This window comes from Oncorhynchus gorbuscha, unplaced genomic scaffold, assembly GCF_021184085.1.
Source record: "Oncorhynchus gorbuscha isolate QuinsamMale2020 ecotype Even-year unplaced genomic scaffold, OgorEven_v1.0 Un_scaffold_1144, whole genome shotgun sequence".
Lineage (NCBI taxonomy): Eukaryota > Metazoa > Chordata > Actinopteri > Salmoniformes > Salmonidae > Oncorhynchus > Oncorhynchus gorbuscha.
Genome location: NW_025746012.1, coordinates 110,147 through 172,500, shown reverse-complemented (window position 1 = coordinate 172,500; position 62,354 = coordinate 110,147). Strand labels below are relative to the sequence as shown.

The following is a 62,354-nucleotide window of genomic DNA, read 5'->3' as shown; positions in this document are numbered from 1 at the left end:
CTAAAGCAACATGTCTAATATCACCATAATGGATTACACAGAGAGTACTGTCAGACATCTGTTCTAAAGCAACATGTCTAATATCACCATAATGTATTACATACTGTCAGACATCTGTTCTAAAGCAACATGTCTAATATCACCATAATGGATTACACAGAGAGTACTGTCAGACATCTGTTCTAAAGCAACATGTCTAATATCACCATAATGTATTACACAGAGAGTACTGTCAGACATCTGTTCTAAAGCAACATGTCTAATATCACCATAATGTATTACACAGAGAGTACTGTCAGACATCTGTTCTAAAGCAACATGTCTAATATCACCATAATGTATTACACAGAGAGTACTGTCAGACATCTGTTCTAAAGCAACATGTCTAATATCACCATAATGTATTACACAGAGAGTACTGTCAGACATCTGTCCTAAAGCAACATGTCTAATATCACCATAATGGATTACACAGAGAGTACTGTCAGACATCTGTCCTAAAGCAACATGTCTAATATCACCATAATGGATTACACAGAGAGTACTGTCAGAAATCTGTCCTAAAGCAACATGTCTAATATCACCATAATGGATTACACAGAGAGTACTGTCAGACATCTGTTCTAAAGCAACATGTCTAATATCACCATAATGGATTACACAGAGAGTACTGTCAGACATCTGTCCTAAAGCAACATGTCTAATATCACCATAATGTATTACACAGAGAGTACTGTCAGACATCTGTTCTAAAGCAACATGTCTAATATCACCATAATGTATTACACAGAGAGTACTGTCAGACATCTGTCCTAAAGCAACATGTCTAATATCACCATAATGTATTACACAGAGAGTACTGTCAGACATCTGTTCTAAAGCAACATGTCTAATATCACCATAATGGATTACACAGAGAGTACTGTCAGACATCTGTTCTAAAGCAACATGTCTAATATCACCATAATGTATTACACAGAGAGTACTGTCAGACATCTGTCCTAAAGCAACATGTCTAATATCACCATAATGGATTACACAGAGAGTACTGTCAGACATCTGTCCTAAAGCAACATGTCTAATATCACCATAATGGATTACACAGAGAGTACTGTCAGACATCTGTCCTAAAGCAACATGTCTAATATCACCATAATGGATTACACAGAGAGTACTGTCAGACATCTGTCCTAAAGCAACATGTCTAATATCACCATAATGGATTACACAGAGAGTACTGTCAGACATCTGTCCTAAAGCAACATGTCTAATACCACCCATTATGTATTACACAGACAGTACTGTCAGACATCTGTCCTAAAGCAACATGTCTAATACCACCCATAATGTATTACACAGAGAGTACTGTCAGACATCTGTCCTAAAGCAACATGTCTAATATCACCATAATGGATTACACAGAGAGTACTGTCAGACATCTGTCCTAAAGCAACATGTCTAATATCACCATAATGGATTACACAGAGAGTACTGTCAGACATCTGTCCTAAAGCAACATGTCTAATATCACCATAATGGATTACACAGAGAGTACTGTCAGACATCTGTCCTAAAGCAACATGTCTAATATCACCATAATGGATTACACAGAGAGTACTGTCAGACATCTGTCCTAAAGCAACATGTCTAATACCACCCATAATGTATTACACAGACAGTACTGTCAGACATCTGTCCTAAAGCAACATGTCTAATATCACCATAATGTATTACACAGAGAGTACTGTCAGACATCTGTCCTAAAGCAACATGTCTAATACCACCCATAATGTATTACACAGACAGTACTGTCAGACATCTGTCCTAAAGCAACATGTCTAATATCACCATAATGGATTACACAGAGAGTACTGTCAGACATCTGTCCTAAAGCAACATGTCTAATACCACCCATAATGGATTACACAGAGAGTACTGTCAGACATCTGTTCTAACACAACATGTCTAATACTGAGACGAGCAGAGAAGCTACAAGGACACTCATGATTCCCGTATGTATGAAACATCTCAGATCAGGAGTGCTGATCTAGGATCAGGTCCCCCTGTAATCCTGTTCAGTATGTGTTAAATTAATGAAATCTAATGCATGAATTAGTTGTGTTACTAATCCATCATGTGACTTTGTGTTAAGGTTTAGAGAACACAGAAGAACGAATTAGTCCACTGTGACATTTTGACAGAGATTCACGCTAAGCTTTAGATAAATCAAATTCATTCATTCTCTACGAATGCATTTGATTTCAGTAGGAACTGTGAGTTGCACACACACACACACACACACACACACACACACACACACACACACACACACACACACACACACACACACACACACACACACACACACACACACACACACACACACACACACACACACACACACACACTTCTGAGTTGAGACCCATGTAGGGAGTGACTATCAGTTTATATATATTATAAATGGTTGTATTTCCATCTCAAAGTAGTTTATCCTGAGACTAGTTCATACAGCACGACTAGATGTTATTGGAAAATGTAGCAAATTCATTGAAAATGTGAAATTCATATCTAATTTACATTATGTATTCACACTCCTGAGTCAATATATATTAGAGTCACAGCAGTGGTTACAGCTGGGAGTCTTTCTGGGTAACTTTGTGGGTAACTTTGTCAAGGTTCTGGGTAACTTTGTGGGTAACTTTGTCAAGGTTCTGGGTAACTTTGTCAAGTTGGTAGATGATAATTGCTAGATAAATGCATTTTCATGCCATAGATTTTCAAGCCGATGTAAGTCAAAACTGTAACTTGGCCACTCAGGAACATTCAATGTCATCTTGGTAAGCAACTCCAGTGAATATTTGGCCTTGTGTTTTAGGTTACTGTTCCACTGAAAGGTGAATTTGTCTCCCAGTGTCTGTTGGAAAGCAGACAACCATGTTTTCCTCTAGGATTAGCCCTAATTAGTTTATTTTTATCCTTAAAAAGACTCCCTAGACCTTGTCAATGACAAGCATACCCTTAACATGATGCAGCAACCACGAAATATGAAAATATGGAGTGGTACTCGGTGATGTGTTGTGTTGAATTTGCTCCAAAACATAACACTTTGTATTCAGGACAGTTCATTTATTTGCAGTGTTACTTTAGTGAATTGTTGCAAACAGGATACATGTTTTTTTACATGTTTATTCTTTACAGGCCTCCATCTTTTCACTCTGTCATTTAGATTAGTATTGTGGAGCATATTATAATGTTGTTGATCCATCTTCAGTTTCTCCTACTACAGCCACTCTGTAACTGTTTTAAAGTCACCATTGGGCTCATGGTGAAATCCCTGAGCGGTTTCCTTCCTCTCCGGCAGCTGAGTTAGGAAGGTCGCCTGTATCTTTGTATTGACTGTGTGTATTGATACAACATCCAAAGTGTAATTAATAACTTCATGCTGAAAGAGATATTCAAAGTCTGCTTTTTTTATTTTGACCCTTCTACCAATATGTGCCCTTCTTTGCGAGGCATTGGAAAACCTCCCTGGTCTTTACAGTTGAATCTGTGTTTGAAATTGATTACTCGACTGAGGGACCTTACAGATAATTGTATGTGCGGAGTACAGAGATGAGGTAGTCCTTCAAAAATCATGTTAAACACTATTATTTCACACAAAGTGAGGCTTGCCATAACAAATGGGTTGATTACTTATTGACTCAAGACATTTCACCTTTTTATTTGTAATTCATTTGTAAACATAATTCATAACATAACACTGTGACATTATGGGGTATTGTGTGGAGGCCAGTGACACAAAATCTCAGTTGAATCCATATTACATTCAGGCTGTAAAACAACAAAACGTGGAAAAAGGCAAACGGTGTGAATACTTATTGAAGGTACTGTAGTTAACTAGGCCGGGATTCAAATCAGATGCACTTTCAACACGTACACAGCACTTAACATAGGCCATTTCTACTTGAACCTCCATCTGCAGAGTTAACCATGAATGTCATCGCTGTGAACATTTGGGATATTGCCTTTGAAAAAGGTGCATTGTTGGTTGTGCAATGCACTTGTTGGTAACATAACAATCTCGGCCCTAGTTAGTTAGTAGGTTTGGTATTAGTTAGTCACAGAGTATACATTACATTAAATAAATGATGATAGTACTGAACAAAACATCAAAAGCAAAAATGTTTATGTATATAAATACTGAATACCCCTGTCATGGTAGACAGGTTGACATGTATTCCTATCTATGTGTTGTGTTACTGTGTAGGGAGTGGTTCAGGAGGGGCCAATTTGGTCCACAGGCAGTCCCAGAAGGCTGGCTGCAGAGCCGCGTCCTGGGGCCAGTCCAGGTAGGTCCTGGGGCCAGTCCAGGTAGGTCCTGGGGCCAGTCCAGGTAGGTCCTGGGGCCAGTCCAGGTAGGTCCTGGGGCCAGTCCAGGTAGGTCCTGGGGCCAGTCCAGGTAGGTCCTGGTCTTGACCAGCCTGGCCAGGCGGTGGTGGCCAGACAGCTGCCTAGGGGGGTATGTCCTCCAGGAAGACCAGGATACGGATGTCCGTGTGCTCCACCAGCAGATGACGGGTGGCCAGTCGCAGCTCCAAGGAGCACCAGTTACTGCGCAGGTAGTGACGACTCACCAGACCCTGAGCGTGGCGGCTGCCGTAGAGGCCGTCTGTGTTGTTATCCATGATTTCCTTCCCCAGCTGGAAGTCCCTACTGTGCAGACAGAGACACAGGAAGGGAGGCCAGGCAGCAGCTACTCCAGCACCCAGCGCTCATCTCTACCACTGTATGACACAAAAGCATCACAGTAGTAGCTCCCTCTGGGGTTGGGCCTCTGCACCACCTCTTCTAGTCAACTATGTGCAATGTGGCAGAAGGCCAGCTGATGGGGCAGCACCACCAGTATGAAGCGGAGCAGGTCTAGGGAGGTGCAGATGAACAGGACAAAACACACATCCAGGGAACAGTGGGCCTCCGAGTACCTGCGGAAGTTCTGGATACCATTTTCATTTTTGCATGTCATCTCCAGCTCTCCCTCGATCCAAAATATGACCTGGACATGTTGCTGTCTCCTGGCCCAGTTGTCCAGCCAGGCATTATCACAGATGCAGTGCAGGTGAGGACCAAAGAACTCCATAAACCTCAGGAAGGTGAGGGGCTCTGGAAAGCTGTCCAACATGCTGAACTCCTCTATAGCATGACATTTAATCACACTGAGGGACTGCAGGTCTCTGCTCAGCTCCTCCTCCAGAGTGAGGATCTATTCGATAAGGTTCAGGCTCTCCAGTCTGGATAGATTGTGGAACATGATACCCAGTGTCAGACACCTTAGCTGCACAAGCCTGTTCAGGTCACTCATGTCCACAAACTCTGGTGAGAAAATCAACTGGAACTCAAACTGGAACTCAAACTCCTGCAGGGAGGCGAAGTACTTTGCAGCAAAGTGAGACCCACACAGGAGATATCTGTCATGGCCTTGAGGTAGACAACTGACTGGAAGAATGGTCTCCAGCAGTCTTGAAGATCACATTAGATGGAGTCGTGAGCTGAAGGACAAAGTCTTGTTTTGGGGTGCTGTCCATGGTGATGTTGAGAGTAAGGGAAGACACCAAATATATGGTGAGATTTCAACTTGTCTGTGACTCACTAGGAGGAGGAGGAAAGTCTAAATATATGTTATTTAGGGAGGTGAGGTGGACGAATGCAGATGTTTATGACTGGGTTATATTAAAGTTTTAGGGTTTCCATGCTGTGTAGGGCAAAGAAACTGAACCTCAGTTTACCATGTCCCTTAAATAGATTTTATTGCATTTGAAATCCAGCCATTTCAGATTTATCAAACAGAACTGTTCTGAGGTGATGTTTGTGATGTGAAAGTAACACAAGGCAAGTCTCCTCAGCCATGTGACAGGACCCCCGGAGGGTCACAAAGGACATTGAGCTCATATTGATATTGAAATGAACAGAAACCTCCATGTCGTTTAGATTCTTCAAATAGTAGATCAAGCTCAAATCAACACTGTCCTCAACACCAGGAGAAAGGTGGATGTTGAGCACCTGAAGTCCATGACAGTTTCTCACTGCCGATGCTGAATGGTTCACCGTTTTAAGGTTCCAGAAATCAAGTCTCAACACTGTTTCACAAACAGACTCAAAATGAATGCTTTTCTTGTTGAAAAGAAAAGGAACGCAGTATACTGATACCAGACTGAAGAAGCTGTGTCTATGGCTCATCAATGCTTGGCAAACTAAGATTTGAGATGTTTTTAAAGCATCCAAATGCTCCATCGTCTAACCGGCGAGGATCAAGAAATGAAAACCTCACCCCTTGAAGACGATGGAAATAAAGAAGTACATAGTCTATTGGTAAATAGCCCACCCATTTTCACCTACCTCATCCCCACAGTTTTTATTTATTTACTTTTCTGCTCTTTTGCACACCAATATCTCTACCTGTACATGATCATCTGATCATTTATCACTCTAGTGTTAATCTGCAATATTGTAATTATTCGCCTACCTCCTCATGCCTTTTGCACACATTGTATATAGACTCCCCTTTTTTTTACTGGGTTATTGACTTGTTAATTGTTTACTCCATGTGTAACTCTGTGTTGTCTGTTCACACTGCTATGCTTTATCTTGGCCAGGTCGCAGTTGCAAATGAGAACTTGTTCTCAACTAGTCTACCTGGTTAAATAAAGGTGTTCTCAACTAGTCTACCTGGTTAAATAAAGGGGAAATAAAAAAATAGGGAGTGGCCAGCATCCCCTTCATAATCTAATCTACTCTAATTGGGCCCCCTGTGGAGCTGCACTATAACTGTGTAATGGCCTGGAATAGACATGGCATGTGACAGACACACACACACACACACGCGCGCACACACGCACACGGCTGGCCTACCATTGGCTGATCTGACACACACCACATACACACACAGGGTGATACTTGATCTAATCTGATGGGAGTCATGAGGTGGAACAACAGGTCATTATTAAAACCAACACAGCACTACTTACCTTCTGGAACCAACACACTACAGATGTTCAGCAGGCTAGTGGTTTTAGCTTTAGCTAGAATCTCTCTTCCAATGTTTTTATTGTCATTTTTAAAGATCTACAGATTTCTTTAAAAAAAGTTCATCTTATTTGTCCTTGTTCTCATTCCCCAGGAGAGAGGAAAAAATGATCAGACTGCCAGCTATAGCATGACAGTAAAGAGCAAAACTGTTATTGTGATGCTTTGAAACTAACCAACAAAAGCATTTGTTGAGGTTTCTTCTGTGTGTCCTTTTATACAGACAATGAGATGACTGATTTAAGGGGAGCAGGACATCCAGTCTGCACACATTCACACACACCTCCTACAGATGTTGTCAACCACAACCAGTCAGTCCCACAGCCAGGTTATCAGACTTGTCTCAGCATGGAAATGAAAGGCTGTGAGAGAAAGAGAAGGGAAGAAGAGGGGTGAAACACTCGGCCTTCAAGATTTCAGCTTTCAGCGTCATTCCATCCACTCTCCGCTGGTCCACAATTAAGGTGGCACGTGACATTCCTCTGAGTGTGTGTGTGTGTGCGGCATGTATGTGTGTGCCTGTGTGCGTTCTCAATTCTCTCTCTCTCTCTCGGGTTTTAATGGCGGGGCTGGGAGTGTAGGCTGGCTCAGGGATACATCAACAGAGAGGTGCTGAACACTGTCTCATCATCATTATTATTACTATTCATCTTCACAAGAGCCTTTCAGATGCTGCCAGACACACACACACACACACACACACACACACACACACACACACACACACACACACACACACACACACACACACACACACACACACACACACACACACACACACACACACACACACACACACACACACACACACACACACACACACACACACACAGCAGCATCAAAGTGCCTCTATTCTGGCTAGGCCCCAACACCAGATGTTGAGGGTTTGGTCATAAAATTAGAATTTCCCTTTAGGCTTTATATGAAGAATATAGGCTACATATTGTACAAGGGATGTATTATATATCTGGGAAGCTGCATCCCAAATGGCACTCTATTCCTTATACAATGCATTACTTTTTACCAGAGGCCAAGGGAACTTGTCAAAAGTAATGCACTATGTAGGGAACAGGGTGCCTTTGGGACACAACCTATATCTGTGTCTATGCAGCAGCTTTGTTCACGCAAAACAAGCAACCCACCAAACAACCAATCAATAAATCAATCAAAATGTCTGCCCTAATCTAGAATTTATGTAGCTTCCCAGGGGTAGCTTCGTCACTCTGACAGTGCATTATCCCAAAGCTATTCTTGCCTACAGTACTCCAGAGAGCAAAGTCTTTCTTTATAGCTTAGACAATAGTATTATTTAACCTCTGAACCCTTCTGACCTCAGACTGCGTGTGGTGTGTTTTGAGCTGTGTGTTTTGTGTATGTGTAGCTGAGATGGTGATAGTGAGCTAGGCTTTAGCTCAGTGGGCTAGCACAGTCATGAGTCATGCAGATGACCGGTAATACATGTCATTCACATTGGGTATAAAGATGTTGTGTGTTTGTGAGAGAAAGATGACCCCCGACCCCCACAATGTAGAGAGTATTTCTGGAACAAAGTCGGTGTAGGTGTTTTTCTGTGTGACCACGAGGGAGGAGTGTGTCAACGTGCGAGGGAGAGAGGGAAGTAGGGACGAGGGATATAACTTTCTGTGAGAATGAGGGAACACACACACACACAGGTAATGAGGGTAACATTTGAAGCACCTCAAAAAGGCACAGCCTGTTTGATGGGATTCAGAAAAACTCACACACACACACACAAACCGAGGAACACGATGGAAAATTAGAGCTTCCGGAAAAGTCATTAGTGTGTGAAAATGTCAAGACTGACTTTAAGCTTCCCACAGCTCACTGGACACACACCTCTTAAACAGACACCACTGACCTCACCTTCCAGAGAGGGGGAGAGGAGGAGAGGAGAGAGGCGAGAACGAAAGAGAGAAACAAACCATCAGTTCATCAATCCGTCTTCTCCTCCGGTCTTTCTCTCACACCATCAGTTCATTGTTGAGACCTTGTTAATTGTGCCAGTCGGTTTCATAAAATACCTACTGCTTCGCCACACACACACACACACACACACACACACACACACACACACACACACACACACACACACACACACACACACACACACACACACACACACACACACACACACACACACACACACACCACTGTGGCTTGGTCATGAGTCAATGACAGTAATGTCTGTCTCTAAATGTCAGCTGTCTTTCTATTCAAATGCTGCTGTCTGCTAGAAAAACATAATGAAGGTCTGTCTGTCTGTCTGTCAAACAAAGAGGAAAGACACAAGGACAGTTTGTTTTGATGGAGTCTGGCGGGCTGCATGTCTGTCTGTCACAAGGACAGTTTGTTCTGATGGAGTCTGGCGGGCTGCATGTCTGTCTGTCACAAGGACAGTTTGTTCTGATGGAGTCTGACGGGCTGCATGTCTGTCTGTCTGTCTGTCTGTCTGTCTGTCTGTCTGTCTGTCTGTCTGTCTGTCTGTCTGTCTGTCTGTCTGTCTGTCTGTCTGTCTGTCTGTCTGTCACAAGGACAGTTTGTTCTGATGGAGTCTGGCGGGCTGTCTGTCTGTCTGTCTGTCACAAGGACAGTTTGTTCTGATGGAGTCTGGCGGGCTGCATGTCTGTCTGTCACAAGGACAGTTTGTTCTGATGGAGTCTGGCGGGCTGCATGGCTGTCTGTCTGTCTGTCTGTCTGTCTGTCTGTCTGTCTGTCTGTCTGTCTGTCTGTCTGTCTGTCTGTCTGTCTGTCTGTCTGTCTGTCTGTCTGTCTGTCTGTCTGTCTGTCTGTCTGTCTGTCTGTCTGTCACAAGGACAGTTTGTTCTGATGGAGTCTGGCGGGCTGTCTGTCTGTCTGTCTGTCACAAGGACAGTTTGTTCTGATGGAGTCTGGCGGGCTGCATGTCTGTCTGTCACAAGGACAGTTTGTTCTGATGGAGTCTGGCGGGCTGCATGTCTGTCTGTCACAAGGACAGTTTGTTCTGATGGAGTCTGGCGGGCTGCATGTCTGTCTGTCACAAGGACAGTTTGTTCTGATGGAGTCTGGCGGGCTGCATGGCTGTCTGTCTGTCTGTCTGTCTGTCTGTCTGTCTGTCTGTCTGTCTGTCTGTCTGTCTGTCTGTCTGTCTGTCTGTCTGTCTGTCTGTCTGTCTGTCTGTCTGTCTGTCTGTCTGTCTCAAGGACAGTTTGTTCTGATGGAGTCTGGCGGGCTGCATGTCTGTCTGTCACAAGGACAGTTTGTTCTGATGGAGTCTGGCGGGCTGCATGGCTGTCTGTCTGTCTGTCTGTCTGTCTGTCTGTCTGTCTGTCTGTCTGTCTGTCTGTCTGTCTGTCTGTCTCAAGGACAGTTTGTTCTGATGGAGTCTGGCGGGCTGCATGTCTGTCTGTCACAAGGACAGGTTGTTCTGATGGAGTCTGGCGGGCTGCATGTCTGTCTGTCTGTCTGTCTGTCTGTCTGTCTGTCTGTCACAAGGACAGTTTGTTCTGATGGAGTCTGGCGGGCTGTCTGTCTGTCTGTCTGTCACAAGGACAGTTTGTTCTGATGGAGTCTGGCGGGCTGCATGTCTGTCTGTCACAAGGACAGTTTGTTCTGATGGAGTCTGGCGGGCTGCATGTCTGTCTGTCTGTCTGTCTGTCTGTCTGTCTGTCTGTCTGTCTGTCTGTCTGTCTGTCTGTCTGTCTGTCTGTCTCAAGGACAGTTTGTTCTGATGGAGTCTGGCGGGCTGCATGTCTGTCTGTCACAAGGACAGGTTGTTCTGATGGAGTCTGGCGGGCTGCATGTCTGGCTGTCTGTCTATCTGTCTGTCACAAGGACAGTTTGTTCTGATGGAGTCTGGCGGGCTGCATGTCTGTCTGTCACACGGACAGTTTGTTCTGATGGAGTCTTGCGGGCTGCATGTCTGTCTGTCTGTCTGTCACAAGGACAGTTTGTTCTGATGGAGTCTGGCGGGCTGCATGTCTGTCTGTCTGTCTGTCACAAGGACAGTTTGTTCTGATGGAGTCTGGCGGGCTGCATGTCTGTCTGTCACACGGACAGTTTGTTCTGATGGAGTCTGGCGGGCTGCATGTCTGTCTGTCTGTCTGTCACAAGGACAGTTTGTTCTGATGGAGTCTGGCGGGCTGCATGTCTGTCTGTCTGTCTGTCACAAGGACAGTTTGTTCTGATGGAGTCTGGCGGGCTGCATGTCTGTCTGTCTGTCTGTCACAAGGACAGTTTGTTCTGATGGAGTCTGGCGGGCTGCATGTCTGTCTGTCTGTCTGTCACAAGGACAGTTTGTTCTGATGGAGTCTGGCGGGCTGCATGTCTGTCTGTCTGTCTGTCTGTCTGTCTGTCTGTCTGTCTGTCACAAGGACAGTTTGTTCTGATCGAGTCTGGCGGGCTGCATGTCTGTCTGAAATGGTTTAATAACTTGTTGAATGTCATTTACATGATTTTAGATGGTGACTATCTTTTCCATTCATCTGGAGGAATGTTTTGATGGAAACTGGCAGACAGTTGTACAAGGTTGAAATGGTTTGCTGTTGCGCATGCGTACGTGTGTGTGTATACGCTTCTCTAAACCCAACATCTCCTATCAGCCCCATAGAGCCAAATGACTGACTCATTTACATTACATTTACATTTAAGTCATTTAGCAGACGCTCTTATCCAGAGCGACTTACAAATTGGACTCCAACTCCGCACTTAGAGGAACATTAGGAGTTTACGTTAGGAACACTGGGAGCCAACTTTCAGTCACAACAAAGTCACCAGCTTGACATATTTAAAGCTTTTCTCATGTAATTAGAGTCAGTTATAAAACCTAAAAACACAAACGCTAAAACCCCAGGTGAATTTAGTCTTTCTACCAATTTTTAGTTTTGACGTTGAAAGCAATAAGTTGAAGCATATTATGCCATATTAAAATATCAAAACAATTCCTGTCTGATGTCTTGGGAATTCCTCCGTTTTGCGAAGCTCAGCAGAGCTTTAGTTTCAGTGGTGCTCGTCTAGTGAGAGCAGAGATGCCTCATATGGTGAGTCTTCACTCATTCATTTCATTCCTTATCTTATCCCTCCCTCCTTCTCTTTCTTCCCTTTGTCTCAGGGGGAGAAAGGGTTCTCCCGGACGGCTTCAGTCAAGTGTCTGCTCATCTGATCTGAATATGTTCTATTTAAGACAAGTAAGGCCTCGCGCACACGCACACACACGCGCACACACACACAGTGTATTAATGGGTGGAACTCTTTCTTCCTCTCCAACTCAGCCACACACTTGCATAAAAGATGTCAGGCCTCGACACAGACACAGACCCTTTACTATGTGCCACGGTGTCCACTCAGCACCACACGGTAAATCACAGGACTATGTAATAACAGGTAGCCAGCACTCAAGTGTGTGTTTTCTTTCTAACAGGGCACTATATTTCTACTCTTCACAAACTACTACTAGAGGTTCACAGATCTCCTAGGACCAGTCTTTCCCAGCCTAAGACACACTCTTTCAACACTTCTGGTTTTTAGAGGCAGACCAAAGTCACACATTTAAAGGGATAGTTCATCCAAAGCACCGTTTAAGGTAATACATAATTTCATGTTTGGTTTATTCACCTGGCCAATGTCTCCGAAATACAACTTTTGTTCATATTCGTGGCAAAAAACCCAATGTAAGCCAATATCAACGATATTAGCATTTCTGCGTTTCATGTCTAATTCCACGTATTTTAGATGAACTCTCCCTTTAAGGCAAGGTCAGGGTAAATACCAGCTCTTACATCTAGAATGCATGTGTTTGAGTGGATGTGTTGGAGTGGATGCGTGTGTTAGAGTGGATGCGTGTGTTGGAGTGGATGCGTGCGTTGGAGTGGATGCGTGCGTTGGAGTGGATGCGTGCGTTGGAGTGGATGCGTGCGTTGGAGTGGATGCGTGCGTTGGAGTGGATGCGTGCGTTGGAGTGGATGCGTGTGTTGGAGTGGATGCGTGTGTTGGAGTGGATGCGTGCGTTGGAGTGGATGCGTGCGTTGGAGTGGATGCGTGCGTTGGAGTGGATGCGTGCGTTGGAGTGGATGCGTGCGTTGGAGTGGATGCGTGCGTTGGAGTGGATGCGTGCGTTGGAGTGGATGCGTGCGTTGGAGTGGATGCGTGCGTTGGAGTGGATGCGTGCGTTGGAGTGGGTGGATGCGTTGGAGTAGATGCGTGTGTTGGAGTGGATGCGTGTGTTGGAGTGGATGCGTGTGTTGGAGTGGATGCGTGTGTTGGAGTGGATGCGTGCGTTTGAGTGGATGCGTGTGTTTGAGTGGATGCATGTGTTGGAGTGGATGCATGTGTTGGAGTGGATGCGTGTGTTTGAGTGGATGCGTGTGTTTGAGTGGATGCGTGTGTTTGAGTGGATGCGTGTGTTTGAGTGGATGCGTGTGTTTGAGTGGATGCGTGTGTTTGAGTAGATGCGTGTGTTTGAGTGGATGTGTTTGAGTGGATGTGTTTGAGTGGATGTGTTTGAGTAGATGCATGTGTTTGAGTGGATGCATGTGTTTGAGTGGATGCATGTGTTTGAGTGGATGCATGTGTTTGAGTGGATGCATGTTGTTTGAGTGGATGCATGTGTTTGAGTGGATGTGTTTGAGTAGATGCATGTGTTTGAGTAGATGCATGTGTTTGAGTGGATGTGTTTGAGTGGATGTGTTTGAGTAGATGCATGTGTTTGAGTGGATGCATGTGTTTGAGTGGATGCATGTGTTTGAGTGGATGCATGTGTTTGAGTGGATGCATGTTGTTTGAGTGGATGCATGTGTTTGAGTGGATGCATGTGTTTGAGTGGATGCATGTGTTTGAGTGGATGCATGTGTTTGAGTGGATGCATGCGTTTGAGTGGATGCATGCGTTTGAGTGGATGCATGCGTTTGAGTGGATGCATGCGTTTGAGTGGATGCATGCGTTTGAGTGGATGCATGTGTTTGAGTGGATGCGTGTGTTTGAGTGGATGCGTGTGTTTGAGTGGATGCGTGTGTTTGAGTGGATGCATGCGTTTGAGTGGATGCATGCGTTTGAGTGGATGCGTGCGTTTGAGTGGATGCGTGCGTTTGAGTGGATGCGTGCGTTTGAGTGGATGCGTGCGTTTGAGTGGATGCGTGCGTTTGAGTGGATGCGTGCGTTTGAGTGGATGCGTGCGTTTGAGTGGATGCGTGCGTTTGAGTGGATGCGTGCGTTTGAGTGGATGCGTGCGTTTGAGTGGATGCGTGCGTTTGAGTGGATGCGTGCGTTTGAGTGGATGCGTGCGTTGGAGTGGATGCGTGTGTTGGAGTGGATGCGTGTGTTGGAGTGGATGCGTGTGTTGGAGTGGATGCGTGTGTTGGAGTGGATGCGTGTGTTGGAGTGGATGCGTGTGTTTGAGTGGATGCGTGTGTTTGAGTGGATGCGTGTGTTGGAGTGGATGCGTGTGTTGGAGTGGATGCGTGTGTTGGAGTGGATGCGTGTGTTGGAGTGGATGCGTGTGTTGGAGTGGATGCGTGTGTTGGAGTGGATGCGTGTGTTGGAGTGGATGCGTGTGTTGGAGTGGATGCGTGTGTTGGAGTGGATGCGTGTGTTGGAGTGGATGCGTGTGTTGGAGTGGATGCGTGTGTTGGAGTGGATGCGTGTGTTGGAGTGGATGCGTGTGTTTGAGTGGATGCATGTGTTGGAGTGGATGCATGTGTTGGAGTGGATGCGTGTGTTGGAGTGGATGCGTGTGTTGGAGTGGATGCGTGTGTTGGAGTGGATGCGTGTGTTGGAGTGGATGCGTGTGTTGGAGTGGATGCGTGTGTTGGAGTGGATGCGTGTGTTGGAGTGGATGCGTGTGTTGGAGTGGATGCGTGTGTTTGAGTGGATGCGTGTGTTGGAGTGGATGCGTGTGTTTGAGTGGATGCGTGTGTTGGAGTGGATGCGTGTGTTGGAGTGGATGCGTGTGTTGGAGTGGATGCGTGTGTTGGAGTGGATGCGTGTGTTGGAGTGGATGCGTGTGTTGGAGTGGATGCGTGTGTTGGAGTGGATGCGTGTGTTGGAGTGGATGCGTGTGTTTGAGTGGATGCGTGTGTTTGAGTGGATGCGTGTGTTTGAGTGGATGCGTGTGTTTGAGTGGATGCGTGTGTTTGAGTGGATGTGTTTGAGTAGATGCATGTGTTTGAGTGGATGCATGTGTTTGAGTGGATGCATGTGTTTGAGTGGATGCATGTGTTTGAGTGGATGCATGTGTTTGAGTGGATGCATGTGTTTGAGTGGATGCATGCGTTTGAGTGGATGCATGCGTTTGAGTGGATGCATTTGAGTGGATGCATGTGTTTGAGTGGATGCATTTGAGTGGATGCATGCGTTTGAGTAGATGCATGCGTTTGAGTGGATGCGTGTGTTTGAGTTTATGCGTGTGTTTGAGTGGATGCGTGTGTTTGAGTGGATGCGTGTGTTTGAGTGGATGCGTGTGTTTGAGTGGATGCGTGTGTTGGAGTGGATGCGTGTGTTGGAGTGGATGCGTGTGTTGGAGTGGATGCATGTGTTGGAGTGGATGCATGTGTTGGAGTGGATGCGTGTGTTGGAGTGGATGCGTGTGTTGGAGTGGATGCGTGTGTTGGAGTGGATGCGTGTGTTTGAGTGGATGCGTGTGTTTGAGTGGATGCATGTGTTTGAGTGGATGCATGCGTTTGAGTGGATGCATGCGTTTGAGTGGATGCATGCGTTTGAGTGGATGCATTTGAGTGGATGCATGTGTTTGAGTGGATGCATGTGTTTGAGTGGATGCATGTGTTTGAGTGGATGCATGTGTTTGAGTGGATGCATGCGTTTGAGTGGATGCATGCGTTTGAGTGGATGCATTTGAGTGGATGCATGCGTTTGAGTGGATGCATGCGTTTGAGTGGATGCGTGCGTTTGAGTGGATGCGTGTGTTTGAGTTTATGCGTGTGTTTGAGTGGATGCGTGTGTTTGAGTGGATGCGTGTGTTTGAGTGGATGCGTGTGTTTGAGTGGATGCGTGTGTTTGAGTGGATGCGTGTGTTGGAGTGGATGCGTGTGTTGGAGTGGATGCGTGTGTTGGAGTGGATGCATGTGTTGGAGTGGATGCATGTGTTGGAGTGGATGCATGTGTTGGAGTGGATGCGTGTGTTGGAGTGGATGCGTGTGTTGGAGTGGATGCGTGTGTTGGAGTGGATGCGTGTGTTTGAGTGGATGCGTGTGTTTGAGTGGATGCGTGTGTTTGAGTGGATGCGTGTGTTGGAGTGGATGCGTGTGTTGGAGTGGATGCGTGTGTTGGAGTGGATGCGTGTGTTGGAGTGGATGCGTGTGTTGGAGTGGATGCGTGTGTTGGAGTGGATGCGTGTGTTGGAGTGGATGCGTGTGTTGGAGTGGATGCGTTGTGACGGCCCTGAATTTTTCTGAACCGTCTCAGTGCAGCTCCTTCCAATAGGGCGCTTTCCCTTTAATTCCCAATTAAATAGCCAGTATCAGCTGCGCAAAAGTGGGGTTGTGAAGGAGACGTGAATGAGGATGTGTTCAACCCTCAGTTCCGAAGCTTCTCTATTCCGTTTGTTTTGTTGCCGTTAAACGTGTGTTTTGTAGCCTAAGAGAGTTTACCCAGGATCTGATCCACTCTTTGCGTCCCTGGACTACACCTCTCCGTTCTTCGTGGCCTTTCTCCGCTGGAGATCTATTGGCGGATTGGATTGTCTGACTGACCGACTGACTACCACCTTTTTGTATACGGTATTTCATTTGTTTGGATGTGATGTATACTGTGATTTGTGTAGTTAGTGGTAGTTGAGGACTTAATTAAGAGTTGATCCGCTTTAAGGTTCTGTGGTAAAGTAATTGTTATATTGATTGTATGTTTAATACTGGGTTTACGCTACACGGAACGAACGGACAAACATTGCGTGACAAAAGTCACTTGAGTTCCCTGAACTCTACCGGGCAGGACTCTTTTTAGGCCCGAGGTACAGGACATTTCTGGAGGAACCAGAACTCATTGTGATATTATTATATATGTGTGTAATCATTGTTTTTGCTAATACAACCCACGCAACAGAATAATTGTTTTTGAAGTTCTTTTCAATGTTTTAAGGGTTTATGAAAAGTTTATTTCCATCCTGACTTTTACATACGTCCTTTGTATTGGTGTAGACTTGACGGACCAGATGGGACTCATTCCCACCCAAACTAAAAGGAGAAACTAATGTTTTCTCTGGTAGGCACAACCTACCTGGCACCCCTATAAATAATAACCTCAAGTCAAAACCGTTACATAAAAAATGGCACCCCAGATGGGACAGCTCAACATTGAGAACTAACCAAAGCAAATATTTTGTGTGGAATTAAAACAATGGATTCACCCCAAGATAATGTGCTCATCCATGTCATACCTGTCAATGGGAATACACAGGGCCATTCTGACCATCAAGCTGACAATACAAATCATAATGTGAATGGAGATAATGGAGTTGCTTTGGGCCAGAGCCCTGGGAATCTGAATGCTCGGCCTGAGCCACAGGCCACAGGAGGTCTAACCAGTTACTCACTTATTGACATGGATCTGTGTGGAAGTACTGAGCTAGCCCTCCCTCTGACACCCAACCTTCCTCCATTGTCTGGTTTATCTCCAGAGGTTGTAGTCTTACAACTTCAAGGTGACATCCTTGATATTCGTCGGACTCAACAACATCTCCAAACTCTTATCCACCATAATTTCAAATGTCTGAGGGAAGAGCAACAACAGAGTGCCATGGAATTCAGAAACTCACTGAGCACTCTAACCCGCACGCTGACAGAGCTCAGTGAGAGTGGAAGACGGGAAATTACTGGTGCCCTGGACAGGCAGTTTGACTACCAACGAAACCAACTCACTGCCACTCTCCAATGGCGCCTGCAACATCACCACACTGAGGTCCTCAAGGACGTTAAATCTGTTTTTTCTCCCATGGTTAACACTGTAGGCCACTTGCAGAGAGAACTCTCTAATTGTGTTAAAATGTTGGATGACGTGTCTGTGGACATGGCCTCCATTAGGCACAACTCCTTACACAGAGTTTCTCTGGTGTCCACTTCTGTTCAGACCACTGAGGGCCAAGCTGGCACCTCTGAACAGCCAAGACAAGGCAATGCTACAGTCATCACTGTCGATGGACTGGTTCGCTTGGGACAGCAGTTTGAGAAGGACAGAGAATGCCAACAGCAATATGACCAGAGAAAGAAACAGACACCCAAACAGTTGCTCAAGACAGACCATCAACAACAGCCAGAGTCTCCAGCCAAGACCTCTCTCATGTTCTGTTGGAGATGTAGCCAAAAGGGACATTCTTCAGCTACATGTCCAAGACCGTATCAAGTAAACCCTTCCAGAAACCACAAATCACAACAGGCCAACACACCTAACTCTCTTCGCAGCAATGACCATCCTTCTCTGGGTGCTTTAACCAGAGCTGAAACCCCAAGAGTCACTGCCTACGCCCCCATCGACATCCCCATCCTTTCAGTTAATACCGCACCAATCAGAAGCTAAAAAGTTACATGATTGGGGTTCAAATGTGGCACTCTTCTCTGCCGTTGCTCCGGTACCACTAACCCTTGATAATCCTTCTGACGATCTCCTTTTACAGGCTGTGAGAAGAGCTCAGCTGGAACAGCCAGAGGAGTTACGGCTGTTGGAACAGCTGCAGAATAATGCTGATGTATGTACTTCAAAGCTAGGACGCACCGGGCTCCTGAAGCACAAAATATTCCTTACACAGGAAATGCCGATCAAGCAAAAGCCATATCGTTTGTCCCCAGCGAAGCTAATCATCCAAAAGGGACTCATAAATGATATGTTAGCACAAGATATAATAGAACGTTCCTCCTCTCCCTGGGCTGCTCCTGTTGTCCTCATCCCAAAAAAGACTGGTGGTCTTAGATTTTGTGTGGACTATAGGAAGACCAACAATGTTTCTCAGACTGATGCATATCCTCTTCCTACCATCCATGAGATCCTGGAGTCATTGTCTGGCGCTGTTGTGTTCACTACCCTTGACCTCAATAGTGGTTATTGGCAGGTTGAGATGGACCAGGAAAGCAAGGACAAGACTGCTTTTGTCTGTGCTGAGGGCTTGTTTTCCTTTAAGGTGATGCCCTTTGGATTAAAGAATGCCCCTGCCACTTTCCAAAGACTCATGGAGATTGCGTTAGGTGAGCTCAAAGGGAAGATCTGTTTCGTCTACCTGGACGATATAATTATCTACTCTCAGAACAGAGAAAGACACTTTCAAGATCTTCAAGCAGTGTTGGACAAGCTAAGAGAAGCTGGTCTGACCTTAAATATGAAGAAGAGCAACTTCTGCCAAACCTCCCTGAAGTTCCTTGGCCATATTGTGTCTTTCGACGGCATTCATGTGGATCCTGAAAAGACAAAGGCTGTACAAGACTTCCCTGTGCCAACCACACTCAAGGCCCTTCAACGGTTCCTTGGTATGGCTGGATGGTACCATCGGTTTGTGTCGAACTTCTCCCAGGTGGCAGAACCCCTCAACGCGTTGAAGCGAAAAGGAGCGAAATTCCAATGGACGGCAGAGTGCCAGACTTCCTTTGAAACCCTGAAACGACATCTCGTCACACCTCCCATTTTAGGTCATCCCAACTTTGATTGCCCTTTTGTTGTTTACACTGATGCAAGTGATGTTGGACTTGGTGCTGTCCTAGTCCAACAGACTGGACTTGGCACTGAAGAAGTGCTAGCGTTCGCCAGTCGGACATTGAATGGAGCAGAACGGAACTACTCCACAACAGAGCAAGAGTGCCTTGCAGTGGTCTGGGCTTTGGAAAAGTGGAGGTACTACTTGGAGGGAAGACACTTCACTGTGGTCACTTACCATTCCTCCCTTGTGTGGGTGTTCAAGACCAACAAACCAAGCACCAGACTCATAAGATGGGCTCTACGGTTGCAAGAGTTCACATTTGCAGTGGAATACAGGAAAGGAAAATACAACACTGTGCCAGATGCCTTGTCCAGAGCTCCTACTTGTGATAACGGTGGCCCTGATCTTACATGTGCTACTGTCCTGTCAAGCAGTCGAGATTCGCCCAAAACAGACTTTCCCATCTCTGATGAGGCAATATGGAAAGCTCAACAGGATGATCCAGAAGTACAGGCTTTGTACCAGACTATCCTGGAAGATGGAGAAAAGATGGTCAATCCTACCACAAAGCTGACCATCATTGAAGATAAAGTCTACCGAGTCGTACAACTACCTCACAGAACACTCTACCAAATGTACATACCGGACACTCTACGCCTACAACTGCTTCAACATTTCCATGAAGACCCATTAGCTGGTCATTTGGGCAGGTTCAAAACCTACAAGCGGTTGCAAGCGTTACTCTACTGGCCACATCTGAGCATGGATGTGAAGTCACACATCCGAAATTGTCAGGTTTGTCAAATGTACAAACCAGAAGGTAGAAAGCCTGCTGGCAAGTTGCAGCAAACGGTGGTTACCCGACCTTGGGAAATGTTAGGAGTGGATTTGATGGGTCCATTTCCTAGAAGCTCCAATCAGAATGTGTACATGCTTGTTTTTGTTGATTATTATTCAAAGTGGGTGTAACTCTTTTCCCTGCGTCAGGCCACAGCAAGGACCGTCTCTAACATCCTTACGAAAGAGATCCTGACTCGCTGGGGAGTGCCTGATTACATCCTGTCTGATCGAGGTTCCCAATTTGTCTCTGATCTCTTTGAGGAGACCTGCCAAAGATGGAACCTGAGACAGAAGTTGACCACGACCTATCACCCACAGACCAATCTCACTGAGAGAGTAAATCGAACCTTGAAGACAATGATTGCTTCCTATGTAGGGACGCAGCACAAACACTGGGACAAGCACCTTCACGAGTTTCGATTTGCCCTGAATTCTGCTGTGCAAGAGTCCACTGGAGTCACACCTGCAGAGCTGAACCTAAGTCGTCCTCTCAGAGGACCCTTGGATATGGTGCTACAGCCCCAGCAGCTTACTCCAGACGCTGCTTGCTATGACCAGGTAGGCCATCTCCATGACTTGAGAGCTCTTGTCTCAAAGAACATGATCCAGGCTCGACTCAAGCAGAAGAGAAATTATGATAAGAACAGACGAGACATGCAGTTCCAGCTTCGTGATCGGGTGTGGCTTCGCTCTCATCCTTACTCGAAAGCTGAACAATTCTTCTCGGCCAAGCTCGCTCCTAAATGGCAAGGACCATATAGGATTGTGGAGCAGATGGGCCCTTTGAACTACCGAGTGGTGAAAGAGGACACAGGTGAAGATATGCGCATCGTCCATGTCTCACGCCTTAAGGCCTGTTACCCCTCGGCTGAGGAAATGGAGGCGATTGAGCGCCGCAAGGTCCTGGATATCTTTGTAGAGGAAAGCGATGAGGAGACCTTTCTCGGTTTCTCCGACCAAGATGTGCCTTCCAGGGCAATGGTCGGCTTTTTCCAGGGGAGGGGGTGTGTGACGGCCCTGAATTTTTCTGAACCGTCTCAGTGCAGCTCCTTCCAATAGGGCGCTTTCCCTTTAATTCCCAATTAAATAGCCAGTATCAGCTGCGCAAAAGTGGGGTTGTGAAGGAGACGTGAATGAGGATGTGTTCAACCCTCAGTTCCGAAGCTTCTCTATTCCGTTTGTTTTGTTGCCGTTAAACGTGTGTTTTGTAGCCTAAGAGAGTTTACCCAGGATCTGATCCACTCTTTGCGTCCCTGGACTACACCTCTCCGTTCTTCGTGGCCTTTCTCCGCTGGAGATCTATTGGCGGATTGGATTGTCTGACTGACCGACTGACTACCACCTTTTTGTATACGGTATTTCATTTGTTTGGATGTGATGTATACTGTGATTTGTGTAGTTAGTGGTAGTTGAGGACTTAATTAAGAGTTGATCCGCTTTAAGGTTCTGTGGTAAAGTAATTGTTATATTGATTGTATGTTTAATACTGGGTTTACGCTACACGGAACGAACGGACAAACATTGCGTGACAAAAGTCACTTGAGTTCCCTGAACTCTACCGGGCAGGACTCTTTTTAGGCCCGAGGTACAGGACATTTCTGGAGGAACCAGAACTCATTGTGATATTATTATATATGTGTGTAATCATTGTTGTTGCTAATACAACCCACGCAACAGAATAATTGTTTTTGAAGTTCTTTTCAATGTTTTAAGGGTTTATGAAAAGTTTATTTCCATCCTGACTTTTACATACGTCCTTTGTATTGGTGTAGACTTGACGGACCAGATGGGACTCATTCCCACCCAAACTAAAAGGAGAAACTAATGTTTTCTCTGGTAGGCACAACCTACCTGGCACCCCTATAAATAATAACCTCAAGTCAAAACCGTTACAGCGTGTGTTGGAGTGGATGCATGTGTTGGAGTGGATGCGTGTGTTTGAGTGGATGCATGTGTTGGAGTGGATGCATTTGAGTGGATGCATGTGTTGGAGTGGATGCATGTGTTGGAGTGGATGCATGTGTTGGAGTGGATGCATGTGTTGGAGTGGATGCGTGTGTTGGAGTGGATGCGTGTGTTGGAGTGGATGCGTGTGTTGGAGTGGATGCGTGTGTTGGAGTGGATGCGTGTGTTGGAGTGGATGTGTGTGTTGGAGTGGATGCGTGCGTTGGAGTGGATGCGTGCGTTTGAGTGGATGCGTGCGTTTGAGTGGATGCGTGCGTTTGAGTGGATGCGTGCGTTTGAGTGGATGCGTGCGTTTGAGTGGATGCGTGCGTTTGAGTGGATGCGTGCGTTTGAGTGGATGCGTGCGTTTGAGTGGATGCGTGCGTTTGAGTAGATGCATGCGTTTGAGTAGATGCATGCGTTTGAGTGGATGCATTTGAGTGGATGCATTTGAGTGGATGCATTTGAGTGGATGCATTTGAGTGGATGCATGTGTTTGAGTGGATGCATGCGTTTGAGTGGATGCATGCGTTTGAGTGGATGCATGCGTTTGAGTGGATGCATGCGTTTGAGTGGATGCATGCGTTTGAGTGGATGCATGCGTTTGAGTGGATGCATGCGTTGGAGTGGATGCATGTGTTGGAGTGGATGCATGTGTTGGAGTGGATGCATGTGTTGGAGTGGATGCGTGTGTTGGAGTGGATGCGTGTGTTGGAGTGGATGCGTGTGTTTGAGTGGATGCGTGTGTTTGAGTGGATGCGTGTGTTTGAGTGGATGCATGCGTTTGAGTGGATGCATGCGTTTGAGTGGATGCATGCGTTTGAGTGGATGCATGCGTTTGAGTGGATGCATGCGTTTGAGTGGATGCATGCGTTGGAGTGGATGCATGCGTTGGAGTGGATGCATGCGTTGGAGTGGATGCATGTGTTGGAGTGGATGCATGTGTTGGAGTGGATGCGTGTGTTTGAGTGGATGCGTGTGTTTGAGTGGATGCATGTGTTTGAGTGGATGCATGTGTTTGAGTGGATGCATGTGTTTGAGTGGATGCATGTGTTTGAGTGGATGCATGTGTTTGAGTGGATGCATGTGTTTGAGTGGATGCATGCGTTTGAGTGGATGCATGCGTTTGAGTGGATGCATGCGTTTGAGTGGATGCATGCGTTTGAGTGGATGCATTTGAGTGGATGCATGTGTTTGAGTGGATGTGTTTGAGTAGATGCGTGTGTTTGAGTAGATGCGTGCGTTTGAGTGGATGCGTGTGTTTGAGTTTATGCGTGTGTTTGAGTGGATGCGTGTGTTTGAGTGGATGCGTGTGTTTGAGTGGATGCGTGTGTTTGAGTGGATGCGTGTGTTTGAGTGGATGCGTGTGTTGGAGTGGATGCGTGTGTTGGAGTGGATGCATGTGTTGGAGTGGATGCATGTGTTGGAGTGGATGCGTGTGTTGGAGTGGATGCGTGTGTTGGAGTGGATGCATGTGTTTGAGTGGATGCATGTGTTTGAGTGGATGCATGCGTTTGAGTGGATGCATGCGTTTGAGTGGATGCATTTGAGTGGATGCATGTGTTTGAGTGGATGCATTTGTTTGAGTAGATGCATGCGTTTGAGTGGATGCGTGCGTTTGAGTTTATGCGTGCGTTTGAGTGGATGCGTGTGTTTGAGTGGATGCGTGTGTTTGAGTGGATGCGTGTGTTTGAGTGGATGCGTGTGTTTGAGTGGATGCGTGTGTTTGAGTGGATGCGTGTGTTTGAGTGGATGCGTGTGTTTGAGTGGATGCGTGTGTTGGAGTGGATGCGTGTGTTGGAGTGGATGCGTGTGTTGGAGTGGATGCGTGTGTTGGAGTGGATGCGTGTGTTGGAGTGGATGCGTGTGTTGGAGTGGATGCATGTGTTGGAGTGGATGCGTGTGTTGGAGTGGATGCGTGTGGTGGAGTGGATGCGTGTGTTGGAGTGGATGCGTGTGTTGGAGTGGATGCGTGTGTTGGAGTGGATGCGTGTGTTGGAGTGGATGCGTGTGTTGGAGTGGATGCATGTGTTTGAGTGGAGGCATGTGTTTGAGTGGATGCATGTGTTGGAGTGGATGCATTTGAGTGGATGCATGTGTTGGAGTGGATGCATGTGTTGGAGTGGATGCATGTGTTGGAGTGGATGCATGTGTTGGAGTGGATGCGTGTGTTGGAGTGGATGCGTGTGTTGGAGTGGATGCGTGTGTTGGAGTGGATGCGTGTGTTGGAGTGGATGCGTGTGTTGGAGTGGATGCGTGTGTTGGAGTGGATGCGTGTGTTGGAGTGGATGCGTGTGTTGGAGTGGATGCGTGTGTTGGAGTGGATGCGTGCGTTGGAGTGGATGCGTGCGTTTGAGTGGATGCGTGCGTTTGAGTGGATGCGTGCGTTTGAGTGGATGCGTGCGTTTGAGTGGATGCGTGCGTTTGAGTGGATGCGTGCGTTTGAGTGGATGCGTGCGTTTGAGTGGATGCGTGCGTTGGAGTGGATGCGTGCGTTGGAGTGGATGCGTGCGTTGGAGTGGATGCGTGCGTTGGAGTGGATGCGTGTGTTGGAGTGGATGCGTGTGTTGGAGTGGATGCGTGTGTTGGAGTGGATGCGTGTGTTGGAGTGGATGCATGTGTTGGAGTGGATGCATGTGTTGGAGTGGATGCATGTTTTGGAGTGGATGCATTTGAGTGGATGCATGTGTTTGAGTGGATGCGTTTGAGTGGATGCATGTGTTTGAGTGGATGCATGTGTTTGAGTGGATGCATGTGTTTGAGTGGATGCGTTTGAGTGGATGCATGTGTTTGAGTGGATGCGTGTGTTTGAGTGGATGCGTGCGTGTGGAAACTACTGCGATGACGAGCCAATGTTTTGGAGCGTATCGTTTCTGACAGGAAAGGCTTCAGACGTTTAAAACAGCGCTGTTGAAGAGAAGCCAATGTTCCTTTCATTTCTGTCAAAACCAGAACATAGGCCAGGAGCAGTAGGAGAGAGAGACAGATGGAGGGAGAAATGTACAGAGCTGAGCAGACTACACCACTTCTTCTAAGCTCAACAGAACTTTCTGGGGTAAATTCTGTATTTAAAAAAAAAACAGGTAAATAGCAGCACTGTCAAATGAAGCTCAGCCTAGATTAGGCTGGTATTACATCATGGCTGAAGCACACAGCAGGGTGGAAGACAAAGGTAATCAGAGGGCTGTGGGAGGAATAGGCACTGGAATAGACAGAGAGAAAGAAAAGGATGAGAGGGAGAGAGAGAAAGGTTCATGATATATGAAAAGAACTGGACGTTACAGGGCCTTCCTTTTGAAATGAAGCTAGCTTTCTGCCATTAGAGGAGAGGACAGAGAAGGACAGTGGTATAGACCATAACAAGTGAAGAAAACAGAAGAAAAAGAAAGAGAGCAGAAAGACAGAGGAAGAGAGAGCAGACAGAGGAAGAGAGAGCAGACAGAGGAAGAGAGAGCAGACAGAGGAAGAGAGAGCAGACAGAGGAAGAGAGGGCAGACAGAGGAAGAGAGGGCAGAAAGAGGAAGAGAGGGCAGAAAGAGGAAGACAGAGCAGAAAGAGCAGAAAGACAGGAAGAGAGAGCAGAAAGACAGGAAGAGAGAGCAGAAAGACAGAGGAAGAGAGAGCAGAAAGACAGAGGAAGAGAGAGCAGAAAGACAGAGGAAGAGAGAGCAGAAAGACAGAGGAAGAGAGAGCAGAAAGACAGAGGAAGAGAGAGCAGAAAGACAGAGGAAGAGAGAGCAGAAAGACAGAGGAAGAGAGAGCAGAAAGACAGAGGAAGAGAGAGCAGAAAGACAGAGGAAGAGAGAGCAGAAAGACAGAGGAAGAGAGAGCAGAAAGACAGAGGAAGAGAGAGCAGAAAGAGAGAGGAAGAGAGAGCAGAAAGAGAGAGGAAGAGAGAGCAGAAAGAGAGAGGAAGAGAGAGCAGAAAGACAGAGGAAGAGAGAGCTAGAGAGAGAGAAAAGACATACAGAGAGAAAGAGAGAGACACAGAGAAACCGACAGACAGAAAGAGATAATTTACAGCTATGATCATCAGAATTCCTATAGGATGAGATCAGTCTTCCACTGACAAGTAATGACACAATATGAAACCTACATACACTGAGTGAACAAAACATTAAGAACACCTTCCTAATATTGAGTTGCTCCCTTTTTGCCCTCAGAACAGCCTCAATTGTCAAAAGCGTTCCACAGGGATGCTGTCCCATGTTGGCTCAAATGCTTCCCATGGTTGTGTCAAGTTGGCTACATGTCCTTTGGGTGGTGGACCATTCAAGATACACACGGGAAACGGTTGAGCATGGAAAAACCCGGCAGCATTGCCGTTCTTGACGCACTCAAACTGGTGCGCCTGGCACCTACTATCATACCCCATTCAAAAACACTTAAATATTTTGTCTTACCCATTCACCCTCTGAATGGCACACATACACAATCCATCTCTCAATTGTCTCAAGGCTTGAAAATCCTCTTTCATCAACACTGATTGAAGTGGATTTAACAAGTGACATCAATAAGGGGTCATATCTTTCACCTGGATTAAACCTGGTGTATGTGTGTGTAACAGTTCCTTCCAAAATATATGCCTATATAAAGAATATTGTCATTCCTGACCATTGTACATCTGTTTGTGTCCCAAATGCCCCCCTATTCCCTATATAGTGCAAAACGTATGGCAAAAACCCTATGGGCCCTGGTCAAAAGTAGTGCACTATATAGGGGATAGGGTGACATTTGAGACTCAACCTTTGTGTTGTACAGGTAACTTCTAATGCTGTTTCCTGACATAGTTGGATTCTGTTGAAGCTGCAGCACATCTAGGTCAAGGACATTTTTTATACACACACAAACACACACACACACACAGACAACACACACAGACAACACACACACAACACATAAACACACCTGGTGGTCTGCTTTGTGCTGGACAGGATTAAAGGCAGCATGGGGTCCAATTAGACCTCCAAAAACAACCACGGTGTAGGAGGAGCTACTGCTGTGTTTGTGTCTCAGTATGTGTGTGGTGTGTATGTGTATGTGTATGTGTATGTGTATGTGTATGTGTATGTGTATGTGTATGTGTATGTGTATGTGTATGGTGTGTGTCAGAGGGAGGGAAAGAGAGTGCGAGAGAGAGGAGAGGGAGCATAGCAGCAGCTTTACTGTTTCCTGTAGCAGGTTATCACAGACTAACAGCAGCTTTACTGTTTCCTGTAGCAGGTTATCACAGAATTACAGCAGCTTTACTGTTTCCTGTAGCAGGTTATCACAGACTAACAGCAGCTTTACTGTTTCCTGTAGCAGGTTATCACAGACTAACAGCAGCTTTACTGTTTCCTGTAGCAGGTTATCACAGAATTACAGCAGCTTTACTGTTTCCTGTAGCAGGTTATCACAGACTAACAGCAGCTTGTGTGTGTATGTGTTTACTCTTCCACCATTCCTAGTCATTTCCTCCCCCACCCAGGGCAGTGCCACCCAGCCCCAACGGAGAACTGAGAGGTGCTCATCTTACAAAGGCCACCACACCCCCTGACCTGTCATAAAGAGCGGAGACTGACAGAAGTATGTGAGTATCTCTCACTCTTACACACAATGGCCATAGCAGTGTAGTCTGGAGGCCTGTAACCATTAACTGAACATGCCCATGCCAACTGCATGTGAGCACACACATGCACACACACAGAGAATAGTAGATACACACAGACCTAACAATAGTGGGAAAAGGCCTGGGAATCCTCAATACACCAGAATACTGCTTTTGAACCATAGTCCATTTCATGCATAAATACCGAAGAATAAAGCCTGAGAATTAAAGGTTTGATTTCTAAACATGACATATAATCTTGAACCGTAGTTCAGAAACCTCAACATGAGTTGTGTTTATGAACAGTAGTTCACACCACACACACAAATATGGAGGTATTCAATCTTTCCTAGTGAACGTTAAGGTTTGCATAACGTGTCAAAGGCACTTCACTATGGTTTAAACTACACATCGCTCTCGTGTGTGTGGAAGCTTTGTGGAGAGAGAGAAAGAGAGAAAGAGAGAAAGAAAGAAAGAAAAGAAAGAAAAGAAAGAACGAAAGAAAGAAAAAGAAAGAAAGAAAAGAAAGAAAAAGAAAGAAAAAGAAAGAAAAGAAAGAACGAAAGAAAGAAAGAAAAAGAAAGAAAGCCCAGTAAAAGCCAGGGAAGATGTCCCATTGTCCTATTCATTAGCCTGGTACACACACCCGTACACACACCCGTACACACACCCGTACACATACCCGTACACACACCTGTACACACACCCGTAGACTACTCATCACACAGAGGACAGAGTGATGGGGAGATCAGCCAATAAAAAAGATATAGAGAGAGAAATCAGATCAGACCAAGAGACAGATCAGAAAGACAGAGTGGTGACAACAAATCTAATCCTCTAGAGGTGAGGTTCCACCAATCAAGGCCTTTCCATCCAATCAACATGCGGAGCTTAGATCCAGATACTCCCCCAACAAGGAGCACAATATGGAACTAAATCCATCATGTTCCATTCAATCCAGCAGCAAATGGATTCCCTATAAAGAAGGTGACTGCTTACGTTACGTCAAACAGGAATGTATCGTTTTGTAATACAGATTTGCTTGAACTTGGGTTCACCGCGAATAACGCTGGATGGAATTATAGATACTTGGGAGGAGGAGGAGGAGGAGAGCAGAGGAGGATAAAGACATGACAGGAGACGTGTGTTTGTGTAACTGACACCTTGGCTCTGGTTGAGAATGTCATTCTCCAGACAGATTGGACTTAAATAACAGACATGAAAATGCTCTGTACAGTAAGATCGGGTTAGCTGTGTGTGTATGTGTGTGTGTGTGTGTGTGTGTTCTAGATAGATTTAACTGATAGTAACACAAACATAAAGCCACAAAGACAATGTACTGTAGGATCAGAAGCTGTGTGTATGTGTGTATGTCTGTGTGTGTTCTAGATAGATTTAACTGATAGTAACACAAACATAAAGCCACAAAGACAACGTACTGTAGGATCAGGTTATCAGGTTAGTGATATTGTTAACAATACACAACTATGTCACCGTGTCTCTCTCCTGGTTGACTAGTGGAAAACAGGGCTGTTGAGAAACAACACTGTCATGTTGAAATGATGCCGTGCAGCATCGAGGCAGACAAAACCTTTGACCCTAACCTGATGTGACTGACTTTCAACCTGAGTTGTCTGCATGACTCCAGAACAAATTATACCTCTGAGCTAAATCTCATTGCTAACATCAATCTTCTGGGCCCGTGTTCTCAAACCCAGTTGAAGTGCTGATCTAGGGTCAGTTTACTGTAAATCATAATGATTAAGAAGGGGTATCTGATTCTGATTCAGCATTCCTACTCAGATACTTTGTGAATATGCACTCAGGGGCCGTATGCGTCAAGCGTCTCTGAGTGGGAGTGCTGATCTAGGGTCAGTTTACTGTAAATCATAATGATTAAGAAGGGGTATCTGATTCTGATTCAGCATTCCTACTCAGATACTTTGTGAATATGCACTCAGGGGCCGTATGCGTCAAGCGTCTCTGAGTGGGAGTGCTGACTTAGGATCAGTTTGGCCTTTTAGATCACTATTATTAAGAATACATGGATGAAAACATACTCTGAGATGCTTTGTGAATACAGGCCCTGGTCTGAGGTAGTCATTGCGTAAGCTTTTGTTCAGTGAACCACCTCTGCTACAGTGACTGACACAAAGAAGAAAATAGGAGAGTCCCCAAAGCACACTGACCCCCATTTACTCTCTAGTAAAAACTCATGCCATTAAACTCAAACCCAAATATTACCATGCTCCACAAAGAGAGTTTTTGGCTGAGAGTGCAGGGCGAATAGTTAAGAGGGAGAAACGACACACGATACTCAGGGTGAATATTTAGAGAGAGAAACGACACACACGATACTCAGGGTGAATATTTAGAGAGAGAAATTACATGCACGATACTCAGGGTGAATATTTAGAGGGAGAAACGACACACACAATACTCAGGGTGAATAGTTAGAGGGAGAAACGACACACGATACTCAGGGTGAATATTTAGAGGGAGAAACAACACACACGATACTCAGGGTGAATATTTAGAGGGAGAAACAACACACACGATACTCAGGGTGAATATTTAGAGGGAGAAACAACACACACGATACTCAGGGTGAATATTTAGAGGGAGAAACAACACACACGATACTCAGGGTGAATATTTAGAGGAGAAACAACACACACGATACTCAGGGTGAATATTTAGAGGGAGAAACAACACACACGATACTCAGGGTGAATATTTAGAGGGAGAAACAACACACACGATACTCAGGGTGAATATTTAGAGGGAGAAACAACACACACGATACTCAGGGTGAATATTTAGAGGGAGAAACAACACACACGATACTCAGGGTGAATATTTAGAGAGAGAAACGACACACAATACTCAGGGTGAATATTTAGAGGGAGAAACAACACACACGATACTCAGGGTGAATATTTAGAGAGAGAAACACACACGATACTCAGGGTGAATATTTAGAGAGAGAAACGACACACGATACGCAGGGTGAATATTTAGAGGGAGAAACGACACACACGATACTCAGGGTGAATAGTTAGAGGGAGATGTCATATTGGGCAGTACAAAATGTGATAAAGTACCGTTCCTAAGCAGTCATTGAAAATAAGAATTTGTTCGTGCCTGACTTGCCGAGTTAAATAAAGGTAAAAAGTGTTTTAAAATATCCAAGATTGACACAAACTGGATCCAGAGATGGAGAAGAGAAAGACTGGTCACTCTCTCAACACCAAGCCAACAGAAAAACTGACTGGAAAGCATCTCTCATCTTTGTTCCATCTCTTAACCATGTGGACATGCTCACTCTGTTGCACTCTCTACCCTGCTGAACACACACACACTAAGAAGTACATACTACAGTAGTGCACTGGACCATATTCCACCTGGGAAGCTCCCCAAAATCAACACATTCACCACTAACTGACTGTGTGTGTGTGTGTGTGTGTGTGTGTGTGTGTGTGTGTGTGTGTGTGTGTGTGTGTGTGTGTGTGTGTGTGTGTGTGTGTGTGTGTGTGTGTGTGTGTGTGTGTGTGTGTGTGTGTGTGTGTGTGTGTGTGTGTGTGTGTGTGTGTGTGTGTGTGTGTGTGTGTGCATACACGTGTCTGTGTGTATGTGTGTGTGCGTGCGTGTGTGTTTGTGCCTGCGAGATTGTGTGTCTGTGTGTGTCTGTGTGTCTGTGTGTGTGTGTGTGTGTCTGTGTGTGTCTGTGTGTGTGTGTGTGTGTGTGTGTGTCTGTGTGTGTGTGTGTGTGTGTGTGTGTGTGTGTGTGTGTGTGTGTGTGTGTGTGTGTGTGTGTGTGTGTGTGTGTGTGTGTGTGTGTGTGTGTGTGTGTGTGTGTGTGTGTGTGTGTGTGTGTGTGTGTGTGTGTGTGTGTGTGTGTGAATGCATCCATTCACTCCTCTCATCTCCTCTCCAGATGAGTCCAGACTCTAGCCAGCCTTTCCTATTTCACCTGGCTCTCTACCATGGAATCTACAGCCCTAATGTACCTCAACAGGAAAACACATGAACCATTATGCAACATAAACATTCATTAATATGACAAAATAGCTTCATAACAGCTGTAAGCTATCACAGCATTATTTAGCATGATTAAAGATATGTCAATGTACATAGAAACATAGTCCATCTAGACTGTTGGTGGATCAGTGTGCTCCTACACATACTATTCTACTCTGTCTGTCACACACAACAATATCTGTGTATGTCAGAGGAAATGTTGACTTGACCTAGGGGTCAACGGTAGTACTGCTACCCTCAGCACACACTGAGCACACACACACACACGGTAGAGCTGATTTAAAGAGGATAGCATGCACACGCACACGGTAGAGCTGATTTAAAGAGGATAGCATGCACACACACACACACACGGTAGAGCTGATTTAAAGAGGATAGCATGCACACACACACACACACGGTAGAGCTGATTTAAAGAGGATAGCATGCACACACACACACGGTAGAGCTGATTTAAAGAGGATAGCATGCACACACACACGGTAGAGCTGATTTAAAGAGGATAGCATGCACACACACACACGGTAGAGCTGATTTAAAGAGGATAGCATGCACACACACACACGGTAGAGCTGATTTAAAGAGGATAGCATGCACACACACACACACACACGGTAGAGCTGATTTAAAGAGGATAGCATGCACACACACACACACACACGGTAGAGCTGATTTAAAGAGGGTAGCATGCACACACACACACGGTAGAGCTGATTTAAAGAGGGTAGCATGCACATACACACACACACACGGTAGAGCTGATTTAAAGAGGATAGCACACACACACACACACAGTAGAGCTGATTTAAAGAGGATAGCACACACACACACGGTAGAGCTGATTTAAAGAGGATAGCATGCACACACACACACACACACACACACACACACACACACACACACACACACACACACACACACACACACACACACACACACACACACACACACACACACACACACACACACACACACACACACACACACACACACACACACACACACACACACACACACAGTAGAGCTGATTTAAAGAGGATAGCATGCACACACACGGTAGAGCTGATTTAAAGAGGATAGCATGCACACACACACACACACACACACACACACGGTAGAGCTGATTTAAGGAGGATAGCATGCACACACACACGGTAGAGCTGATTTGAGGATAGCATGCACACACACACATGGTAGAGCTGATTTAAGGAGGATAGCACACACACACACACGGTAGAGCTGATTTAAAGAGGATAGCACACACACACGGTAGAGCTGATTTAAAGAGGATAGCACACACACACACACGGTAGAGCTGATTTAAAGAGGATAGCATGCACGCACACACACGGTAGAGCTGATTTAAAGAGGATAGCATGCACGCACACACACTGTAGAGCTGATTTAAAGAGGATAGCATGCGCACACACACACACACACACACACACACACACACACACACACACACACACACACACACACACACACACACACACACACACACACACACACACACACGGTAGAGCTGATTTAAAGAGGATAGCATGCACACACACACACACACGGTAGAGCTGATTTAAGGAGGATAGCATGCACACACACACACACACGGTAGAGCTGATTTAAAGAGGATAGCATGCACACACACACACACACGGTAGAGCTGATTTAAAGAGGATAGCATGCACACACACACACACGGTAGAGCTGATTTAAAGAGGGTAGCATGCACACACACACACACACACAAACACACACACGGTAGAGCTGATTTAAAGAGGATAGCATGCACACACACACACACGGTAGAGCTGATTTAAAGAGGATAAATCAAATCAAATTTATTTATATAGCCCTTCGTACATCAGCTGATATCTCAAAGTGCTGTACAGAAACCCAGCCTAAAACCCCAAACAGCAAACAATGCAGGTGTAAAAGCACGGTGGCTAGGAAAAACTCCCTAGAAAGGCCAAAACCTAGGAAGAAACCTAGAGAGGAACCGGGCTATGTGGGGTGGCCAGTCCTCTTCTGGCTGTGCCGGGTAGAGATTATAACAGAACATGACCAAGATGTTCAAATGTTCATAAATGACCAGCATGGTCAAATAATAATAAGGCAGAACAGTTGAAACTGGAGCAGCAGCACAGTCAGGTGGACTGGGGACAGCAAGGAGCCATCATGTCAGGTAGTCCTGGGGCACGGTCCTAGGGCTCAGGTCCTCCGAGAGAGAGAAAGAAAGAGAGAATTAGAGAGAGCATATGTGGGGTGGCCAGTCCTCTTCTGGCTGTGCCGGGTGGAGATTATAACAGAACGTGGCCAAGATGTTCAAATGTTCATAAATGACCAGCATGGTTGAATAATAGTAAGGCAGAACAGTTGAAACTGGAGCAGGAGCATGGCCAGGTGGACTGGGATAGCATGCACACACACACACACACGGTAGAGCTGATTTAAGGAGGATAGCATGCACACACACACACATGGTAGAGCTGATTTAAAGAGGATAGCACACACACACACACACACAAACACGATAGAGCTGATTTAAGGAGGATAGCATGCACACACACACACGGTAGAGCTGATTTAAGGAGGATAGCATGCACACACACACACGGTAGAGCTGATTTAAAGAGGATAGCATGCACACACACACACGGTAGAGCTGATTTAAAGAGGATAGCATGCACACACACACACGGTAGAGCTGATTTAAAGAGGATAGCATGCACACACACACACGGTAGAGCTGATTTAAGGAGGATAGCATACACACACACACACACACACACACACACACACACACACACACACACACACACACACACACACACACACACACACACACACACACACACACACACACACACACACACACACACACACAGAGCTGATTTAAGGAGGATAGCACACACACACACACACGGTAGAGCTGATTTAAAGAGGATAGCACACACACACACACACACACACACGGTAGAGCTGATTTAAAGAGGATAGCACACACACAAACACACACACACACACACACACACAGTAGAGCTGATTTAAGGAGGATAGCACACACACACACACAGTAGAGCTGATTTAAAGAGGATAGCACACACACACACACACACACACACACACACGGTAGAGCTGATTTAAAGAGGATAGCATGCACACACACACACACAGTAGAGCTGATTTAAAGAGGATAGCATGCACACACACACACTGTAGAGCTGATTTAAGGAGGATAGCATGCACACACACACACACACACACACGGTAGAGCTGATTTAAAGAGGATAGCACACACACACACACACACAACACACACACGATAGAGCTGATTTAAGGAGGATAGCACACACACACACACACGGTAGAGCTGATTTAAAGAGGATAGCACACACACACACACACACGGTAGAGCTGATTTAAGGAGGATAGCACACACACACACACGGTAGAGCTGATTTAAAGAGGATAGCACACACACACACACACACACAACACACACACACACACGATAGAGCTGATTTAAGGAGGATAGCATGCACACACACACACACGGTAGAGCTGATTTAAGGAGGATAGCATGCACACACACACACGGTAGAGCTGATTTAAAGAGGATAGCATGCACACACACACACGGTAGAGCTGATTTAAGGAGGATAGCACACACACACACACACACGGTAGAGCTGATTTAAAGAGGATAGCACACACACACACGGTAGAGCTGATTTAAAGAGGATAGCATGCACACACACACACACGGTAGAGCTGATTTAAAGAGGATAGCATGCACACACACACACACGGTAGAGCTGATTTAAAGAGGATAGCATGCACACACACACACACACACACACGGTAGAGCTGATTTAAAGAGGATAGCATGCACACACACACACACACGGTAGAGCTGATTTAAAGAGGGTAGCATGCACACACACACACACACACACGGTAGAGCTGATTTAAAGAGGATAGCACACACACACACACACACACACACACACACACACACACACACACACACACACACACACACACACACACACACACACACACACACACACACACACACACACACACACACACACACACACACACACACACACGGTAGAGCTGATTTAAGGAGGATAGCACACACACACACACGGTAGAGCTGATTTAAAGAGGATAGCACACGCACACACACACACAACACACACACACACGATAGAGCTGATTTAAGGAGGATAGCATGCACACACACACACACACACACGGTAGAGCTGATTTAAGGAGGATAGCATGCACACACACACACGGTAGAGCTGATTTAAAGAGGATAGCATGCACACACACACACGGTAGAGCTGATTTAAAGAGGATAGCATGCACACACACACACACGGTAGAGCTGATTTAAGGAGGATAGCATGCACACACACACACACACACACACACACACACACACACACACACACACACACACACACACGGTAGAGCTGATTTAAGGAGGATAGCACACACACACACACACGGTAGAGCTGATTTAAAGAGGATAGCACACACACACACACACACGGTAGAGCTGATTTAAAGAGGATAGCATGCACACACACACACACGGTAGAGCTGATTTAAAGAGGATAGCATGCACACACACACACTGTAGAGCTGATTTAAAGAGGATAGCATGCACACACACACACACACACACACGGTAGAGCTGATTTAAAGAGGATAGCACGCACACACACACACACACGGTAGAGCTGATTTAAGGAGGATAGCACACACACACACACACACGGTAGAGCTGATTTAAAGAGGATAGCACACACACACACACACACACGGTAGAGCTGATTTAAAGAGGATAGCATGCACACACACACACACGGTAGAGCTGATTTAAAGAGGATAGCATGCACACACACACACACACACACGGTAGAGCTGATTTAAAGAGGATAGCATGCACACACACACACACACGGTAGAGCTGATTTAAAGAGGGTAGCATGCACACACACACACACACACACACACACACACACACACGGTAGAGCTGATTTAAAGAGGATAGCATGCACACACACACACACACACACACGGTAGAGCTGATTTAAAGAGGATAGCATGCACACACACACACACACACACACACACACACACACACACACACACACACACACACACACACACACACACACACACACACACACACACACACACACACACACACACACACACACACACACACACACACACACGGTAGAGCTGATTGAAGGAGGATAGCATGCACACACACACACACGGTAGAGCTGATTTAAGGAGGATAGCACGCACACACACACACACACACACACACGGTAGAGCTGATTTAAGGAGGATAGCACACACACACGGTAGAGCTGATTTAAAGAGGATAGCACACACACACACACACACACACACACACACACACACGGTAGAGCTGATTTAAGGAGGATAGCATGCACACACACCCACACACACGGTAGAGCTGATTTAAGGAGGATAGCATGCACACACACACACGGTAGAGCTGATTTAAGGAGGATAGCACACACACACACACACGGTAGAGCTGATTTAAAGAGGATAGCATGCACACACACACGGTAGAGCTGTGGGTTGTAGAAGCCTCATGGTAACAGTACAGCATCAGGACTACTGTGGGTCGTAGAATCCCCATGGTAACAGCACAGCATCAGGACTACTGTGTAACTCACCAGCATAACAACCACCGCTACCAGGCATAAAAAGCCTGGACACACAAACACAATAAACTGCCTGCACCTAGCCAAGGGTAGAACACACACACACACACACACACCAAGGACACCTTGTAAGCTGCTCTCTCCCTGGCTCTGATTTGAATGAAAGGTAAATGTGACTCAACATTAAGTTCAGGTGGCAGAAGTCTGTTCTTACTGCTAACCTTCCAGCCTGGTAGCCTTTTCATCCCCATAGCTGCTTTAGTCACTAAAGAAATCCCTGCTTTGCCTGATTCATGTCACCTATTCTGGGTCTGCAGCCCAACTGGCACCCTATTCCCTATATATTGCACTACTTTTGACCAGGACCCATAGGGTGCCATTTGGGACGCAATCCATGTCTGCGTATCCCATCGGAACACACAGATGGTATTACATATTCTCACCCCCAAAAATATAAAGGAAGAAATGAATCTGAAATGCCAAGCTGTGTATAATAGGTTACTCTCCCCTCAGCTGTAGCTTCTCATCTTAACCATGAGACAAGGGCTGCGGCTTGAATGGCACCCTATTCCCTACACTGTATAGTCCACTACATTTGACTGGAGCCCTATGAGCCCTTGTCAAAAGTAGTGCACATTGTAAGGACTAGGGTGGCATTTGGGACGCAACGCAGACAAGGTGACAATAAAAATAGTGTAAATCCCCAAATCAAAAGAAAAGCAGCTTTAATGAGAGAGAGGGAGAAGGAGTGAGGAGAGGGAGAGATGGAATGAGAGAGCGAGAGAGGGGGAGAGAGAGGGGGAGAGAGAGAGAGGGAAGGAGTGAGGAGAGGGAGAGATGGAATGAGAGAGCGAGAGAGGGGGAGAGAGAGTGAAGGAGTGAGGAGAGGGGGAGAGGGGGAGAGAGAGGGAAGGAGTGAGGAGAGGGAGAGATGGAATGAGAGAGAGAGAGAGAGAGAGAGAGAGAGAGAGAGAGAGAGAGAGAGAGAGAGAGAGAGAGAGAGCGAGAGAGAGGGGAAGAGAGAGAGGGGAGAGATGGAATGAGAGAGCGAGAGAGAGGGGAAGAGAGAGAGGGGGAGAGATGGAATGAGAGAGCGAGAGAGAGGGGAAGAGAGAGAGGGGGGAGAGATGGAATGAGAGAGCGAGAGAGAGGGGAGAGAGAGAGAGAGAGGGGGAGAGATGGAATGAGAGAGCGAGAGAGAGGGGAAGAGAGAGAGGGGGAGAGATGGAATGAGAGAGCGAGAGAGAGGGGAGAGAGAGAGAGGGGGAGAGAGAAAAGAAGGAGTGAGAAAGAGAGCAGGGAGAGATGGAGAGAGGGTGGGAGAGAGTGAGAGAACTGGGGGGTAGCACAGATATAGAGGGGGGGTTGAGAGTGAAAGGGGGGGTTGAATCAGTGTGTGTAGGCGTGTGTGTATGTGTGTGTGAGCGTGTGTGTCCATTTGTCTCTCTGTAAATAGGCTCAGGCTGTCATACTTGAGTAAAAGTAAAGATACCTTAATAGAAAATGACTCAAGTAAAAGTGAAAGTCATCCAGTAAAATACTACTTTAGTAAAAGTCTGAAAGTATTTGGTTGCAAATATACTTGGGTATATAAATTAAATAGAATTGCTACAATAAAGTAAAAGTATAAATAATTTCAAATTCTTTACATAAAGTAAATCAGATGGTACCATTTTCTTGGGTTTTTTTTGCCAGGGGAACACTAACACTCAGACATCATTTACAGATAGCCAGGGGAACACTAACACTCAGACATCATTTACAGATAGCCAGGGGAACACTAACACTCAGACATCATTTACAGATAGCCAGGGGAACACTAACACTCAGACATCATTTACAGATAGCCAGGGGAACACTAACACTCAGACATCATTTACAGATAGCCAGGGGAACACTAACACTCAGACATCATTTACAGATAGCCAGGGGAACACTAACACTCAGACATCATTTACAGATAGCCAGGGGAACACTAACACTCAGACATCATTTACAGATAGCCAGGGAACACTAACACTCAGACATCATTTACAGATAGCCAGGGGAACACTCCAACACTCAGACAGCATTTACAGATAGCCAGGGGAACACTAACACTCAGACATCATTTACAGATAGCCAGGGGAACACTAACACTCAGACATCATTTACAGATAGCCAGGGGAACACTCCAACACTCAGACAGCATTTACAGATAGCCAGGGGAACACTAACACTCAGACATCATTTACAGATAGCCAGGGGAACACTAACACTCAGACATCATTTACAGATAGCCAGGGGAACACTAACACTCAGACATCATTTACAGATAGCCAGGGGAACACTCCAACACTCAGACATCATTTACAGATAGCCAGGGGAACACTCAGACATCATTTACAGATAGCCAGGGGAACACTCCAACACTCAGACATCATTTACAGATAGCCAGGGGAACACTCCAACACTCAGACATCATTTACAGACAGCCAGGGGAACACTAACACTCAGACATCATTTACAGATAGCCAGGGGAACACTCCAACACTCAGACATCATTTACAGATAGCCAGGGGAACACTCCAACACTCAGACATCATTTACAGATAGCCAGGGGAACACTCCAACACTCAGACATCATTTACAGACAGCCAGGGGAACACTAACACTCAGACATCATTTACAGATAGCCAGGGGAACACTCCAACACTCAGACATCATTTACAGATAGCCAGGGGAACAGATCAGAGGCAGTAGGGATGATAAGGGATGAGCTTTTGATAAGTCTGTGAATTGGACCATTTTCCTGTTCTGCTAAAGAATTTCAAATGTACTTTGGTTGTCAGGTGTAAAAAGTACATGTATGGAGTAAAAAAGTACATTATTTTCTTTAGGAATGTAGTGAAGTAAAAGTTGTCAAAAATATAAATAGTAATGTACAGATACCCCAAAAACTACTTAAGTAGTACTTTAAAGTATTTTTACTTATGTTGGTGCTGCCCTCTGACACCCCGCTGCCCTCTGACACCCCGCTGCCCTCTGACACGCCGCTGCCCTCTGACACGCCGCTGCCCTCTGACACGCCGCTGCCCTCTGACACGCCGCTGCCCTCTGACACGCCGCTGCCCTCTGACACGCCGCTGCCCTCTGACACGCCGCTGCCCTCTGACACGCCGCTGCCCTCTGACACGCCGCTGCCCTCTGACACGCCGCTGCCCTCTGACACGCCGCTGCCCTCTGACACGCCGCTGCCCTCTGACACGCCGCTGCTCTCTGACACGCCGCTGCTCTCTGACACGCCGCTGCTCTCTGACACGCTGCTGCTCTCTGACACGCTGCTGCTCTCTGACACGCTGCTGCTCTCTGACACGCTGCTGCTCTCTGACACGCTGCCCTCTGACAAGCCCAATAGGCTCTGGTCAAAAGACGTGCACTAGCCTATAGAGGGAATAAGGTGCCTTCGTGACAGCCCAGAATACGATATGATACTCACAACAACAAAACACACTACAAAGTCCCTCTCATACAGCTGTGGGCTGGAGGGTTTAACTGTTTCCAGAAATCAACTGACGGGTTGATTGATAGTTTCACTGAAGGTTTGTCTGTTTCTCATTCTACACAGAAGCCCGTGAAGTAAGACACTGATGAGTTACACACCATCAACTGAACAACTGCCTTCTCTCTCTCTCACACACACACACACACACACACACACTTGATCAACCTGCCAGTGTTCTACAGTGTTCTCTACCCGCCCCCACATGGTAGGCATCAGCCAGTCCTCTCTACCCAGCCTCCACATGGTAGGCATCAGCCAGTCCTCTCTACCCAGCCTCCACATGGTAGGCATCAGCCAGTCCTCTCTACCCAGCCTCCACATGGTAGGCATCAGCCAGTCCTCTCTACCCAGCATCCACATGGTAGGCATCAGCCAGTCCTCTCTACCCAGCATCCACATGGTAGGCATCAGCCAGGCCTCTGATCCTGGATCTGGGCTTTCACTTTCTGCAATAGCATCCAGAAGGAAGAGTGTATCTCTGTGGTGCTGATTATGGTTAGCATATACATATAACACAACACCCACACGTACTGTACATCTGAGAGCACAGAGGCACAGACCCTCTCTCACACACATGGAGCTTGTTTTCTATTCGTTTTGACACTGCATGCTTTTATTGCTCACTGAGAGGTACTCAGCCTGCCTGAGAATGTGACAGCAAATGAAGACTAGGCAGAGTGCTAAACAGCAGTCAGTGTGTGTGTGTGTGTGTGTGTGTGTGTGTGTGTGTGTGTGTGTGTGTGTGTGTGTGTGTGTGTGTGTGTGTGTGTGTGTGTGTGTGTGTGTGTGTGTGTGTGTGTGTGTGTGTGTGTGTGTGTGTGTGTGTGTGTGTGTGTGTGTGTGTGTGTGTGTGTGTGTACTGTGTTTTCATTTACAACTCATTACTCAACCATTGGAATCCACAGAGAGGTAAAATACACACACACAGACACTGTACATCAACACACCGTAAAGTACACACACACACACACTGTACATCAACACACCGTAAAGTACACACACACACACACAACCTGGAGTGACAAAGCAGCCATCAACAGGAGGTTGCTCAGGTGCAGCAAGAGTCCTGATCAATTAACTAATCAATTATTGTCTAAATAAATGGATGGATCGATAAATTAATTACTAAATGAACAAACAAATTAAACAAATTAAGAAACTAATGATGGAACAATAGTATCATCTTGGTATTTGTCCCTAGTTGGGATGATCTATAATTAAGATGGGTAGCCCAACACAGACTGGATTTGTCCCTAGTTGGGATGATCTATAATTAAGATGGGTAGCCCAACACAGACTGGATTTGTCCCTAGTTGGGATGATCTATAATTAAGATGGGTAGCCCAACACAGACTGGATTTGTCCCTAGTTGGGATGATCTATAATTAAGATGGGTAGCCCAACACAGACTGGATTTGTCCCTAGTTGGGATGATCTATAATTAAGATGGGTAGCCCAACACAGACTGGATTTGTCCCTAGTTGGGATGATCTATAATTAAGATGGGTAGCCCAACACAGACTGGATTTGTCCCTAGTTGGGATGATCTAGAATTAAGATGGGTAGCCCAACACAGACTGGATTTGTCCCTAGTTGGGATGATCTAGAATTAAGATGGGTAGCCCAACACAGACTGGATTTGTCCCTAGTTGGGATGATCTATAATTAAGATAGGTAGCCCAACACAGACTGGATTTGTCCCTAGTTGGGATGATCTATAATTAAGATGGGTAGCCCAACACAGACTGGATTTGTCCCTAGTTGGGATGATCTATAATTAAGATGGGTAGCCCAACACAGACTGGATTTGTCCCTAGTTGGGATGATCTATAATTAAGATGGGTAGCCCAACACAGACTGGATTTGTCCCTAGTTGGGATGATCTATAATTAAGATGGGTAGCCCAACACAGACTGGATTTGTCCCTAGTTGGGATGATCTATAATTAAGATGGGTAGCCCAACACAGACTGGATTTGTCCCTAGTTGGGATGATCTATAATTAAGATGGGTAGCCCAACACAGACTGGATTTGTCCCTAGTTGGGATGATCTATAATTAAGATGGGTAGCCCAACACAGACTGGATTTGTCCCTAGTTGGGATGATCTATAATTAAGATGGGTAGCCCAACACAGACTGGATTTGTCCCTAGTTGGGATGATCTATAATTAAGATGGGTAGCCCAACACAGACTGGATTTGTCCCTAGTTGGGATGATCTATAATTAAGATGGGTAGCCCAACACAGACTGGATTTGTCCCTAGTTGGGATGATCTATAATTAAGATGGGTAGCCCAACACAGACTGGATTTGTCCCTAGTTGGGATGATCTATAATTAAGATGGGTAGCCCAACACAGACTGGATTTGTCCCTAGTTGGGATGATCTATAATTAAGATGGGTAGCCCAACACAGACTGGATTTGTCCCTAGTTGGGATGATCTATAATTAAGATGGGTAGCCCAACACAGACTGGATTTGTCCCTAGTTGGGATGATCTATAATTAAGATGGGTAGCCCAACACAGACTGGATTTGTCCCTAGTTGGGATGATCTATAATTAAGATGGGTAGCCCAACACAGACTGGATTTGTCCCTAGTTGGGATGATCTATAATTAAGATGGGTAGCCCAACACAGACTGGATTTGTCCCTAGTTGGGATGATCTATAATTAAGATGGGTAGCCCAACACAGACTGGATTTGTCCCTAGTTGGGATGATCTATAATTAAGATGGGTAGCCCAACACAGACTGGATTTGTCCCTAGTTGGGATGATCTATAATTAAGATGGGTAGCCCAACACAGACTGGATTTGTCCCTAGTTGGGATGATCTATAATTAAGATGGGTAGCCCAACACAGACTGGATTTGTCCCTAGTTGGGATGATCTATAATTAAGATGGGTAGCCCAACACAGACAGGATTTGTCTCTAGTTGGGATGATCTATAATTAAGATGGGTAGCCCAACACAGACAGGATTTGTCTCTAGTTGGGATGATCTATAAAAAAATAAAAATAAAAATTTCCCCACCTTTATTTAACCAGGTAGGCTAGTTGAGAACAAGTTCTCATTTGCAACTGCGACCTGGCCAAGATAAAGCATAGCAGTGTGAACAGACAACACAGAGTTACACATGGAATAAACAATTAACAAGTCAATAACACAGTAGAAAAAAAGGAGAGTCTATATACAATGTGTGCAAAAGGCATGAGGATGTAGGCGAATAATTACAATATTGCAGATTAACACTGGAGTGATAAATGATCAGATGATCATGTACAGGTAGAGATATTGGTGTGCAAAAGAGCAGAAAAGTAAATAAATATAAACAGTATGGGGATGAGGTAGGTGAAAATGGGTGGGCTATTTAGCAATAGATTATGTACAGCTGCAGTGATCGGTTAGCTGCTCAGATAGCTGATGTTTGAAGTTGGTGAGGGAGATAAAAGTCTCCAACTTAATCTGCAATATAAACTATCTATTGCAATGCAACACAACACAAAGCAACACAACACAAAGCAACACAACACGATGCAACACAACACAACACAAAGCAACACAACACAACATAAAGTGGATCTGTAGTGAGAGGCTGTGGAATTCTATTTAACCAAACAGAAACAGTTCAAAGGACTGGGGCTTCATTTAAAAACAACAATATGTTTTCATTCACTAAACCTGTTGCTCATTGTTCTCTTACATACCACAGCACACACCCACACTGTTTTACAACACACACACACAGTCACAGAAAACATCACACGTCATAAAGTATCATCGCTGCAGATTCTAGACCAAACATAGTGATTCAAGCTCTTTCAAGCTTCCAATTGAAGGTGCCTATTGAAAACACACAAAGGCGCTCTTAGAAACTGAGGGAGGCGGAGAGGAGGGCTATGAAGCAATAAAAACAACTCAAGTCAGATCCATCTGCTACAGCTGCATTACTGCTCTCAACTACGGTTAGTGTGAACATGATTCTATTGGAGAGTGAGTGAAGAGGAAGACGTCTACCTACCATTTAGTACAAAACTAAATCCCTTCCTCAGTGGGAGACGTCTACCTACCATTTAGTACAAAACTAAATCCCTTCCTTAGTGGAAGACGTCTACCTGTCAACCTAGCTTTCATTGAACAATCCACAAGACATGGCAATATCTTAGCTCTAGGACAGAAATAAATACATGTTAAAATAACATCTTTCTTCTTCCATTTTCTTCTCTTGCTCTTTCTTCCCTTTTCAATTCTATCTATATTCATGCTCTTGTATTGGGAGGGATGGGTTCTCCCATCTCATAACCCTCTGGGTGCTGGGGAACTTGAAATGTACACACACACACACACACACACAACCACATGCTCATACACACATGCTCTCTCACACACACACACACACACACTGGGACCATGCTCCCACCCATCCAGGACATCAACTTGAAACAATGCCTGAGGAAGGCCTGCAGCATCGTCAAGGACCCCCCCTCCCTTTGGACAACTGAGACATGGATTGTCTATGTTTGCCATTCAATGGGTGAATGGACAAGACAAAATATCTAAGTGCCTTTGAACGGTGTATGGTAGTAGGTGCCAGGCGCACCGGTTTGAGTGTGTCACAAACGGGTTTTTCACACTCAACAGTTTCCTGTGTGTATCAAGAATGGTTCACCACCCAAAGGACATCCAGCCAACTTGACACAACTGTGGACCAGCATCCCTGTGGAACGCTTTTGACCTCTTGTAGAGTCTATGCCCCGTCAACTCAATATTAGGAAGGTGTTCCTAATGTTTTGTACACTCAGTGTATACATTCATGTTACACACACATTATAACTGCTGCTTACCAGACTGTTATTAACCTGCTCAGTTGATACACTTCCCTCCAATCCCCCATTGACCAGAACACATGTACATATCGGACTAGACATTGTTCCTTCCTGTTTTATACTTGTACTAAAATGTTTATTATATTCTACTGAGCCATTTACTGTGTTTGTAGTCTTATATTTTACTACTGGTTATTGTTGCTGCATTGTGGAGAAGGAACCTGCAAGTAAGCATTTCATTGGACGATGTATACCATGTGTATCCTGTACATACTGTTAGACTAATATGTGCACACACACACACCTCCACACACACACACACACACACACACACACACACACACACACACACACACACACACACACACACACACACACACACACACACACACACACACACACACACACACACACACACACACACACACACACACACACACACACACACACACACACACACCTCAGCGTAGTGGGGTTGAAAGTAGGAACATCCTGTATGGAAGAAAGAGGCCATGCTAGGATACACTCTGTATGGGTCCTGGGCTGACTTAAAACAAATTGAAACCACACACACACCTCCACACACACACACACCTCCACACACACACACACACACACACCACACACACACACCTCCACACACACACCTCCACACACACACACACACCTCCACACCTCCACACACACACACACCTCCACACCTCCACACACACACACACTCCACACCTCCACACACACACACACCTCCACACACACACACACACCTCCACACACACACACACACACACACACACCTCCACACACACACACCTCCACACACACACACACACCTCCACACACACACACACACCTCCACACACACACACACACACCTCCACACACACACACACACACACCTCCACACACACACACACCTCCACACACACACACACCTCCACACACACACACCTCCACACACACACACCTCCACACACACACACCTCCACACACACACCTCCACAGCCCTCAGAGTAGTGGGGTTGAAAGTAGGAACATCCTGTATGGAAGAAAGAGGCCATGCTAGGATACACTCTGTATGGGTCCTGGGCTGACTTAAAACAAATTGAAACCACACACACCTCCAATGACTGGAGAAACTACATCAGGAAGACATACACATCCCTGGGGTCTCACTTAACACACACACACACACTGATCTTGTTAACTTATATAAGTATTGAATAAGTAATACATACTGAAGTGAACAACTACACACTAAACATGCCGTTAGCATCATCAGAATCACCTCAACATGACTTATCATCCGAGCAGAGCTAAATTAAAATATGTCATCAATTCTGCCTCTCCAGCTTTCCGACATTCATTTAGAACACGAGACACAAATCTGGGGCTGGTACTGCTGAATTACTAGGATAAACCAACCAGCTAACATCAGAAACAAGCCTTGGGGAGACACAGACAGACTCACGCACCAACAATGGCATCTGCAACCGGCCTTGGATAGAGATATAGACAGAGAGACAGAGAGACAGAGACACAGAGAGAGAGAGAAAGACAGAGACAGAGACACAGAGAGAAAGACAGAGAGAGAGAGAGAGACAGAGAGACAGAGACAGAGAGAGACACACACACTGTGTGCCATACGACAGCCATCAGCTAGATGAGATTGACACGTAGCAGGCAGATGAAAGACAAGACTCAGCCCTCTGTTCATTCCTCCCTGCAGTCACATTCTACTGAGGTCTCTGACTTTCATACATCCATTATTCCCTACACACACACACACACACACACACACACACACACACACACACACACACACACACACACACACACACACACACACACACACACACACACACACACACACACACACACACACACACACACACACACACACACACACACACACACACACACACACACACACACACACACACACAGCTGGGGATCGACTCATGGAATCTGTGCCTTGCAGAATACTGGGGAGCACTTACACAGCTTTATCTGTGTGTGTATGTATTTGTGTATGCATTTGTTTATGTGTGTATGTGTGTGTGTATATCTGTATGTGTGTACTCACCTTGTCACCACAGTCAAGCGGGCTGGATCCACTCTTGTTCCCACAGTCTTCCTGAAACAGAGAAAATCACAAGCCACATGTTGGTTGTTTGTCTATTCAATTCAGTCCTGTATGAAAACAAATTTCTCTCCCCATTACTTGGATGTTTGTTCTCTTACAGTATATTCCTTGAGAGCTTGATTATCTGATTGTATTAGATTGATTCAAGTGTTAAATTTGTTTTTCTTTCCAAAATGAAACCAGTCGAAACCTGGTGATGACCAAATGAATATCCATCATGTCTCCTATGATTTGTGATGGGCTGGATCGAAAAAGTCCTATTTCTCCTCCAGGATGTGACAGTAACTTGTTGGTATTCTACCAGCTCTCTCAATTTCCTATTTTCATCAAGGGAATATGAAAGAGTCTCCTTCTCTCTTTCTGTCTATCCTCAACCCCCACCCCTCTCTCTTTCTGTCTATCCTCAACCCCCACCCCTCTCTCTTTCTCCAATCCCATCTTTTTCTCCGTTCTTTCAAACCAAATCGCTCTCCAAACCATCCTATTTTCTCCAATCTCTCTCCATTCCAACCCCTCCCTGTCTCCATCTCCCCTTCTCTCTTACTCCCCCACCTCTCTAACCCAATCTCTCTCCCTTCCAACCCCTCCCTCTCTCCATCGCTCCAGCCTCTCTAACCCAATCTCTCTCCCTTCCAACCCCTCCCTCTCTCCATCTCTCCAGCCTCTCTAACCCAATCTCTCTCCCTTCCAACCCCTCCCTCTCTCCATCTCTCCAGCCTCTCTAACCCAATCTCTCTCCCTTCCAACCCCTCCCTCTCTCCATCGCTCCAGCCTCTCTAACCCAATCTCTCTCCTTCCAACCCCTCCCTCTCTCCATCGCTCCAGCCTCTCTAACCCAATCTCTCCCTTCCAACCCCTCCCTCTCTCCATCGCTCCAGCCTCTCTAACCCAATCTCTCTCCCTTCCAACCCCTCCCTCTCTCCATCTCTCCAGCCTCTCTAACCCAATCTCTCTCCCTTCCAACCCCTCCCTCTCTCCATCTCTCCAGCCTCTCAACCCAATCTCTCCCCTTCCAACCCCTCCCTCTCATCGCTCCAGCCTCTCTAACCCAATCTCTCTCCCTTCCAACCCCTCCCTCTCTCCATCGCTCCAGCCTCTCTAACCCAATCTCTCTCCCTTCCAACCCCTCCCTCTCTCCATCTCTTCAGCCTCTCTAACCCAATCTCTCTCCCTTCCAACCCCTCCCTCTCTCCATCGCTCCAGCCTCTCTAACCCAATCTCTCTCCCTTCCAACCCCTCCCTCTCTCCATCGCTCCAGCCTCTCTAACCCAATCTCTCTCCTTCCAACCCCTCCCTCTCTCCATCGCTCCAGCCTCTCTAACCCAATCTCTCTCCCTTCCAACCCCTCCCTCTCTCCATCTCTTCAGCCTCTCTAACCCAATCTCTCTCCCTTCCAACCCCTCCCCTCTCCATCGCTCCAGCCTCTCTAACCCAATCTCTCTCCCTTCCAACCCCTCCCTCTCTCCATCGCTCCAGCCTCTCTAACCCAATCTCTCTCCCTTCCAACCCCTCCCTCTCTCCATCTCTTCAGCCTCTCTAACCCAATCTCTCTCCCTTCCAACCCCTCCCTCTCTCCATCTCTTCAGCCTCTCTAGGAAGTGACAGGTAGTTTATTCCCTCCTGTTCTGACAGATGTCAGCTTTGACAACCCTGCCTCATCCTCCACAAGGATTACTCTCCTTCCAAGAGATATGGCTCTGTGTATCGCATCCTCTAACTCATTACAACACACACACACACACACACTAGTGTACTGTCGAATTCAAATCTCGACCTGGAAGCAAGTTCCCCTGCTTTTTCATTCTTCCTAATCAGGGACTGATTTCAACCTGCGACACCAGGTGGCTGCAATAATTATCAGGTAGAGCGGAAACCCAGTAGGGTCCGGACCTCGTAGGGTCAGAGTTCAATACCCCTGCTCTAGAGGTTGATGCCTTATTTGAGGAATATGTAACATTCTGTCTCTCATGTCCCAGAGGAGAGTAGGCATATACATTGACTGGACAAAACATTATGAACACCTGCTGAAAGCTAGAGGACAATAGGAATATACACTGACTGGACAAAAGATTATGAACACCTGCAGAAAGCTAGAGGACAGTAGGCATATACACTGACTTGACAAAACATTATGAACGCCTGCTGAAAGCTAGAGGAGAGTAGGAATATACACTGACTGGACAAAACATTATGAACACCTGCTGAAAGCTAGAGGACAGTAGGAATATACACTGACTGGACAAAACATTATGAACACCTGCACAAGCTAGGAATCTCTTATTGATGTCAGTTGTTAAATCCACTTCAAATCAGTGTAGATGAAGGGGAGGAGACAGGTTAAATAAGGATTTTTAAGCCTTGAGACATGGATAGTGTATGTGTGCCATTCAGAGGGTGAATGGGCAAGACAAAAGGTTTAAGTGTCTTTGAACAGCGTATGGTAGTAGGTGGCAGTCAGACCAGTTTGAGTGTGTCTAGAACTGCAACACTGCTGGATTTTTCATGCTCTACAGTTTCCCATGTGTGTCAAGAATGGTCCACCACCTAAAGGACATCCAGACAACTTGACACAACATTGGGAAGCATTTGAGCCAACATGAGACAGCATCCCTGTGGAACGCTTTCAACACCTTGTAGAGTCCAAGTCCCGACGAATTGAGGGTGTTCTGAGGTTATTAATGCTAACACTTGCCAGGCACAATGCTCCCTTAATAATAAATCATCCAAATGTACCCTGTTGCTCCCTTAATGATAAATCATCCAAATGGACCCTGTTGCTCCCTTAATAATAAATCATCCAAATGTACCCTGTTGCTCCCTTAGTGATAAATCATCCAAATGTACCCTGTTGCTCCCTTAATAATAAATCATCCAAATGTACCCTGTTGCTCCCTTAGTGATAAATCATCCAAATGTACCCTGTTGCTCCCTTAGTGATAAATCATCCAAATGTACCCTGTTGCTCCCTTAGTGATAAATCATCCAAATGTACCATGTTGCTCCCTTAATGATAAATCATCCAAATGTACCCTGTTGCCAAATACAAACCCCCCCATGGTTTCAGACCTAACCCCCACTCTCCCTTACACTATTACTCCTCACCAGTCTGACACACACACACACACACATCATCCTGTGTGAGGATAATAAGGCTAACCTGTCCAAACACATCTCTTGGCAACTTAGCAGTCAGGCTTGCATTTACAGCCAGATGTCCCAACTGTGTGTGTGTGTGTGTGTGTGTGTGTGTGTGTGTGTGTGTGTGTGTGTGTGTGTGTGTGTGTGTGTGTGTGTGTGTGTGTGTGTGTGTGTGTGTGTGTGTGTGTGTGTGTGTGTGTGTGTGTGTGTGTGTGTGTGTGTGTGTGTGTGTGTGTGTGTGTGTAAGCCGTAATGAACATGAGGTCAGTGGTATAATGTTAAGACAGTATGGAGAGTGGGCCGTCTGCATCTTGTCTGACAGAACCATGTCAGGTCAAATGGCTGCTGAGGAACACCCTGATTAGACATGAAGCATTCTTGGCCTATCGTGTCAAGCCTCTAAGGGCTTGTATTAAAAACACACACACAGCAAATTTAAAACACACACACACACAAACACACACACACACACACAGCAAATAGCAGATAAAAGCATCCATTGCATTTTGGGTAACAGGAAATGAATGCCGCTCGCAGTCTAAGGCGGATTGTTTTTCTATTAAAACTGAATTCTAAATGTTTTATCCATGTGAGGATTTCATATGGACACATAATCATTCATACATGTTTATGCAAACTAGTCTTATTAAATAATGTATGAGTCTACTACTCTACTATTGCTGTTCCAATTGGATATTTCTATTTGGACAGTGGAACCACTTTCAGACTACAGTACAAAGTAGCTATACAGTCCTGGGTCAAACAATGTGCAAAAACCTAATTTGTGATGTGTATGCCACAGGTGGCTGGTGGCACCTTAATTGGGGAGGATGGGCTCATTGGGGAGGAATGGAATCTATGGAATGATATCAAACGCATGGATTCCATATGTTTGAAAACACTCCATTCCAGCCATTATTATAAGCCGTCCTCCCCTCACCAGCCTCCTGTGTGCTTTACTTAGATGTGTGCATAACTTACTATAAGCATTAGTGGAGGCTGATGAGGGCAGGATGGCTCATAGTAATGGCTGGAATGTAGTGTAATGGAATGATAACATGTGTTTGGTACCATTCCATAGATCCTGTTCCAGACATTACTATGAGCCCGTCTTCCAATTTAAAGTGCCACCAGCCACCACTGGTATGCATTGATGTCAATAGATGTGTATAGAAACCTTGAGTTACGTGCAAGAACCTAAAGTTAGGATTTTGGCCCAAGTGTCTACAAAGTGTCCTTGTAAGGGTCTTTCTGAGCGTACTGCTAAATCAATGTGACAGATTATGACAACTAAGAAAGGACAGAGTGAAAGACAGAGAGAGAAAGAAAGAAAGAAAAAAGGCAGACATACAGACAGAGAGACATACAGACAGAGAGACATACAGACAGAGAGACAGAGAGACATACAGACAGAGACATACAGACAGAGAGACATACAGACAGAGAGACATACAGACAGAGAGAGAGACAGAAAGAAAGAAAAAAGGCAGACATACAGACAGAGAGACATACAGACAGAGAGACATACAGACAGAGAGACATACAGACAGAGAGACATACAGACATACAGACAGAAAGACATACAGACAGAGAGAGAGAAAGAAAGAAAAAAGGCAGACACAGAGACATACAGACAGAGAGACATACAAACATAGAGACATACAGACCTACAGACAGAAAGACATACAGACCTACAGACAGGGAGAGAGAGAGAAAGAAAAAAGGCAGACACATACAGACAGAGAGACATACAAACAGAGAGAGACATACAGACAGAGAGAGACACATACAGACAGAGAGAGAGACACAAAGTAGGAATAGACACAGATACATACAGACAGAGAGAGAGAGAAAGAAAGAAAAAAGGCAGACACAGAGACATACAGACAGAGAGAGACACAAAGTAGGAATAGACACAGAGACATACAGACAGAGAGACATACAGACAGAGAGAGAGAAAAAGAAAGAAAAACATACAGCAGATACAGAGACATACTGACAGAGAGATATACAGACAGTGAAATACAAACAGAGAGAGAGACATACAGACAGAGAGAGACACATACAGACAGAGAGAGATGAACAGACAGAGAGACACAGAGAGATCTGTCAGTGTCCACCTGTCTGCCAGGTCAGATTAGGGCTAGCCAAGTCAACACACACACACACAAACCAAAATAACCCCCAGCGGAGGAGGAGAAAGCAAGATGCTAAGCCAAGCCATGGAAACGCCTGGTATCAATTTACACCATGTTATCCACTTCTTGGACCGATCACTGTTTTATTTCATTAATTAAGTCCTTAGCCTCAGTCCCAAATGACACCCTAGTCCCTACATACTGCACTCCATTAGACTACATGCCAGGGGGAACTAGCTGCAAGGCTGGCAGGGTGAGACGGGACAACAACCACTCAGAACAACTTCACACCCCATTAAGGGCTTGATGGATAGGCCAAAACTACTGGAAGATACATCCTAAATGGCACCCTATTCCCTATTGGGCCCTGTTCAAAAGTAGTGCACTATGTAGGAAATAGGGTGCCATTTGGTTTCTGCTTGGCACCTTGTACAATATAATATGAAGAGCTGGTATTTTCCTGAAGAGGCAGAGAGCAACTCGCCAAGCCAGAAGGCTTGTACAGACACATGAGCGAGGGAAGGTGTGTGTGTGTGTTTGTGTTACTTTTCCCTCTGAAACTATGCTGGAGCCCTGATGGTTTCTTGGAGTAAATGGTGGCCTCTGGCAGCTCGCTCCCTCGTCCAAGATGGCAGTGTGTATTTGTGTGTGTGTGCTCCCCAGTGTTCCACAACATATGCGTGCCAAGAACTCCTGAATCTCTGTCTCAGAGAGTGACTCACCCACACAGTAGAAATAGACCTAGCAGAATGTATGTAGACATAGACCTAGCAGAATGTATGTAGAAATAGACCTAGCAGAATGTACATATAAAAACAAAACCAGCAGAATTGACATAGAAATAAGATCTAGCAGAATGGGCATAGAAAGAGACCTAGCAGAATGGGCATAGAAAGAGACCTAGCAGAATGGGCATAGAAAGAGACCTAGCAGAATGGGCATAGAAAGAGACCTAGCAGAATGGGCATAGAAAGAGACCTAGCAGAATTAACATAGAAATAAGACCTAGCAGAATGGGCATAGAAAGAGACCTAGCAGAATGGGCATAGAAAGAGACCTAGCAGAATGGGCATAGAAAGAGACCTAGCAGAATGGGCATAGAAAGAGACCTAGCAGAATGGGCATAGAAAGAGACCTAGCAGAATGGGCATAGAAAGAGACCTAACATAGAAAGAGACCTAGCAGAATGGGCATAGAAAGAGACCTAGCAGAATGGGCATAGAAAGAGACCTAGCAGAATGGGCATAGAAAGAGACCTAGCAGAATGGGCTAGCAGAATGGGCATAGAAAGAGACCTAGCAGAATGGGCATAGAAAGAGACCTAGCAGAATGGGCATAGAAAGAGACCTAGCAGAATGGGCATAGAAAGAGACCTAGCAGAATGGGCATAGAAAGAGACCTAGCAGAATGGGCATAGAAAGAGACCTAGCAGAATGGGCATAGAAAGAGACCTAGCAGAATGGGCATAGAAAGAGACCTAGCAGAATGGGCATAGAAAGAGACCTAGCAGAATGGGCATAGAAAGAGACCTAGCAGAAGGGACATAGAAAGAGACCTAGCAGAAGGGACATAGAAAGAGACCTAGCAGAAGGGACATAGAAAGAGACCTAGCAGAAGGGGCATAGAAAGAGACCTAGCAGAAGGGACATAAAAAGAGACCTAGCAGAAGGGGCATAGAAAGAGACCTAGCAGAAGGGACATAAAAAGAGACCTAGCAGAAGGAACATAGAAATACACCTAGCGGAATTAACATAGAAATGGACTTGACAGACTGTACATATTTTTAAAAACGTGCAGAATGAACCTTGCAGACCTAGCAGAATAAACATTGAAATATACCCGGCATAGAAACAGAAATAGACCTAGCAGATTGAACACAGCTCAGAAAAAAACACAGCCGAGCTGCTAACAAGTTGGGAGGGAGGGATGTAACAAAACGGAATAGCACGCAAGTTGAAATGCACGAGCCTGAAATTCACTGGATTTGTCATGGTCCACTTCATAACATTGCAAGCACACGCACGCACTCACATTGCTGCATGCAAACAGCATTTAGAAAGGCAATGAGAGTCTGAGGGATGAGGATATGATATGAGTCAATGCACTGAGTGTTCTGATTGCTGCAGCCAATATGAGCCACAACAACATGAATGGAATGTCCTTTCTCGTCATTCTATATCTATACTAAGAAAACCACAGAACAAGCTCAAATAGATGGAGTGATACTAGTAGCTGTTAGAGTAATAATTAAACTGTAGGTCCCTCTCTCTACATCTCTCTGTATAGCTCTCCTCAATCTCTTTCTAGATCCCTCTCCACCTCTACTTTCTCTCTCTATATACTTCCCTCTCCAAACATCTCATCCACTCTTCCTCTGTATCCTTCTCTCTCCCTCCTCCCCTCATCGTAATATGTAGTCTATGTGTGTATCCACCACCATACCTACAGTATGTGTACATCCACCACCATACAGACATATGATAAACTGTAGTGCCTATTTTATACACTTCATGAGAAATGGGGTTGTCTGTGTTATTCTGGTCATTCTACAGATGCCTTCGAGAGTGACCCTGGTAAGAGGGTATCACACACACACCTGCCCCTTGGGCGATGTATGCACAGTAATATTTGCAAGTCAAAAGAAGGCAAGGAAAGGTTGCACTCACCTTCTGTATTCCTGACTTCTTCTCACGACTCTCTTCTCCTCTCCTATCTCCTCTTCATCCGTCCTTTCTCCTTCTCTCCTCTCATCGTCTGTCCTCTCATCATCTGTCCTTTCTTCTCTTCTCCTTTCATCTCCTCTCTTGTCCTCCTTTTCTCTTCTCCATTCTCCTTTCCTCTCCTTTTTCTCTCCTCTCCTTGGTTATGGGTGGTGTGGAAACCTAGAGTACATTCTGAATATACCAATTAGTTAGTGAACCTCTGGCTGTCAGTCAAACCCAGGTATCTGTTTCTCTGAGATGCTTTGACATTCCCAGGACTGATTCCATGGTTCCAATGGGTGTTCCTTCAATCCCTGTTCTGTGGCTCTAATGTGGACCTCTGTTGCTTCCAAACATCCCTCCCTCCCTCTCTGTCTCTCTCTCGTTCTCTCATGCAGGGATCTTGTCAATTATGGCCTTGAAATCCGGTCATGGTCATTCCTTTCCTGAGATTTGATATCATCATCATCGTCATCTCTGCTAGCTATGCATCTTTTACAAGAGAGACTGAAAGGAGGAGGGGGAAGTACAGGGTTAACTTTTCCCCTTTCTTAAATCTGACACACACACACACACCACACAGAAACATGCACACTGCGTATTCCCTAACCACTAAGCCCTCTAAAGACTTCAATTACAGCAGGAAATCCATTCACTTATTGAACAGCTCTGTCATATTCTGAGCAAGTCTTCTGTAGCTCAGTTCGTAGAGCATGGCGCTTGTAACGCCAGGGTAGTGGGTTTGATCCCCGGGACCACCCATACGTAGAATGTATGCACACATGACTGTAAGTCGCTTTGGATAAAAGCGTCTGCTAAATGGCATATATTATTATTATTATTATATATCTTATATTCATCATCAATATGCCCTTACAGCCTCAGTCAAACCTTAACTGTCACGTGCTCATCACTCATTCCACATACATATCCTGATAATGAAGGAACCTGTTGGGTACATAGGCTAGTATAAACTAAACTAACGCTGCTCTTACCTCACCAATACTGACTGAGTTCGATATCATCACCGATTAGCTATAGGTTCGTATATGGGCGCATCAATCTGAAAAACACCCAACTATTATCAGCAATACAACTTGAATATATGGACATGTTGAAAATGACGGAATGTTGTTGGAAGAATATAACAAACACATACCTGATGACTGTGCACTTGATGCACCCAGGGCAGCGAAACCGGGCGCGCACGTTATGAGAAGCGAGCGCAAGATACAGTGGCACATGCGAACGGAGCGCTTGAAAATACACAACATAGGCTACCCTTGCTGCACAGTATCATATTATACAACATCATACACAAACCAGCCCTATAAATAGAATTTGTGGTTTTAACAATGCTACCACTTGCGCGAGTTGTGCTTGCCTGCCGGGTGAAACGTGTTGGTACATGATACGGTTGTTAACGCACAGATACCGTACCATTGTTGCTGTCATGCACGGTCAAAGTCTATAAGGATGGCATTGTGTAAATTGCATTAATTACATGTAGGGATACATGTATATTTTGTAGCCCGATTTATTTTGACACTGATCAATGGCACTGGGAGGAGATGAGCTGGAACTAACCGCAAAAAGGCGCACCTTGAAAACAAACACCTCTGGTCCTTACAGCCACAGCTGGCACTGGCCGCTCCTTTCTGCAGCATGTACAGTCCACAGCGACCCAAAGCAGTCTGTTGTATTCCTATTAGCAGGCTAGACTACCGATACACCGGTAGCTTTGGCGTTGACACTAGCGTAAGAGCCGAGCGAAGAGAAAAAGAGAGGCGCGCAGCGAGCTGGAGTTGTTTTTAAATCCCCCAAAGGTTTAGTAGTTAGTTTATAAACTCCACGGAGATCGAGAGACGCACCAACCTGTAGAATAAACCAACCGTTTTCTAGTCGACTCCTTCGGGAAGTGCGGTCTTGGTGAGGACACACAGGAGATGTGACAGGGACAATTAGGTGATGTGTCAGGTCTGCTATAGCGGAGAGAAGAGGCACTCTGATATTTATACACGCATCTCCTCTCCGCTCCGCGCGAGCCTGGCGCTTCTGAACACGCTGTTTACACCAGCAGAGGCAGGAGGACACGCCCACCGCACACTCATTGGTCCGGTCCATTTCTAAGCCATTTCTATCATTCCATTGTCGGAGGCCTATTGTAGATACAATCTATAAAGACTACTTTAGCGCTATTCTAGGAGGACTGAAAAATGTATAAAATAATTTGATAATTGGAGGCAAATGTGTAGGCCTACGTTGTAAGTGCATTTTGATGCAGGGCCAGTAACCTGAAATCTATTTAAAATATGGATTAATTAGACTATGGAAACATAAAAGTGGGATTTCCGCAAAGAAGTATATTGTAGCCTACACTACTGGTGATGTGACTTGGTGCTCGGGAACATGAGCTGCCAGTAGAAATACTGTGTGAGTGTTTGGTGCACTGGAATTTCTTCTGTCTGCCTTGCCACCTATATCCGCATGACCTACACCTTTATCCCTTCTCTTCTTTCCTCTACTCCCCTCCCAATCCCCTCTGCACACACTCACCCCTCTTTCTCACTACCCACTCACCCCTCTTTCCCACTACCCACCCACCCCTCTTTCTCACTACCCACCACCCCTCTTTCTCACTACCCACCCCTCTTTCTCACTACCCGCCCACCCCTCTTTCTCACTACCCACCCCTCTTTCTCACCCACTCACCCCTCTTTCTCACTACCCACTCACCCCTCTTTCCCACTACCCACCCACCCCTCTTTCTCACTACCCACCCACCCCTCTTTCTCACTACCCGCCCACCCCTCTTTCTCACTCCCCCCACCCACCCCTATTTCTCACTACCCACCCACCCCTCTTTCTCACTACCCGCCCACCCCTCTTTCTCACTACCCGCCACCCCTCTTTCTCACTACCCACTCACCCCTCTTTCTCACTACCCACCCACCCCTCTTTCTCACTACCCACTCACCCCTCTTTCTCACTACCCACTCACCCCTCTTTCTCACTACCCACTCACCCCTCTTTCCCACGACCCACTCACCCCTCTTTCTCACCACCCACCCACCCCTCTTTCCACTACCCACTCACCCCTCTTTCTCACTACCTGCCCACCCCTCTTTCTCACTCCCCACTTCTTATTTCTCTCTACCCGCCCACCCATCTTTCCATTCTTTCTCACCACCCACCCACCCCTTTCTCTCACTACCCACCCACCCATCTCTCTCTCTGTCATTCTTATTTCTGGTCTTTATCCTATCCCTGTCCCTCATTCTTATTTCTCTATGCGTTCCTCTCCATTCTTATTTCTCTATGCGTTGCTCTCCATTCTTATTTCTCTATGCGTTCCTCTCCATTCTTATTTCTCTATGCGTTCCTCTCCATTCTTATTTCTCTATGCGTTCCTCTCCATTCTTATTTCTCTATGCGTTCCTCTCCATTCTTATTTCTCTATGCCCTCTCCATTCTTATTTCTCTATGCGTTCCTCTCCATTCTTATTTCTCTATGCGTTCCTCTCCATTCTTATTTCTCTATGCGTTCCTCTCCATTCTTATTTCTCTCCATACATCTCTTGTTCCTGTCTGTACATTAGCTTACAGGTCAAACATGGGAGTTTCGTAACTGTCCTGCTATGGTTGAGGAGGTTGAAACCATGAAATGTAGCTTTGAAACTCAAAAGTCTCTTGTCTAATAGTCTATATTGTTTACACTCTTAGAAAGAATGTTCTGTATAGAACCAACAAGGGTTCTGCTTGCTTCATATATGGCACCTTTTGCAACCAGCTCTCAGAGCATTTCCTATTATTCTGCATGTCAATCCCAGATGCTCCATTTAGTCAAATATGTAAGATTTCGTATGGTATGTACTAATTTCTAGTTGTCCATCTCCCATTTTGTGTGATATGTTGCAAAATACAATTCCTATGATATAAAAAACATACAATATGTTACGAATTTGCAAAATATACAATTTCTTACAAATGTGCGAAACTTAGATATGTTACAAATTCCCATTTGTTGTGGCTAACATTTTATAGGTGGAAAATGCTAACATTAGCTAGGCTAAGGGTTAGGGTTAAGGTTAGGGTTAAGATTAGGAGTTAGGTTAAGGTAAGGTTAGGTGAAGGGTTAGCTAAAAGGGTTGAGGTTAAGATTAGGAGTTAGGTTAAGGTAAGGTGAGGGGAAGGGTTAGCTAAAAGGATTAAGGTTTGGGGAAGGGTTAGCTAAAAGGGTTAAGGTTAGGGGAAGGGTTAGCTAAAGGGTTAAGGTTAGGGGAAGGGTTAGCTAAAAGGGTTAAGGTTAGGGGAAGGGTTAGCTAAAAGGGTTAAGGTTTGGGGAAGGGTTAGCTAAAAGGGTGAAGGTTAGGGGAAGGGTTAGCTAAAAGGGTGAAGGTTAGGGGAAGGGTTAGCTAAAAGGGTGAAGGTTAGGGGAAGGGTTAGCTAAAGGGTTAAGGTTGGGGAAGGGTTAGCTAAAAGGATTAAGGTTGGGGAAGGGTTAGCTAAAGGGATAAGGTTAGGGGAAGGGTTAGCTAAAAGGGTTAAGGTTTGGGGAAGGGTTAGCTAAAAGGGTGAAGGTGAGGTGAAGGGTTAGCTAAAAGGGTTAAGGTTTGGGGAAGGGTTAGCTAAAGGGTTAAGGTTTGGGGAAGGGTTAGCTAAAAGGGTTAAAGTTAGGGGAAGGGTTAGCTAAAAGGGTTAAGGTTAGGGGAAGGGTTAGCTAAAAGGGTGAAGGTTAGGGGAAGGGTTAGCTAAAAGGGTGAAGGTTAGGGGAAGGGTTAAGGTTAGGGGAAGGGTTAGCTAAAAGGGTTAAGGTTGGGGAAGGGTTAGCTAAAGGGATAAGGATAGGGGAAGGGTTAGCTAAAGGGTTAAGGTTAGGGGAAGGGTTAGCTAAAAGGGTGAAGGTTAGGGGAAGGGTTAGCTAAAGGGTTAAGGTTAGGGGAAGGGTTAGCTAAAAGGGTTAAGGTTGGGGAAGGGTTAGCTAAAGGGATAAGGTTAAGGGAAGGGTTAGCTAAAAGGGTTAAGGTTTGGGGAAGGGTTAGCTAAAAGGGTGAAGGTGAGGTGAAGGGTTAGCTAAAAGGGTTAAGGTTAGGGGAAGGGTTAGCTAAAAGGGTTAAGGTTAGGGGAAGGGTTAGCTAAAAGGATTAAGGTGAGGTGAAGGGTTAGCTAAAGGGTTAAGGTTAGGGGAAGGATTAGCTAAATGGTTAAGGTTAGGGGAAGGGTTAGCTAAAAGGATTAAGGTTAGGGGAAGGGTTAGCTAAAAGGGTGGAGGTGAGGTGAAGGGTTAGCTAAAAGTGTTAAGGTTAGGGGAAGGGTTAGCTAAAGGGTTAAGGTTAGGGGAAGGGTTAGCTAAAGGGTTAAGGTGAGGGGAAGGGTTAGCTAAAAGGGTTAAGGTTAGGGGAAGGGTTAGCTAACATGCTAAGTAGTTGCAACGTAGCTAAAAAGTAGTAAGTCATTGAAAAGTTGCTAAATAGCTAACATTCAAAAGTTTTCTGTGATGAGAGTTTGTTTATCTGGAGTACTTCTCCTGTCCTATTCGGTGTCCTGTGTAAATCTAAGTGTGCGTTCTCTAATTTTCTCCTTCTCTCTTTCTTTCTTTCTCTCTCTCGGAGGACCTGAGCCCTAGGACCATGCCCCAGGACTGCCTGACATGATGACTCCTTGCTGTCCCCAGTCCACCTGGCCATGCTGCTGCTCCAGTTTCAACTGGCCTGGGCCCTAGGACCATGTCCCAGGACTACCTGACATGAGGACTCCTTGCTGTCCCCAGTCCACCTGGCCATGCTCCTGCTCCAGTTTCAACTGTTCTGCCTTACTATTATTCAACCATGCTGGTCATTTATGAACATTTGAACATCTTGGCCACGTTCTGTTATAATCTCCACCCGGCACAGCCAGAAGAGGACTGGCCACCCCACATATGCTCTCTCTAATTCTCTCTTTCTTTCTCTCTCTCGGAGGACCTGAGCCCTAGGACCGTGCCCCAGGACTACCTGACATGATGGCTCCTTGCTG

The 62,354-nt window shown here is 45.6% G+C and overlaps 1 long non-coding RNA gene and 1 pseudogene across 1 annotated transcript; both read right to left on the bottom strand.

The window, feature by feature from the left end:
* Positions 1-4,240: 4,240 nt before the first annotated feature.
* LOC124021616 lies at positions 4,241-5,455 on the bottom strand (annotated as a pseudogene).
* Positions 5,456-7,245: 1,790 nt separating this feature from the next.
* Positions 7,246-58,204, bottom strand: LOC124021621. The gene is made up of 3 exons (XR_006836261.1): positions 56,304-58,204; positions 48,302-48,352; positions 7,246-7,442 (listed from the first exon to the last, which is right to left on the bottom strand). It is a non-coding gene; the product is annotated as an uncharacterized LOC124021621 (long non-coding RNA).
* Between the last annotated feature and the right edge of the window lie 4,150 nt (positions 58,205-62,354).